Source organism: Triticum urartu, chromosome 3 (assembly GCF_003073215.2).
Source record: "Triticum urartu cultivar G1812 chromosome 3, Tu2.1, whole genome shotgun sequence".
NCBI classification, from domain to species: Eukaryota; Viridiplantae; Streptophyta; class Magnoliopsida; order Poales; family Poaceae; genus Triticum; species Triticum urartu.
Window position 1 is genome coordinate 386,726,016 of NC_053024.1, and position 72,089 is coordinate 386,798,104.

The following is a 72,089-nucleotide window of genomic DNA, read 5'->3' on the forward strand; positions in this document are numbered from 1 at the left end:
CCACAATCTTGTCGGAGGCTCCCAAGTGACACCTAACCAATCTAGGAGACACCACTCTCCAAAATGTAATAGACGGTGTGTTGATGATGAGCTCCTTGCTCTTGTGCTTCAAATGATAGTCTCCCCAACACTCAACTCTCTCTCACTGATTAGGATTTGGTGGAAAGATGATTTGAGTGGAAAGCAACTTGGAGAAGGCTAGAGATCAAGATTCATATGGTTGGAATGGAGTATCTTGGTCTCAACACATGAGTAGGTGGTTCTATCTCAGAAAATGAATGTTGGAAGTGTAGGATTGTTCTGATAGATCTCTCCACGAATGAAGAGTGGGTGGAGAGGTATTTATAGCCTCCACACAAAATCTAACCGTTACACACAAATCACCAAACTCGGTGGGACCGAATAATGAAACTCGGTCAGACCGATGTAGTTCAAAATGTGAAGGTTAGGCCTTTCGGTGGGACCGACATGTCAACTCGGTGTGACTGATTTCATTAGGGTTAGGGCATAATGTAATCTCGGTGAGACCGATTTTGGTAATAAGCTAACTAGAGAGTTGGTCAGGCAAACTCGGTGGGACCGATTCGCTCATCTCGGTGAGACCGAAATGTTACGAAGGGGAAACAGAGAGTTTGCATTGCGAACTTGGTGGGACTGATCGCTCATCGGTTGGACCGAAACATTATGAAGGGAAATAGAGAGTTTGCAATACAATCTCGGTGAGACCGAGATCCCTATCGGTAAGACTGAAGTGACTAGGGTTTGTGGCAGTGGCTATGTCAAATGAACTCGGTGGTGCCGCATAGAAAATTTCGGTGGGGCCGAGTTTGACTTTTGGTTTGGGACATATGTGGATATGAGAAAGTGGTTGAGGTTTTTTTGGAGCATATCACTAAGAATTTTGAGCAAGCAACCCATTAAGCAACACCTCATCCCCTTTTAATAGTATTGTCTTTTCCTATGGACTCAATGTGATCTTGGATCACTAAAAGTAAAATGTAGAGTCTTGAGCTTTTGAGCTTGAGCCAATCTTTTGTTCTTGGCATTTTGAGGGCTCCACATTTCTAATCCATGCCATGCCAATCATTGAGCTTTCCTGAAATATTTATCTTGAGATATCATTAGCTCAATGAGCTATATGTTGTTAGGAATTACCAAAACCACACAGGGATAGTTGCACTTTAAATCTCCCCCTTTTTGGTAATTGATGACAACATATAGATCAAAGCTTCGACAAATGATTATAAGATTGAAATACATTGTTGCTTTGAGAAGCATGTGATAAGTAAGAGCTCTCCCTAAATTTGTGCATTATTTAAAATTTGCTTTTGAATGCAAATGCACAATCGATTAGGATTATGGGTTACTCTTCCATGTCACATACATCTTGGTGGAGCTCTCAAAATGATGGAAATTAAAAGCATGCACTCATCACCAAGCAAAGTGAATGATCATATATGGGATATAAGAGATAATATCATCCAGGCAAGCATTAAAGTAGCATATGATCAAACACATGATCAAACTAGTATCTCACACAGACATAGAGTATCAACCAAACACACAATAAAGATCAACCAAAAGCAAGAGAGACAAAGAAGCAAAACACCCTCTCTCGAAGCCTATGATCTATACATTTCTCCCCCTTTGGCAACAAGACCAACAAGATTGAAAATGCATAGTGCTATGCGTCTCTCAGGCTTGGTCTTCGGGAGGTGGTGTAGAGAGAAATCCAAGGATGAAAGCATCTGTTGATGTAGTTGGAGCTGGTGGAGTGGGTGCTGGAGGTGGCACTCAAGCTGTAGCTGCTGGTGCTGACGATGTAGCTCTAGAATCTGGTACTGGCACTGCAGCAGACCTCTGTCCTCGTGGCACTCGCTGAAAAGCATCCATAGTTGCCTTCCCTTTCCTCTCTTCTGCTTCCTCCTGCAGCTGCTCAACTGCAGTCTGTATCTCAGTCACCTTGAGGTCAAGATCATAGAATTTTGTCTCAACAATCCTTTCCAAGCTCTCTTGATTCTGAGCCAGGGTGGCCAATCCCTTCTCAATCCTCAATGTTGCTTGTATCAGATAACCCAATTGATCTTGTTTGCTTTTTACTAACACCTGAGATGCTTCCTCAGCAGTTGGCATCCTTGCAGCTTTCTCTGCCTTTGCCTTAGCTCTCTTCTCTTGTGCTTGTGCTGATGAAGGTTTATTCTCATTCATCACAACTGTGTTATCTTCAAATTCAGGGTACAGAGGTAAGTGCTCCCTGTCCAACAGGTAGGTGCATGTGCCCATCTTTGAGTTGATGAGCTCCTGAATGTGTGGAGAATACCCACAAGATCTTTTCTGATCTGTTGTTATCCTCTTGATTGTCTCTACAATCAGACTCATGACCTTGAATTTTTGAGGTACATCAAATATTTGCAACAAGTTTTTGGAATGTCCTCTAACCATCTTGTGATCTCCAGACTTGGGTAGCAAAGTATGCCTTAAGATGGTGTTGATAGTGGGTATACCAGACAACAAATAGTGTATAGATCCAAGCTTGTGTGTCTCCAAAGCTTTATTAGGGATCTCTTTGTACATGTTTGCCATAGAGTTGTGGTCTTTCTTATTCTTGGCATACACATCCAAATCATCATCATGTTCCTCTGGGGCATTGATCAACTTGGCCCATTCTTCAATAGTTGATTAGTACCCCGTACCTTCAGACATCCATACTATCCTTCCATCCTGATAGAAATGAGCAGTGGAGTAAAATTGCATGATTAGCTCATCATTCCATTTGGTGAGCTTCTGAGCCACAAACTCATCAACTCCACAAGCTTTGAAGCTGTCTTGTACACCTGGGAAGTGATCTTCATTTTCTTTGATGTATTCCCAATCAACCCATCTCATGTCACAAACAATTGGCTTCTTGTCAAGCAGAATAGTCTCATAGAAGTCTTGTTGTTCTTTTGTGTGGAACCTATAGTCAACAACGGTTCTCCTCCTCACAACATAGGGATCAAACTGTCTCCACAATCTCAGTCCTGAATCCTTCCTGATATGCATGTCCTCAGCCACAAGATGAGCATCATTTTGGTCTGGAATCTTGGGTTTCAGTTTTCTTAGAACAAGGGCTTCATCATCCTCTTCTTCAACTTTAGGCACTGGGGCCTTGTTCTTTTCTTCTGCAGGAATGTTTTTGGTGCTTCTCTTGGGCTTAGAAGGCTTCTGAGCTTGAGCTGTTGCTGTGGGAGTAGTTTTGGGCTTTGATGTGGCAGCCCCTGACTTGATAGCATCTCCCATAAGCTTTTGAGACTTGGGAGCTGGTGCAGCATCTTCTTCCTCTTCTTCTGCTGGATCTTTAAACATGGAGGATCTCCCAAGGACTCTGGCAGTGGTCTTCTTGACCCTCTCCTTCCTCTTCTTTTCATCTCAAGCTTCTTTGGGTTCAAGAGTGAACTCTATAGTTTCTTGAGTGGAGGCTCTGGCCTTAGACATAGGAATCCTTTTTGCTGGTGCCTTCTTGTTCAACCCTGGCTTAGATGTTGCATGTGTGTCATACTCTTTCTTTAGCACCTTCTTCTTGGAGCTGACTTCCTGCTCAGTAGCCACATAGTCCTCATCTTCAGAATCTGAGGTTTGCTTCTTCCTTGACCTGGTGGCTGCCTTTGGAAAATTACTGGAGTGCTCCTGCTGCCATCATCTGAGGTACTTGAGGGACTAGTGCCCTCACTCAATTGCACTTGCTCTTCTCACCTATTCTGACTATCACTCTGGTCTGACAATCTGGCAAGCAAACTGACAGCAAACCCTGTGAATAAATATAGATGAGGTAGAATGGATGAGCATCATGTAACGCCCCGGATACAACTTTCCATATTTGTAACTCCGACTCTTGCCTTTTTCGGCTTTAAGTTATGAGATTCCCTTCGTGGTTGGGTTTTGTCTTCATTTTGCATTTTGTTCATGTCATGCATTTCATATCATGTCATCATGTGCATCGCATTTGCATACGTGTTCGTCTCATGCATCTGAGCATTTTCCCCGTTGTCCGTTTTGTAATCCGACACTCCCACGTGCAACGGCGCACCCCTCTTGTCTCTTTTCGTCAGTGGGTATTAAACATTCTCGGAACGGACCGAGATTTGTCAAGTGGCCTTGGTACACTACCGGTAGACAGCCTGTCAAATTTCGTGCCATTTGGAGTCCGTTTGATACTCCAACGGTTAACCGGGGAACCGCAAAGGCCTCGTGTGTGTTGCAGCCCAACACCCCTCCAAAACAGCCTAATAACCCTTCCAAAACACTCCCATGTCCTCCGTCGTTGGATCACGATCGTGTGGGCGAAAACTACACCTCATTTGGACACTCCTACCTCCTCCTACCTATAAATATGTGATCCTCCCCCGAAATTCGTGTCCAAACCCTACCCTAACCTTCCCCCGCCGCCACCGAACACGTCCGAGACGGCCGGACGTGTCCGCCACCGCGCCCGGACCAATCCCGCAGCGCCACCTGTCCTTTGTCGCCGGCCCACCCCGGGCGAACCGGGCCGCGCCCCGCGCCGGCGCCCGATTCGCCCGAGCGCCGCCGCCCTTCCTTCGTCGCCTCGCTCGCCGAAGCTTCTCCCTCCGGTGACCCACCTCGCCGCCAACCGCTCCGTCGCTGCCCTTCCTCCGCCGCCCCGCTGCCTCAGCTGCGCCGCCACCACGAGCCGTCGCCGCCGCGGATCTCCGTCGTCCTCGCCCCGCCACCTTCCTCTGCCGCCGGCCCCGTGCCTCACCGGATTCGGTGCCCGCTCGCCGGAGCTCCACTCCAGCCGGATCCGATTGCGTGGATCAGATCCACCAACCCCGCGAACCAAACGGCGCATCTCCTCCCCCGGACCCCTCCATCTCGTACCACTACGTACAGTTTCTGAGAGGTTGTTTTTCTCTAAGTCCTTTTCCCCTTAGGATTTATGCCCCTATTCATCATGTCATAACTCCATGACCGCAGCTACGTTTCATGCGCATGATATATCAAAATGTTCACTGTGAGATGCTCTTCATTTCATTCCATTGTGTTATGCTTGTTTGAGTCCATCTTGATGCCCAACTCATTGATGCAAGAGTGATATAAAATGTTTACTGCTGCTACTTATCAGATTATGATGTTTTGTCATTTTTGTCACATTTGATGTGTGCTCCATATGGGCATGAGCCCTACATGTGTTTTGAACTATGCCATGCCATATTTACAGGGTTGCTTGCCATGTATTTTTGTGATCAATGTGGTGACTAGCACAAGCATGCAAACTAGGCCTCATGATATTGCTATTTTCAGGGACTTAGGATTTTGTTAAGTCCTTGTTCTTCTGTTATTTTTGTGCCATGTAAACATGCTACTACAGTGAGATCCATGCTTATTTTGAGTTACTTCAGTAAAGGTGTTTTGAACATAAGGTTATGCTCTATCCATCCATGCCCCTGTTTTGCAATTATGGAGTTCCCTATAATGTCTTATTCTTGCTCTACTTTTGCTATAAAATATTCCCGGCAGATTGTTTACATGTTAATCAATTTTGCCATGGTTGTTGTTGTTGATCCATGCATGCTATGAACTCGCTCTTGTCATGGTTAGCTTCATGAACATGTAATATTGCTGTTGATATGCTTGTTTTGTCATGCCAGGCTTTGTGGTGAGTGATTTGAGCTCGCAAAGATGCCTTCATAATTCTGTTTATGCCATGCTCTGTTTTTCTGCTAAGTCTGAATCTATTAATAAAACTTGCTATGTTTACATGGATGCCATCATATCGTTCGTGCCTTTTTGGCTCATGGTCAGTAAGGGACTTTTATTCTATGCATTTAGTAGATTCATGCTATGCCTTGTATTGCTATGATATGTTCCTGTAGCATGTCGTTTGCTTGCTCTAAACATGGCTTCCTGATGTCATTTCTAGCATGTTAGTATTTTCACGAAGTCTGTGAAGCTGATATCTTTAGCACTTTTGTCATGCTTGTTTGAACCTGCTCTTATGTGATTTAGCCATAGCTCAGTGTTCATGTTTTGTCAAGCATCTTGAGTACATCACTGCCATATGATTTGTTGCTATGTTGGAGTGCAGTAGCTTAGTTTCTTTTTGCATTCTATATGGCATCGTGCTGTTAATCGCAGAATTGTGCCATTCTTGTTTTGATTGCCATTTGCAAACCGTGCATCCGATTCCGGCGATCTTTATATCGATTTCGACCGAAATCATCTCATCTTTTCAGCGGCACACTTGGTTTGCCAAGTTGATGCCTTGATCATTCTTTTCCTTCCGGAGCACGCATATGCATTGCATATCACATCTCGCATATCATGCCATGTTTTGCATCATGTTGCTTGTGCATTGCACCGTGATTGATTGTTGGTCCTTTGCTTGTGTTCTTGCTTTGGGTAGAACCAGGAGACGAGTACGTGATTAAGGAACCTGTTGAGTACGCTAACGAGGATCAAGCTTTCGACAACTCTGAGAACTTTGCAGGCAAGATGACCATACCCTCGAAATCACTTCTATCTTTGCTTGCTAGTTGTTCGCTCTATTGCTATGCTGCGCTACCTACCACTTGCTATATCATGCCTCCCATATTTGCATGTCAAGCCTCTAACCCACCTTTCCTAGCAAACCGTTGTTTGGCTATGTTACCGCTTTGCTCAGCCCCTCTTATAGCGTTGCTAGTTGCAGGTGAAGATGAAGTTTGTTCCATGTTGGAACATGGATATTGTTGGGATATCATTGTTATATATTATTTACTTTAATGCACCTATATACTTGGTAAAGGGTGGAAGGCTCGGCCTTATGCCTGGTGTTTTGTTCCACTCTTGCCGCCCTAGTTTCTGTCATACCGGTGTTATGTTCCTTGATTTTGCGTTCCTTACGCGGTTGGGTGTTATGGGAACCCCTTGACAGTTCACTTTGAATAAAACTCCTCCAACAAGGCCCAACCTTGGGTTTACATTTGCCTCACCTAGCCTTTTTCCCTTGGGTTTCCGGAGCCCGAGGGTCATCTTTATTTTAACCCCCCCCGGGCCAGTGCTTCTCTAAGTGTTGGTCCAACCTGAGCGATGTCTGGCGCCCCCTGGGCAACCAGGGTCTATGCCAACCCGACGTCTGGCTCATCCGGTGTGCCCTAAGAACGAGATATGTGCAGCTCCTATCGGGATTTATCGGCACATTCGAGCGGTCTTGCTGGTCTTGTTTTACCATTGTCGAAATGTCTTGTAACCGGAATTTCGAGTCTGATTGGGTCTTCCTGTGAGAAGTAATATCCTTCGTTGACCGTGAGAGCTTGTGATGGGCTAAGTTGGGACACCCCTGCAGGGTTTTGAACTTTCGAAAGCCATGCCCGCGGTTATGGGCAGATGAGAATTTGTTAATATCCTGTTGTAGAGAACTTGACACTTAACTTAATTGAAATGAATCAACTGCGTGTGTAGCCGTGATGGTCTCTTTTCAGCGGAGTCCATTAAGAGAACACGGTCTCGTGTTATGCTTGAACGTAAGTAGCTTCAGGATCACTTCATGATCACTATTGGCTTCTCGACCGTGCTTTGCTTCTCTTCTCGCTCTCTTTTGCGTATGTTAGCCACCATATATGCTTAGTGCTTTGCTACAGCTCCACCTCACTACCCTTTTCCTACCCTTAAGTTTAAATAGTCTTGATCTCGCGTGTGTGAGATTGTTGAGTCCCCGTGACTCACAGATACTTCCAAACAGATGCAGGTGCCGATGATGCCAGTGCAGGGGACGCTACCAAACTCAAGTGGGAGTTCGACGAGGATTCGGGCCGTTACTATGTTTCTTTTCCGGATGATCAGTAGAGGAGCCCAGTTGGGACAATCGGGGATCTAGCATTTGGGGTTGTCTTTCTTTATTTTGGTTCCGTAGTCGGACCTTGATTGTATTCTGGATGATGTATGACTATTTATGTATTGTGTGAAGTGGCGATTGTAAGACGACTCTTTATCCCTTTCTTATTCAGTACATGGGATGTGTAAAGATTACCCCTCTTACGACAGACCTACCATGCGGCTATGCCTCTAAGTCGTGCCCCGACACGTGGGATATATAGCCGCATTGTGGGTGTTACACATCACAAAGTGCAGAGTTTTTGCAAAACAGATGAATCAAAAACTTAGTTTTAGTTCTCCACAGAAAGCATTTTGGAGCTACCGATTTGTTAAACTCGGTGATACCGAAGCAATTTTTGGAACCTAAACTAGTGAACTCAGTCTGACTGAGTGGTAGTTCGGTGGCACCGAGGCTGCTAGGGTTTCACAGAATCGAACTCGGTCACACCGATTTGCAATTTTCGACCAGACCAAAAACGCATGTGCAATGGCCTAAGCCAAATCGGTGAGACTGATTTCTACAACTCGGTCGGTTCGAGATGAGTTCAGCGGAAACCTAACCCTAAATTTTAGAATCAAACCTAACCTAAAGGACGTTTTCTGTGGATAGATTGTTTTCATATGTGGTAAAGATCATGGCAAAGCAATATGCTATGAATCGGAGCAAGGAAATAGCACAAAGAGTCGAACCCATACCTTAGTTCGGCGGGAGTTCGCTACGGCGACAATGGCGGAGCAAAAGTCCGTTGACGGCGACGGAAACCAGCGGCGGGAGGTCGCTGGTGGTGAGGAGACGATCTGGAGACCCGAGGAGGCAGAGCAGGACACACGCACATGCTGAGGAGTTTGAAGAAATTTCCAAAATCTCACCCGTCGGTGTGACTGAGTGGAACAACTCGGTGGCACCGAGATGCAGAATCGCAAGCGGTTACTGCAACTCGGTGTGACCAAAAAGTTCAAATCGGTTGCACCGAGATGGAAAACCTAGATCAACTTAGCGAACTCGGTGTGACCGAAGTGGATGACTTGGTCATACCAAAATGCACAAAGAGGTTTTGGAAGTTTAAGTCTATGATGAATCGGGGACTCCGAGTGCTCCTCACACAGAGTGGTTCGAATCTGACTTGATCAAACTTTGTGATGTAGCATGAATAGAGTTTCAGACGAGAAAATCATAGATAGCTAGAGGAGGTTCTTAGGCATTCTTGTCCATCCACTTGGCAAAATAGAAAACGCCAACCAATCAAAACAACAAGTGGATGTCCTTGAATGAGTAAAATATGCAATCAACATGCTCACACAATAAAATGGCAAATGAAATATGTGACAAAGCATGCGCAAACACTCTAGCATCTATCAAGCAATTGGCGATGACTAGGTCATCTATATATGAGTATATTGACTGAGGTGTCAAATGAGAACATTTGATCGTAGGTCATACTCATTGTTTAAGCACAAGTGGGGTTGCCACTTTCACATAAAGCATTATTGTGCTCACACCTTTATAGTTGCTTTAGCTCAATTGATTAGAGTAAATGTCCCCCTAGATGTGATATCCCTGCTAAGAGGGATGAACTAACCTTGGGTTTTGTCGATGAAGACTTCATGTAGGTGTTGAAGATGGAGGTGCTCAATGTTGATGTAGATCATTCGGAGCAATCCATTGGAGTGAGTTGCACTTTCAATACCTACACGGGTTAGTCCCATAAGGAACAAACTAGGATATCCATAGACATAGACTGATGTTCACATAAGATGATGTCCGTGAAAGCATTAGGTTACCTTGTCCCGTGTCTTACCAGCAAGAGGGTTTGTGACTCCTGGAACTAGTGCAAGATGTGGAAGTTGTTTGCACATGTCTGTGCCAAAAGATATGAGTGAAGTATGTTGGCGGAGTCACCCTCAAGAACTCTATAGTTCTTCTTCTTCGGGATCCACATCATCTTGATGGGAATCCTTGGAGTTGTAGTCGTACTTGATGTAGTAGAACTTGATGTAGTCTTGGGAAACCACTTGACCAAGGCCTTGGGAGCTTCTTCAAATGCATAAATCTCCTCTTGAATCTTGTCCTTCCCTTTTATCTTGTGGTCTTCTGGTGGAAGATCATCTTAAGCTTATGTCCCTTGGAAAGAAGTAGGATCATACTTCTCTTGTTGAGGAACAAACTTCGTCTTGGGGTATTGATCTTCTTCCCACTCAACTCCATTGGCATTGGACTTCCGTCCAAAACCAATTCCTTGATTCTTCCTGTGTCTTCCTTGCTTGCGTACAATTTCCTCAAATTGCTTACTCCCGGCAAGGCTCTTGTAAACACCTTTCTCTATAATTCCCTTCAATAAGCTATTTTCTTGCTCAAGTGTAACTTGGCTAAGAGAATCATTAGTGGAATCAAGAGAACTACTAGAAGCAACAACACTGGATTTAGCATGATTATTGTTACTACTAGATGAAGAATTTTTCTTACTCTTGTTGCTAGATTTAACTTGTGGCATGTAAGTAGATAGGAGTAAACACTTGGCAATGTAAGAAGAACTTTTCTTGCGAAGATCATCATTGATTTCCTTTAAGAACCCATGCTCTTGCTCAAGGTTGAGATTTTCAAAGCGTAACTTCTCATGAGTCTTTAAAAGTTCTCGATGATCTTCCAAGGTAGTTTCATGAGCTAACTTAAGAGTGTTTAGTTCTTTAGTCAGACGCTCAATCTCCTTCTTATCATCGCCATTCATTTTATCTTGATTAGCATGATTAATATCAAGTTCATCATAGTTTTCATAACTAGAGTTGTCAACAAGTAAATCATCATCTCCTAGAAAATCATCTTCATCACTATTGAAATCAACATACTCGGGTTGTGATACCTTTGGGCCTTTAGCCATGAAGCATCTTCCAATTCCTTCATTTGGTGAGTCAAATATGTTGTAGGAGTTGGTTGACACAAGTGCTAGACTGGCAACACCTTCATCTTGAGTATATTCGGAGTCGGAGTGATAACTTCTCTCGCAGTGATTGTCGGAGTCGGAGCCGGATACCCATTCACCAACATGAGCTTGATGTCTTCATTTTTTGTAGCTCCTTGATGATTCGTCCTTCCTTCCTGAATCCTTGCTTCTCCGTGATGTTCTTCGTTCATAACGGTCATCTCTACTCCTTCTCTCTCTAGGTGGTGATTCTTCTCTTCTACTTCTCCTTTTGGGTGAATATTCTCTTCTTTTGTAGGGAGCCGTACACTCCTTGGAGTAGTGTCCGGGTCTTCCGCAATTGTAGCAATTGCATTCATGACTTGAAGATCTTTTGTCATTGTAGGACCTTGACTTGGAACTTCTCTCCTTGCTTCTACTCTTGTAGAACTTGTTGAAGTTCTTCACCATTAGGCTCAATTCTTCATTGAAGTCTTGTTTCTCACTTGATGATGTAGGAGGATCACCTGGGGCTTTGTAAGCAACACTTGACTTGTTGTGAAGCTCTTCCTTATCCTTGAGTGACATCTCATGGGCAACAATTCTTCCAATGACTTTCGTTGGCTTGAGATCTTTGTAATTGGGCATCATTTGAATCAATGTGCACACGGTATCATATTTTCCATCCAAGGCTCTTAGGATCTTATTGATGATGAATCTATCGGTCATCTCTTCACTTCCTAAGCCGGCAATCTCATTTGTGATGAGAGCAAGCCTAGAGTACATTTCAGCGACACCTTCACCATCCTTCATTTTGAACTTGTCAAATTGACTTTGAAGCACATCCAATTTGGATTCCTTGACGGAGTCGGTACCTTCGTGCATATCAATCAAAGTATCCCAAATTTCCTTTGCATTCTCAAGATGGCTGATTTTGTTGAATTCTTCGAGGCACAATCCGTTGAGGAGGATATCGCAAGCTTGAGCATTGTATTGCAGCATCTTCAACTCTTCCGCGCTAGCCTCACAGTTTGGTTCTCTCCCATCAAAAAATTCACCTTGCAAACCAATACACACAATAGCCCAAACGGCGGGGTTATGTCCAAGAATATGCATTTTCATCTTATGCTTCCAACTAGCAAAATTAGTACCATCAAAGTAAGGACCTCTACGGTGGTAATTTCCCTCACTAGACGCCATACTCTCCTAGGTTGTGAAACCAAGGTTGTGATCACCAAAAGCTATGGAAATCAAGGAAAATGGAGACCAAAGCTCTAATACCACTTGTAGGATCGAAAGTATGTCTAGAGGGGGGGGTGATTAGACTACTTGACCAAATAAAAATCTAGCATTTTCCCAATTTTAAGTCTTGGCAGATTTTAGCAACTTAGCAGTAGTAAAGCAATCAACCTACACATGCAAGTCTAAGAGTATAGCAACAGAATGTAAAACATTGCACATGAAGGTAAAGGGAGGAGTTTGGAGGGAGTAAACGCAATGTAGACACGGAGATTTTTGGCGTGGTTCCGATAGGTGGGGCTATAGTACATCCACATTGGTGGAGACTTCAACCCACGAAGGGTAACGGTTGCGCGAGTCCACGGAGGGCTCCACCCACGAAGGGTCCACGAAGAAGCAACCTTGTCTATCCCACCATGGCCATCACCCACGAAAGACTTGCCTCACTAGGGTAGATCTTCACGAAGTAGGCGATCTCCTTGCCCGTACGAACTCCTTTGTTCAACTCCACAATCTTGTCGGAGGCTCCCAAGTGACACCTAACCAATCTAGGAGACACCACTCTCCAAAAGGTAATAGACGGTGTGTTGATGATGAACTCCTTGCTCTTGTGCTTCAAATGATAGTCTCCCCAACACTCAACTCTCTCTCACTGATTAGGATTTGGTGGAAAGATGATTTGAGTGGAAATCAACTTGGAGAAGGCTATAGATCAAGATTCATATGGTTGGAATGGAATATCTTGGTCTCAACACATGAGTAGGTGGTTCTCTCTAAAAAAAGGAATGTTGGAAGTGTAGGAATGTTCTAATAGCTCTCTCCATGAATGAAGAGTGGGTGGAGGGATATTTATAGCCCCCACACAAAATCTAACCATTACACACAAATCACCAAACTCGGTGGGACCGAATAAAGAAACTCGGCCAGACCGATGTAGTTCAAAATGTGAACGTTAGGCTTTTCGGTGGGACGGACATGTCAACTCGGTGTGATCGATTTCATTAGGGTTAGGGCATAACTTAATCTCGGTGAGACCGATTACACAAACTCTGTGGGACCGGTTTTGGTAATAAGCTAACCAGAGAGTTGGTCAGGCAAACTCGGTGGGACCGATTCGCTCATCTCGGTGAGACCGAAACGTTATGAAGGGGAAACAGAGAGTTTGCACTGCAAACTCAGTGAGACCGATTGCTCATCTCGATTGGACCGAAACGTTACAAAGGGAAACAGAGAGTTTGCAATCCCATCTCGGTGAGACCGAGATCCCTATCGGTAAGACCGAAGTGGCTAGGGTTTGTGCCAGTAGCTATGTCAAATGAACTCCATGGCGCCGGATAGAAAATTTCGGTGGGGACGAGTTTGACTTTTGGTTTGGGACATATGTGGATATGAGAAAGTGGTTGAGGTTTTTTTTGGAGCATATCACTAAGCATTTTGAGCAAGCAACCCATTAAGCAACACCTCACCCCCTTTTAATAGTATTGGCTTTTCCTATGGACTCAATGTGATCTTGGATCACTAAAAATAAAATCCAGAGTCTTGAGCTTTTGAGCTTGAGCCAATCTTTTGTCCTTAGCATTTTGAGGGGTCCACATTTCTAATCCATGTCATCCAATCATTGAGCTTTCCTAAAAAAATTATCTTGAGATATCATTAGCTCAATGAGCTATATGTTGTTAGGAATTACCGAAACCACCCAGGGATAGTTGCACTTTCAGGGATGTACATAAGAACGGAAACGTATTCCTTGGATTGACTGTGTGTGATATACATACGAACGGAAATGTTTTTCTGGGATTCACCGTGTGGGATGTACATACCTACGGCAATGATTGGGTTTCAATGCCTCGCCTGATTGCACACGAGCTCATTTGGCGCCATCCTGTGTCCAAGGAGGGCCTATCCCTAACGATTTCTGGGTAATGTGGGAAGGAACCCCTATCGCCCACACTCACTTGGCGACGGTTCTAAATGTCGTCGTGGAAAGGGGTTAAAAACCGTTTGTATAGCACCGACACGTACCAGTGTTGGCACATACAAATTTACTTAGAACAACACGAACATACTGCATATAGGTAGGTATGGTGGACTCATATGGCAAAACTGGTTTTAAGGATTTTGGATGCACGAGTAGTATTTCTACTTAGTACAAGTGGAGGCTAGCAAATAGATTGAGAAGCAACCAACCAAGAAACAAAAATTATCATAAACGAGCATTAAGCATAACTAACACCGAATAATGCACCACAAGTAGGATGTAATTTCATTGCATAACTATTGACTTTTCATGCTTGCATAGGCAATCCTAAACCTTAACACCAATATTCTTACTAAAGCATAATTACTCACCAACATTGCTCACATATCACTATCATCATATCCCAAAACTATTACAAAGAATCAAGTTTATTTTGTCCAATGATCTTCAGGAATTTTTTATTATATCCCTCTTGAATATCTATCACTTTGGGACTAATTTCATATATTGCAATTGCTTTTGACAAGCTCAAACAAATTTAAGTGAAGAACATGAGCATAATTTTTTTATAAGTGAAGCATGAGAGAATTTCTTCAAAAGTTTACTAACTATCAAATAAATCTAAGTGAAGCATGAGAGTATTTCTTAAAATAAAAATAAATCACACCATGCTCAAAAAGATATAAGTGAAGCACTAGAGCAATTCCATAGCTCAAAAAATTTAAGTGAAGCACATAGAGCAATTCTAACAAATCATAGCATCATTTTGGCTCTCTCAAATAGGTGTGTCCAGCAAAGATAATTGTGACAAGCTAAAAAGCAAAACAAGCAAAGACTCATAATACAAGACGCTCCAAGCAAAACTCAAGATATGTGACGAATAAAAATATAGCTCCAAGTAAAATTACCGATGGTTGTTAGACGAAAGAGGGGATGCCTTCCGGAGCATCCCCAAGCTTAGTTGCTTGGTTCTCCATGAATATTAACTTGGGGTGCCATGGGCATCCCCAATATTACGCTCTTTTCACTCCTTATTCCTTCATCCATCGTGATCTCAACCAAAACATGAAAACTTCAATCACACAAAACTTAACAAAACCTTCGCGAGATTCGTTAGTATAATAAAGCAAATCACCACTCTATGTAGTGTTGCAAACCCATTCACATTTTATTATTGCATTATACCTACTATATTTCAACTTTGCCATGGCTTATACCCCCCGATTCAATCCATAGATTCATCAAAATAAGCACACAATGTAATGAAAACAAAATCTATCAAAAACAGAATAGTTTGTAGTAATATGGATTCTGTCCATACTTCTGTTACTCCAAAAATTCTGAAAAATTAGGAAAATGTAGGAAATTTGTATATCAATCTTGTGTAAAAAATTCAGAATTTTATCATGCTTCTGTGATGTATAACAATTCTGCTACTGGGCGCAAAAGTTTCTATTTTTCAACATGATCAAATCAAGTATCACGCAACATGATCCCAAAGGCTTTACTTGGCACAAACACCAATTAAAACATTAAAACACAATCATAACAGTACTATAATTGTGCAAACACTCAAGAACAGAAAGAAAAAGGCAAAAATAAATTTTATTCATTGGGTTGCCTCCCAACAAGCTCTATCATTTTATGCCCCTAGCTAGGCATAATGCATATATTCAAGTATTGTCATCTTTGGTTTTTGCCACCTTAGTGAGAGCTTTCTCAAACCCGGGAGGTTCTTTACGCTTTCCAGTATTCTCGGGAAAGGAGATCATCTTGAGATCTAAGATATACAATGTCTTATTACAAAGAGTAATCAAGGTATTCATGTGATTGAGATTTCCACTAATATGTTTGAGGGGTTCATTATGTTTTTGCAACTCAACCAAATTTTTCTGTAGATCCCCCAATTTGTCTAATATATGAATCCCTTCTTGTGTAAAAGTAAACCCTTTTTTTGGTGGTGGAACTCTCGATATTCCCTCTAGTATTTCATAGGCATCATTAGCATCAAGTTCAATAAAATTCCCTTTTGCGACAAAATCCAAGAGTTGTCTATGATGCAAAGCTAAACTTATATAAAAATTACGAAGCAAAATCATTGCGTCCCCCTTTAGATTACAAATGTCGTAGGATTCCATTAATCTATAACAAGCATCTTTCAAATTTTCTCCTTGTTTTTGCTTGAAGTATAGAACTTCAAAATTTGGTGACAAAGGAGGAGTAATCATGCTAGTCATAGCAAAAATGTAGGCAAACAAGAGATCTGACGAGAAAAGACGAACGAAAAAGAAGGCAAATAAAATGACATTTTTTTGTGAAGTGGTGGAGATGAAAACAAGAGGCAAATGGCAAATAATTAATTGCAAGGAGATGAGATTTGTGACTAGGAACCTGATAGATGTTGATGATGCCTCCCCGGCAACGGCTCCAGAAATTGGCAAGTTGACGGGAGACTATCTTGACTTGATCCTCCCTGGCAATGGCGCCAGAAATTCCATTTGACGCGGCTTTAAACTGCGTCGGTATTTCCCAAAGAGGAAGGGATGATGCAGTATAGCTACGGTAGGTATTTCTCTCGGTTATGAAACCAAGGTTATCAACCCAGTAGGAGAACCAAGCAACACTATGTAAATGATACCTGCACACAATGGAGAAATACTTACAACCCGACGCGTAAAGGGGTTTGTCAATCCCTCCACAGTAAAAAGATGAATTGTTTTATATAAGATTGGATAAATAGATCTAGCAAGAGCGCAAAATAAAACAAGTAAAGAAAAAGTGCAGCATGATATTTTTGGGTTTTCAGAAATATAGATCTGAAAACAATATGATAAAAGATAGACCCAGGGGCCATAGATTTCACTGGTGGCTTCTCTCGAGAAAATAGCATACGGTCCGTAAACAAACTACTGTTGGGCAATTGATACAAGATCAAATAATTATGGCGATATCCAAGGCAATGATCATGTCTATAGACATCATGTCCAAGATTAGTAGACCGAAACAATTCTGCATCTACTACTATTACTCCACACATCGATCGCTATCCAGCATGCATCTAGTGTATTAAGTTCATGGAGAAATGGAGTAATGCAATAAGAATGATGACATGATGTAGACAAGATCTATTCATGTAGGAATAGAGCCCATATTTTTATCCTTAATAGCAACAATACATACGAGCCTCGCTACCCCTTCCGTCACTGGATGAGGACACCATAAGCTCGAACCCATCACAAATCATCTCTTCCCATTGCAAAAAAATTGATCTAGTCGGCCTAACTAAACCAAAGATTCGGAGAAGAAATATGAGGCTATAAATAATCATGCATATATGAGATCAAAGAAAACTCAAATATATAGATCTGATCATAAACTCGAACTTCATCGGGTTCCAACAAACACACCGCAAAAAGTCATTACATCAAATAGATCTCCAAAAACAATGAGGAGAACATTGTATGGGGAATCAAAAAGAGAGAAGAAGCCATCTAGCTACTGCATACGGACCCGTAGGTCTATGGTGAACTACTCACGCATCACCGGAGTTGCACTAATGAGGACGATGAACCCCTCTGTGATCGTGTTCCCCTCCGGCAGAGTGCTGGAATAGGGCTCTAGATTGGACCTCATGGTTCTGGAACTTGCGGCATATGGAATTGTGTTTTGTCGACTCCCCTAGGGTTTCTAGAATATTTGGGTATTTATAGAGCTGAAAGGCGGTGGAGGAGACCCCGGTGGGCCCCACAACCCACCAGGGCGTGCCTGGGCCTCCTGGCGCGCCCTAGTGTCTCGTGGGCCGCCAGGCCTCTGATACGTCCATTTTGCATCATGTTCTCCTACTATTATTTATAATGTTTTTATGCATAATAATGCTTTATGGAGTAATTTTAATGCCCTTTCTCTCATAATATGCAAGGTTTACACCAAGAGGGAGAATACCGACAGCTGGAATTCTGGATCTGAAAAGGCTACGTCAGGACACCTATTCAGCACATCTCCAAATTAGCGGAAAATTTATGGAGAATTATTTTGGAATATATGAAAAATACTGGAGCAAATAACTACCGGAGGGGGGCCACCTGGTGACCACAAGACACCAGGGCGCGCCAGGCCCCCAGGCGCGCCCTGGTGGGTTGTGGCCAGCCCAGCCCACCTCCGGTGCCCATCTTCTAGTATATATGTCATTTTGACCTAGAAAAAAAATAAGGATAGGACTTTCGGGATGGAGCGCCGTCGTCTCAAGGCGGAACTTGGGCCTGAGCACTTTTGCCCTCCGGCGGAGCGATTCGGCCAAGGGAACTTTCCTACCGGATGGGGAAATCGAAGCCATCGTCATCATCATCATCAACAATACTCCCATCTTTGGGAGGCCAGTCTCCATAAACATCTTCAACAGCACCATCTCCTCACAAACACTAGTTCATCTCTTGTGTTCAATCTTTGTACCGGAACCTTGGATTGGTACCTGTGGGTGACTAGTAGTGTTGATTACATCATGTAGGTGATTACTATATGGTTTATTTGGTGGATGATTATATGTTCAGATCCATTATGCTATTTAATACCCCTCTGATCTTGTGCATGAATATTATTTGTGAGTAGTTACTTTTGTTCTTGAGGTCACGCGAGAAGTCATGTTGCAAGTAATCATGTGAATTTGATATGTGTTTGATATTTTGATGATATTTATGTTGTGATTCCCTTAGTGGTGTCATGTGAACGTCGACTACATGGCACTTCACCATATTTGGGCCTAAGGGAATGCATTGTGGAGTAGTTATTAGATGATGTGTTGCTAGAGTGATAGAAGATTAAACCCTAGTTTATGCGCTACTTTGTAAGGGACCGATTTGGATCCAAATGTTTAATGCTATGGTTAGATTTTATCTTAATACTTTTCTCCTAGTTGAGGATGCTTGCGAGGGGGTAAATCAGAAGTGGGTGGTTTTTTCAAGTATAAGAACAACGCGCAAGCACCGGTCCACCCACATATCAAATTACCAAAGTAGCAAATGCGAATCAAACCAACATGATGAAAGTGACTCACTATAGGAATCCAGTACTTTGCCGTCTGCCATGGCGGACGGCAAAGGCAGGGACGGCTGACGGCAAAGCACTTTGCCGTCCGCGGCAGACGGCACAGTGACGGCAAAGATAGGGTCGGCAAACAGGTCCTTTGTCGTCTGCTTTTTATGGCGGACGGCAAAGAGCCCTTTGCCTACAGCGGCTGACGGCAAATAGGGGGGACGGCAAAATGTTGCACGTCCGCTAGCATTACTCTGTTAGGCAGCTAACGGCGGCCTTTGCCGTCCGCCAGCGGACGGCAAATTTGAGCGCCTCTTTGCCGTCCGCCAGACGACGTCAGCTATTCGTCAGCGCCCGCTCTTTTTTGCCGTCTGCCCGGCGGACAGCAAAGGCAAAGTCTTTGCCATCAGCTTGGCTTTGCCGTCCGCCACGGTAGGCAAATTGGCCAAATGGTCCATCCCTAGGAAGCACAGGTGGGCGCCACGTGCCCCCTTTGCCGTCTGCCACCAACGGCAAAGGGGTCTTTGTCGTCTGCCACGAACAACAAAGAGCCTGCACTGCCTCTTTTTTGTTCTGTTTTTCTTATATCCAACAATTATCACAACAAATATTTCACAACACATATATATCCATCACATAAATATCCAGCACATATATATCCAACATAATAAATATCCAGCACATATATATCCATCCATACATACATAGTAGGTTGCACATAGTTCCATCGATCCATACATATTACAATATGCAAAGTTTCATCATAGCAAGCGAGTAGAATACAAGAAGTGCATCAAAGGAAAAAACAGGAAAAAGCAAGCAATCCATCATAGGAAGCTGGCTTCCGTGAAGTGAATGAAACCTGCAAAATGACAAATAAGAAAGTTAGAAAAAGAAGACTAGAAGAAGAATTAGACTAGAAGAAAAAGAATAGAAGAAGAAGACTAGAAGAAGTATATGCCATATATTAGCTAACTTAGGTGAAATGTATCGTTTATGAGCTAACCTAGGTGAAATGGGTAGTTTATGAGCTATCCTAGGTGAAATGGATCATTTTGGAGCTAAGTTAGGTGAAATGGGTCGTTTATGAGCAAACCTAGGTGAAATGGGTCGTTTATGAGCAAACCTAGGTGAAATGAGTCGTTTATGAGCAAACCTAGGTGAAATGGGTCGTTTATGAGCTAAGTTAGGTGAAATGAGTCGTTTATGAGCAAACCTAGGTGAAATGGGTCGTTTATGAGCTAACCTAGGTGAAATAGGTTGTTTATGAGCTAACCTAGGTGAAATGGGTCATTTATGAGCTAACTTAGGTCAAATGGGTCGTTTATGAGGTAACCTAGGTGAAATGGGTCGTTTATGAGCTAACCTAGGTGAAATTGATCATTTTGGAGCTAACTTAGTTGAAATGGGTCGTTTATGAGCTAACTAAGGTGAAATGCAACGTTTTTGAGCTAACTAAGGTAAAATGAATCGTTTTTGAGCTAACTTAGGTGAAATGGGTCATTTTGGAGCTAACCTAGGTGAAATGGGTCATTTTGGAGCTAACCTAGGTGAAATGGGTCATTTTAAAGCTAACGTAGGTAAAATGGATCATTTAGGAGCTAATCTACGTAAAATGGGTCATTTTAGAGCTAACTTGGATAAATTGGATCACTTGTAAGCTAACTAAGGTAAAATGAGTCATTTTAGAGCTAACTTAGGTAGAATGGATGGTTTATGAGGTCAGTAAGCTTATTAAGTCATTTTGGAGGAAAAGAAGCTAACTCTAGGTCATTATGGTAAGCATATTGGAGGAAATAAAGCTAAGTCTAGGTCTTTATGCATTTGTTAAGCAAAACACTAGAGAAACTTACCGTAATCACGGAGGTGTAGGAGCGGGCTGGCTCGCGCCGGTAGCTGGAGAAGGAGCGGGCTGGCTCGCGCCGGTAGCTGGAGAAGGATCGTGCGATGCGTTTCTGGAGTTAAGCTGCACCAAAGATCATTTCCAATGTCTCGTTAGCATTATGACACTCAAATGTTAAGACTAGCAAGTAATGTCCATTCAAATTAAACTCACCGTGCTCCCAGGAGCAATCACTGGCATCGGCGGAGCGGTCTGACCGGACTTCTCGCACATAGACTGCACATTTGGTTTTCACAACAGAGTCATACTAGTTAGTAATGAGACTCAAATGTTAATACTAGCAAGTAATCTGCAGAATAAACTTACCACAAGGAGCTCGTACATGGCCCTTGCCTGCATGTCATTCCGTGCCCTCTCCTGCTCCAACATCATTGTCGTCTTCTCCTCCAACTCCCGCTGCCTCCACCAGAAGTTTCTCCGTTCTATCTCTCTCACTCTGTATAGCAGCCTGCAACACCACTCACATGACCATTTGTAATCATTGATGGAAGCGCACACAATGTAATGGAGAAAGATAGCTGAGTACGTATAACTAACCTTGAAGGCGAGTTGGACTGGCCGTTCACGAGGCCTTATCTCAGGAGCGGAGCTCGACTGGTGCGCCTTGATCTCCGGGAGAGTGCTAGGAAAACGGATAAGTCCATCTCCCATGGCTATGGAGCCATGGGACCTCCCGCCACCAGATATCATCAGCAGCTCTATATCAATGGGACCCTGGCTCGGGTTAAAGTCCTCCCCTTTCCTCGCCTTCCCCTGATCTCTATATTGCACGAGCTTGTCGTGGGCGGAGATGTTGGTGAAGTTCTTTGGATCATCGAGGTCAGACGCAGAGAATGCCTCGACTTTCTTGTAAGGGCCGGTGTGGGCCATGGCATACAGGTCGTACACCTCTGACACCTTATCTGCCTTATTGTAGCGTGCCTGAAAGAGAGAAACAAAGTAAATTAGTAATTAAAGGGTTAAAGCTAGCATGATGAATGAATTGCATGAATCATGAAGCAAACCACATACCCAGTTCCGCCCGTACTGAAATAAGTTGGAGCTGCCTTGGTGGTGTGGCACACCTTCCATTTGGGCACGTTTGTCCTTGGCATCTTTGTGGGTGGCCAGCCATTCTTTTGAGCACCACGCATTGACCAACACCTCCCAACAATCCATCCGATCCGCACACCATCTCGGAGGGGCCTAAGTTAGCAAATAGAAACTTGAGCGCTACGCCTATGAATTACTAAATGAAGGAAGTAAGTACATGGCCTTAAGAATTACCTTCATGTACTTCTCCTTACTCAAGAACTTATCGCGGCACTCCTGCTTGGGCTTCTTGATACCACGCCCGGCGTAGTAGTCTCGAACAGCCTGCACCCGAACCTCATGCCGTAAGTTCTGAAGTAGGCGCTTGCACTCCTTGTGGATAACATGATCCGCCTCCTCCTCGTATCCCTCCTCACACCTGTAGAATGTCTGCAATCAAATGAGACAATATTGATTAGTACAATTAATAACTAGCTAGTTGAAGATTTTTAATTGTGTAAAGGAGCAATTACCCAGAACTTTCTGATCACGACGTTTTCCCTCGTCTTGCACAAGACACCGTCGATAATCTCACCCGGCGGAGCCGGGGCAGCCAAGTAGTGCTCCCAAGTCAATCCAACCTCTGGAAGCCGACCCTCACTAGGCAACGTGACAAACCCCGGGAAGTTTTGCCGAATCAGAACTCCAAGGACGGAGTTGGGCCGGCGGACACTTTCATGGTGGTCCCAACCCCTGCAGCATGACAAGGCCAACACATCAGTTATTTGAAGAAACGTGAATGCAGAAGGTACAAAAACATTAAATGCACTTACCTCTCCCCATCAGGGAAAATCAACCACCTCTACTCGCGGGTCACCGGCACGGACGGGAGCCGTGTAGCACCACGCTGGTAGACGTTGCCCCCCCTCCTCCCCCTCCTCATCAGTCGGCTCCCCGCCATCATCAGCATGGCCACTCGGCTCCCCGCCATCATCAGCGTGGCCACTCGGCTCCTTAGGCTGACCCGACCAGGTACCCCATCCAGACGTGTGCTCCTCCGTGGTCTCGTGGGCCGAAGGCCCGTCGACCCGAGGCTCGTGGGCCGAAGACCCGTGGACCGGAGTCCGTGCAGCCTCCTCCTCAGACGAGTCCACCCTAGCAGTCACGTGCTCGGGTGAAACAGCTGGGGGCGGCGGCGAGGAAGGTGCCGTAAGAGTCACCCTACCTCCTCTCCCGCGACCACGTGCTCCACCTCCTCTCTTCTTCTTACCTCGTCCCCTGCTGGGCACCGCGGTCGACGAAGAAGGGCCCGGCGGTGTCGCCATACTGTCCAGCAACGCTCGGCGGAGAGGTGCGTGTGGAATGGAAGACCTCGCACCACGCGCCGACGAAGAAGGGGCCTCGGCGCGCTCCCGACCAGCGCCCACCATCTTTCAACACCTGCCATGACAAAGAATAAACGAAATTAGTACAACATAAAAAAACTACCGACATGAATAATAATATGTATATCACTTAAGTGTATCATCATCAAGTACAACATAAAAAAATTGAATACCTGACACTACTAATAATCTCGATCAGTATCATCAATAAATGCATAATCATCATCATCACTATAATCAATGATGGGCTCATAGGGTTCATTGGCATCAACATGTGCAAGGCCACCTTGACGTAATCGGTCAAGCATTGACAGGTCATCCGCAGCAGTAACCTCTTCTTGTTCCATCTCTTCTTGTTCCTCCTCTGAGGTGATGTCGGATTCATTATCGCTGTCTACTTCAATGTTTTGGGGTGAAGTATAGCGTTTCTTGAAACGCTTTTTTGGAAAGACGTGTCTCTTGGAAGAATTCTCCTTCATATGTGTCTGGGTTAATGTGTTCCTTTGGGGGAGAAAGTCTAGCACGTGGCGGCACTTCATAAACGACATCCCAACCTTTCAGATTTGGATTAGTTTGGCAGGCCCACGGTAGATAGAATACTTGGGTCGCCTGTTGAGCCATAATATAGACATCAGGAACATCTAAATGGGTGCTTTGGTTGATTTCAACTAGCCCTATATGTTCATGAGTCCTTCTAGTCTCCTTCGGCTGAAACCAATAACATTTGAAGACTACGACATTCGGTGGGTTTTCACCATAGAACAGAAGTTCATAAATTGCTTCAACTCTCCCATAATACTCGGTACCTCCTTCGCCGATAGCAGATACACAACAATTTGTAGACTTTCGGTCGGCCATAGATAGCTCTTTGCCATAGGTATGAAAGCGATACCCGTTGATGTCGTACTTGTCAAATGAACGGACCTTATAGTCAAAACCATTAGCGACTTGTCTCAATTCGGCGTCCATAGACTCTGAATTAGCCTACAAGTTTAATATGAAAGGATTGTTGCATTATGCACAAATTAGCGAATGCAATGAAATTGTCTAATAGAAATTACCGTTTGTTTGAACCAAGAGATGAAACCGGGATAGCCGCCTCCTTGCTTTGCGAGAAGCTCATACTCTTCGACGGAATCCTTTTGGATCTCCGCTCCATACGAGAATATGGCGACGTATCGACTGTATGACATATCCAGGAATAAGAGCAGTTCAAAGGAAATAGAAGTTGCGAAACAATGTACTGAGAACTTACTCGATGTACGGCCGCACTTCTATCAGGTTGTTGAAGATAAACAACGAAATGGTCCGCCATTCTTCGTTATCCAAAGATACTGGATGTGAAACACTAGCTAGTGCGAGATTCCCTTTGAATAGGCTGAGGTTGGATCCACCCTTTTTAGGCTCGTCAGCATTGTACCGAGGCTTCAGATTATGCAAATGACGATTTTTGGCTTCGTAGTGCGCTGTTACGAAGTTTGCCGCCTCCTCTGTGATGAATGCCTCAGCCATCGATGCTTCAATTCTACGTTTATTTTTACATTTTTCTCGAAGCGTATTCTGCATCCTCTCAGTTGGGTAGCACCAACGATTTTGCACGGGCCCCCCCAATCTTGCCTCGGTCGGGAGATGCAAAATCAAATGCTACATTGGATTGAAGAAGCCCAGTGGAAAGATCTTCTCTAACTTGCAGATCAACTCCGGCGCCAACTCTTCCATTTCTTCTAGCACGCCAGGCGATAGTTCTTTCGCACAAAGAACATGGAAGAAATAGCTGAGTTCTGCCAGTACTAGCCATTCATCCTCAGGGATGAAGCCACGCAACATCACCGGCATTACCCGCTCAATCCATATGTGCCAATCATGACTCTTGAGACCAAATATCTTCAGTTTATCAAGATTCGCTCCCCTCTTTAGATTCGCTGCATATCCGTCGGGGAACATCAACTGCTGTTGCACCCACAAGAGAATTTCCCTCATAGCTGGCCTTCCAAGATTGAACCATGCCTTTGGCTTCGTCCAGTTCTGCTTTCCTTTCGGTTCTTTCATGTTTTGTAACGGCCTATCACATAGCACCTCCAGATCGACTCTAGCCTTAGTATTATCCTTTGACTTCCCATCTATGCCGAACAATGTACCAAAAAGTGCCTCGGCGATATTCTTCTCAGTGTGCATCACGTCGATGTTGTGTGGGCAAAGGAGGTCTTTGAAGTAAGGCAGATCCCATAAGCATGTTTTGTGAGTCCACGCGTGCTTAGTATTATACCCCTTGAAGTACCCTGGACGTTGTGGATCTGGCTCGAGAGTGTTTAACTGATCCAGGGTCTGTTGGCCTGTCAATGCAGGTGGTGCAGAGTTTTTGACAACTCTACCCCTGATGAAGTTCTTCTTGTCTTTCCTGAACTTATGGCGAGGATCTAGGAACTGTCTATGCATGTCGAAGCAAGAAAACTTGCGACCGGCCTGAAGCCAACGAAACTCAAGAGCTCCCTTGCATGTGGGGCACGGGAACCTTCCATGCACACATCAGCCAATGAATAGCGCATACGCCGGCAAGTCATGCGTGGAGTACATGTACCAGACACGCATTATGAAGTTCCGTTTGCTAAAGGCGTCGTATGTCTTGAACCCATTATCCCAGGCTTCTTGCAATTCGTCCTTAAGCGGCTGCATGTACACATTCATATTTTTCCCCGGATAGTTGGGTCCTGGAATTATCAACGTCAGGAAAATGTTCTTTCTTTGCATAATCTGTCCGGGGGGAGATTGAGTGGAAAGACAAATACGGGCCAACAACTGTATTGGGCTGCCGTCATACCAAACACACTGAACCCATCCGTGCTGATGCCGACTCGAGGATGCCTCAGATCTGCCGCTTTGTCAGCATATAATTCATCAAACTTTTTCCACGCAACACCATCCGATGTGTGTACCATCATCAGATTCCCATCTGCATCTAGTTCGGTTCTTTTGCCTGTTTTGTGCCATGTCATCTGTCTGGCCGTCTCTTTGACCATGAAAAGACGTTGAAGTCTTGGTACGATTGGCATATACCGAAGAACACTAACGGGGATTTTGGTCTGTGTCTTCTCACCCATACCGTTGTCTACCACAATATACCTGGAAGACTTGCAAATGGGACAATAGTTCAAGTCCGCATAGTCAAGCCTAAATAAGGCACATCCTTTCTCACAGGCATGTATCTTCTCATAGGGCATCTTCAGTGCATGGAGGATTTTGTCCGACTGGTACAGGTTTGCAGGCATTACATGGCCTTTGGGTAGAAAGCGTCCAAATACTGTCATAATTGCGTCATAGCATTCTCTGCCCAAGTTGAACTGAGCCTTCAGAGCCATTACTTGTGAGATGGCATCCAACTGACAAAGCTCAGTGTGCTCATGGAGCGGACGTTTTGAAGACTCCAACATTTCATTGAAGGCCTTTGCAGATTCCTCCATCTCCTCGTCCGAATCCCGAGCATCATCATAGTCTTGCACCATGTTTTCCATCCCGGTACCATGCTCGTCGGTGCGACGACTGTAACACCCTTGATGCGACTATAGCTCCCACGTGTCGAGGCACGACTTAGAGACATAATCGCATTGAAGGCATATGTCGCAAGTTAGGCAATCTTCACAAACATCCCATGTAACGTAATAATAAAAGGGGAGAACATAGTTGGCTTACACTCGCCACGTCAATCAAGAACATAAATAACATTACATCATCCAAAACACTCATGGCCCAACTACGGTACCAAAATAGAAGAAAACCCAACATGCAACACGGTCCCAATCACCCCCAATTGGGCACCACTACTGATCATCGGGAAAGGAAACGTAGTAACGCTGAGAGTCCTCGTCGAACTCCCACTTGAGCTCGTACTCGTCACTTGGAGCGGAATCACCTGGACCTGCATCTGGAGTTATAGTAATCTGTGAGCCACAGGGACTCAGCAATCTCGCACCCTCGCGATCAAGACTATTTAAGCTTATAGGAATGGTAAGGCAAATATATGTGGAGCTGCAGCAAGCGACTAGCAAGTATGGTGGCTAACTTATACGCAAAGGAGAGCGAGAAGAGGGGGCAAAGCGTGAGCGAGAAACTAGAGAGCTACCTGCGCAAACATTACTCCAACACCGTGTCCACTTCCCAGACTCCGCCGAGAAGAGGCCATCACGGTAACACACTCGGTTGATTCATGCTCATTAATTAAGGTTCAAGTTGTCTACAACCGGACATTAACAAATTCCCATCTGCCCATAACCACGGGCACGGCTTTCGAAAGTTCAATCCCTGCAGGGGAGTCCCAACTTAGCCCATGACAAGCTCTCACGGTCAACGAAGGAATAGACCTCCTCCCAAGACGTTCCGATCAGACTCGGTATCTCGGTAACTCAAGACACTTCGACAGGTTAAAACAAGACCAGCAACACCGCCCGAATGTGCCGACAAATCCCGATAGGAGCTGCGCATATCTCTTTCCCAGGGCACACTCAGATAAGCAATCCGTACAACTAAAACCAGCCCTCGAGTTTCCCCGAGGTGGCACTGCAAGGGGCTCTAGTTTGGACCAACACTCAGAGGAGCACTGGCCCGGGGGTAAAATAAGAAAGCTAGAAATGACCACCGGAGGAGAACGAAGCGCCGGAATGCAAAACGGACAACGGGGAAAATGCTCGAATGCATGAGATGAACACGTATGCAAATGCAATGCACATGATGACATGATATGAGATGCATGAAAACGAAAACAACACACGGAGGCAAAGACCTGAACCCGAGAAATAAATATAACTTAACGTCGGAAACGGCAAGAGTTGGAGTACAAATTGGGAAAGTTACATCTGGGGCGTTACAACACTCCACCACTACGAAAAGATCTCGTCTCGAGATCTAGGACTGAAAGAACTCCGGGTACTCAGAACGGAGGTGATCCTCGCGTTCCCAGGTAGCTTCACGGTCGAAATGGTGTGACCACTTGACTTTGAGAAATTTGATTGACTTGTTGTGAGTCTTGCGTTCAGTCTCTTCAAGAACAGCAACTGGGTGCTCACGATAAGAGAGATCTTCTTGGAGCTCAATGTCCTCGAAGTTGACGGTGCTGTCAGGAGTCTTGAAGCACTTCCGAAGCTGAGAGACATGGAACACGTCATGAACATTTGCAAAGTTTGAAGGAAGCTCGAGTTGATAGGCGAGGTCGCCTCTCTTGCTGACAATCTTGAAAGGTCCCACGTATCTGGGGGCAAGTTTCCCTTTGATACCGAAGCGACGAGTACCTTTCATAGGAGAGACGCGAAGGTAAACATGATCTCCGATCTCGAAAGCCAAATCATGGTGCTTACTATCATAGTAGCTCTTCTGGCGGGATTGGGCTGCTTTGAGGTTATCACGAATGACTTTGCACATTTCTTCTGCCTCTGTGATTAAGTCATTACCCAAAAGCTGACGTTCACCGGTTTCAGACCAGTTGAGAGGGGTACGACACTTCCTGCCATACAGAATTTCAAAAGGGGCCTTGCCCGAACTTGCTTGAAAACTATTGTTGTAGGAGAATTCAGCATAAGGAAGACAATCCTCCCACTTCATGCCGAAGGAGATCACACAAGCCCGGAGCATATCTTCAAGAATCTGGTTAACACGCTCGACTTGACCGCTTGTTTGAGGATGGAAAGCTGTGCTGAAGCGGATGTTGGTGCCCATGGCCTTCTGAAAAGAATCCCAAAACTTTGAGGTAAAGATGCTGCCACGGTCTGAAGATATCACTTGAGGAATGCCGTGCAGAGAGACAATGAGAGAGGTATAGAGTTCCGCCAATTGAGCTGCAGTGATCGAATCCTTGATAGGTAGAAAGTGAGCCACTTTGGTGAGCTTGTCGATGAAAACAAATATAGCATCATTGCCACGCTTGGATTTTGGAAACCCAGTCACAAAGTCCATTTCAATGTGGTCAAACTTCCATTCTGGAATGGCAAGAGGTTGGAGGAGACCTGCTGGCCTTTGGTGTTCTGCCTTCACTCTTCTGCAGACATCACATTCATTCACGAATTGAGCGATCTCGCGCTTCATTCGAGTCCACGAATAAGCTTGCTTAAGGTCCTGATACATCTTCGTGCTCCTAGGGTGGATGGAGAGGAGAGAATTGTGAGCCTCGTTCATGATCACTTTACGAAGTTCACCTTTGGGCACAACAATACGATCCTCGAAGAAGAGAGTGTCCTTGTCATCAAGGCGGTAGCACTTGTACTTGGACTGACTCTTGGCAATCCCAATCTTCACCTTTTTCACCATAGCATCAATAAGCTGGGCTTGGCGAATCTGGTCTTCTAAGGTAGGAGAGACTTGAAGGTTGGCGAGGAAACCTTGAGGAACAACTTGCAGGTTAAGTTTGCGGAAAGCTTCACAAAGCTCGTGTTGATAAGGCTTAAGAATCAGACTGTTGCAGTAAGCCTTCCTGCTCAAAGCGTCAGCAATCACATTAGCCTTGCCTGGAGTGTACTCAATACTCGGATTATACTCTTGAATCATTTCGACCCATCGAGTTTGCCTGAGGTTGAGATTAGGCTGAGTGAAGATGTACTTGAGACTTTTGTGATCAGTGAAAATGTCCACTTTTCTTCCCAATAGAAGATGTCTCCAAGTCAAAAGAGCATGCGCAACTGCCGCCAACTTGAGATCATGAGTGGGGTAGTTCTTCTCATTAGGCTTCAACTGGTGAGATGTATAAGCAACAACTTTCTTCTCTTGCATCAAAATTGCGCCAAGACCTTGGAGGGAGGCATCACAAAAGACCTCGTACGGCTTGGATTCATCAGGCGGAGTCAGAACTGGAGCAGTTATCAATTTCTCTTTCAAAGTGTTGAAAGAAATATCACACTCCGGAGACCAAACGTACTTGACGTGCTTCTGAAGAAGATTTGAGAGAGGCTTTGTGATCTTAGAAAAGTTTTCAACGAATCTTCGGCAATAGCTTGCGAGACCGAGAAAACTGCGGAGTTGCTTCACGTTCTGAGGAGGTTCCCAATTCACTATTGCGGACACCTTCTCAGGATTCACGGAAATGCCCTTGGCAGAGATGATATGACCAAGATAAAGAACCTCATCGAGCCAAAATTCACACTTGGAGAACTTGGCGTAGAACTGATGTTCCCTGAGCTTATCAAGAACCAAACGCAAGTGTTTGGCATGATCTTCCTTGTTCTTCGAGAAAACCAGAATGTCGTCGAGATAGACCAAAACGAAGTCATTGGTGTAGGCGTTGAAGATGAAGTTCATGATGCGAGAGAACGTCGGAGGAGCGTTGGCGAGGCCAAAAGACATGACAGTGTATTCATATGAACCAAAGCTTGTTCTGAATGCTGTCTTGGGAATATCTTCTTCACGAATGCGAATCTGGTGATAACCCATACGGAGATCAAGCTTGGAGAATACTTGGGCACCTTTGAGTTGTTCGAACAGCTCATTGATGTTGGGAAGTGGGTATTTGTTCTTGATGGTCTTCTTGTTCACTGGACGGTAATCAACACAAAGTCGGTCCGTTCCATCCTTCTTCTTCACGAAAAGAACACCACAACCCCACGGAGAAGAACTAGGCCGGATGAGACCCATTCTTTCTTGCTCATCGAGTTGCTTCTTCAGCTCCTTCAACTCTTCAGGTCCGAGCTTGTAAGGACGTTTGCACACAGGTTCCATCCCAGGCTCAAGATCAATAACGAATTCAACTGGCCGGTGCAGAGGCATTCCTGGAAGCTCTTCTGGAAAGACGTCTTGATATTCGCAAACGACTGGAATTTGCGAAATAGCGTCCAATTCACCCTTCTCATTGAGAGAAAACAGACGAATGGAATTATCCCGAGCGGCAAAGACAATTACATCCTCAGACTAATGAGTCAATTGAATCTGCCTGGCTGCACAATCAAGCTGAGCCTTGTTCTTAGAAAGCCAATCCATCCCGAGAATAAGATCAATATCCGAGTCACCAAGAACATTTGGAGAGGACAAGAACTTATAGTCACCCAAAGTGATAGTAACATCCGGAACGCATACTCGAGATGTCATTTGACGGGCCGGAGAGACGATAGCCAACGGCTTCGGCAACACTTGAGTAACAAAATCATGCTTAGATGCAAAAGGTCTCGACATGAAACAATGCGATGCACCAGTGTCAAAAAGAACTTTTGCAGGAATATCATTAACAGGGAGGTTACCCATGATCACATCTGACGAGTCCTCTGCCTGAGCTGCATTCATCAAATTCACCTTGGCATGCTTGGGGTTATGCTTGACCACAACTGTACTTGCTGATCTGACAGGAGGAGGAGGAGGAAGACGTCTCTGGTTGAGACACTTGTTGGCATAGTGACCCTTCTGTTGGCACTTGTTGCACGTGACCTCTGAAAGAGGACGGTGATACGGAGCACTCGATCTTGGAGCTTGAGACGAAGTCTTGTTCTGAAAGCCTGGGTTGGGTGGGTGGGAAGAACCACTGCCACCTTTGCTCTTCTGCTGATACGGCTGACGGAACGGAGGAGGAGGAAGCCAAAACTTCTGCTGCTTGGCCACTTGAGTAGAGGAAGGAGTAGCATCTCTGACTCGCTTCCTGGAAGCATCACACCTCAACTGAGCAGCCTCTTGCTTCAGTGCCATGTTGTAGAACTCATCGTACCTCAAGGGCTTAAAGAGAACAAGAGCGAGCTGAATATCTTCTCTGAGACCACCCCTGAACTGGTATATCATGCTCTTCTCATCAGGCATGTCCTGCTTGGCAAAGCGGGCAAGCTTCTGGAACAACTTGTTGTAGTCATAGACAGACAAAGAGCCTTGCTTCAGATTGCGGAATTCCTCACGCTTGCTTTCAACCACGCTCTGCGGAATATGATGAGCTCGGAAATCTCGACGGAAATCATCCCAAGTGATCAGACGTCCACCTCTGGAATCCTTGTACTGCTGGAACCATTCTGCAGCTTGATCTTTGAGTTGGAAGGAAGCGAACTTGACAAAGTCCTCAGGCCTGACGTTGCTGCACTCGAAATGCTTACACAGATCCACAAGCCAACCGTCAGCATCGGTTGCCTCAACACAATTGATGAAAGTCTTCGGCCCATTAGCAAGGAACTGGTTGAGTGTAGCAAAGTGACTCTGATTGCTGCCTTGATTCCCTTGACTGCCTTGATTGCGCTCTTGAAGAATTTGCATGACCAGCTGTGTGTTTGCATTGGTTGCGGCCATCACAGCTTGCCATGCCTCTGGAGGAGGTGGAGGTGGTGGCGGATCAGGATTCGGAGTCGTGCGCGTTGGAGGAGCCATCCTGAAGAGGTTGACCACCATTAGCACATTGACAGATAATATTGAAGCTGAATCCAATGGAATGAAAATTGCAACATATAGTCTTCACATCCGAACAAAATGAACGAATGCATTTCTCTTCAAATGGTCACATATCCATAAATTGAGAAGCCACGTAGAATTAAGGTAGAGAAATAAATCAACAAGGTACGGATCAAGAACGAATAATCGGTAAGAAATCCCAATCTCAAACCAATATCCGTGGAAGAAGAACTAGAGCTACTAGAATTCCCACCTATGAAACTCCCGGACTTTTACGGTTATGCAATCAGGTGTTGGGGATACAGGGGAAGCATAATATCTCACCCAAACTAGCAAATCCTACATCCAGCTGTATCCATCCTTCAACACATAACCAAGAAACCTTCGGAAACCATCTACCTCAACCTTCGAAAAGCATCCGTTATACAAGTTATGGCGATACTCCCGAACTCCCGCCCCAGTACTGGGTGGCGTCAAGGTTATCTCACCAACGAACTACATAAAAGAGATTTTTGATGTCGGCGAACATATCTCAAGTATTCCAGAATTGCAACGATAAAATTATGATGACAACACCTCAGAGCTCAACTCCCTGGGACACTTCCACTAAACCCCTGACAGGAGGCACCAAGACAATGTTCTCATCATAAGCCATCGGAACGATTCCAAGATACTCGCGTGATCCTAAATTTTTTTTTAGTGAAATTTGAGAAGAGAAGAGTCAAAATTCTACGTGAGGATGCCTTACCAGAGCGGTGAGGAGACTGGGAAGTAACAAGAATTCCTAAGCTCTCCGATATATAATTCCTAAATGACTCAAAACATTTTTCTAGACACAACTCGGTCGCTAAAAACGATCAAGCAATGGGGCTCCTAAGGTCGGGGAAGGCTCTGATTACCAACTTGTAACACCCTCGATGCGACTATAGCTCCCACGTGTCGAGGCACGACTTAGAGACATAATCGCATTGAAGGCATATTTCGCAAGTTAGGCAATCTTCACAAACATCCCATGTAACGTAATAATAAAAGGGGAGAACATAGTTGGCTTACACTCGCCACGTCAATCAAGAACATAAATAACGTTTCATCATCCAAAACACTCATGGCCCGACTACGGTGCCAAAATAGAAGAAAACCCAACATGCGACACGGTCCCAATCACCCCCAACTGGGCATCACTACTGATCATCGGGAAAGGAAACGTAGTAACGCTGAGAGTCCTCGTCGAACTCCCACTTGAGCTCGTACTCGTAACCTGGAGCGGAATCACCTGGACCTACATCTGGAGTTATAGTAATCTGTGAGCCACAGGGACTCAGCAATCTCGCACCCTCGCGATAAGGACTATTTAAGCTTATAGGAATGGTAAGGCAAATATATGTGGAGCTGCAGCAAGCGACTAGCAAGTATGGTGGCTAACTTATACGCAAAGGAGAGCGAGAAGATGGGGCAAAGCGCGAGCGAGAAACTAGAGAGCTAGCTGCGAAAACATTACTCCAACACCGTGTCCACTTCCCGGACTCCGCCGAGAAGAGGCCATCACGGTAACACACTCGGTTGATTCATGTTAATTAATTAAGGTTCAAGTTGTCTACAACCGGACATTAACAAATTCCCATCTGCCCATAACCGCGGGCACGGCTTTTGAAAGTTCAATCCCTGCAGGGGAGTCCCAACTTAGCCCATGACAAGCCCTCACGGTCAACGAAGGAATAGACCTCCTCCCAAGACGTTCCGATCAGACTCGGTATCTCGGTAACTCAAGACACTTCGACAGGTTAAAACAAGACCAGCAACACCGCCCGAATGTGCCGAAAAATCCCGATAGGAGCTGCACATATCTCTTTCTCAGGGCACACTCAGATAAGCAATCCGCACAACTAAAACCAGCCCTCGAGTTTCCCTGAGGTGGCGCTGCAAGGGGCTCTAGTTTGGACCAACACTCAGAGGAGCACTGGCTCGGGGGTAAAATAAGATGACCCTTGAGTCTGCAGAACCCAAGGGAAAGAAAAGGCTAGGTGGCAAATGGTAAAACCAATGTTGGGCATTGCTGGAAAAGCTTTAATCAAGGCGAACTATCAAGGGGTTCCCATTATAACCCAACCGCGTAAGGAACGCAAAATCCGAGAACATAACACCGATATGACGGAAACTAGGGCGGCAAGAGTGGAACAAAACACTAGGCGAGAGGCTGAGCCTTCCACCCTTCACCAAGTATATAGATGCATTAAGATAACATAGCAATATAATGATATCCCAACAAGTAAGTAAATGTTCCAACAAGGAACGGCTCCAAACTTCACCTGCAACTAGCAACGCTATAAGAGGGGCTGAGCAGAGCGGTAACATAGCCAAACAACGGTTTGCTAGGACAAGGTGGGTTAGAGGTTCAACATGGCAATTGGGAGGCTGACAAGCAAAAGGTAGGCATCGTAGCATTGGCATAGCAAGAGCGAGCAAACTAGCATAGCAAAGATAGTAGTGATTTCGAGGGTATGATCATCTTGCCTGCACAGTTGTCAGAGTTGACTGGATCCTCAAAAGCAATCTCAACGGGCTCCTCGTTAGCGAACTCGTCTCCCGGCTCTACCCAAACAAGACACACAAGCAACAAGGATACAATCAACCACGTGCAAGGATCAAGCGATATGATGCAATGATGATATGCTATGCGGGATGCGATGCGGGATGCAAAATGCAAGATATGACAGGAAATGCATGAACCTGGCCTCAACTTGGAATTCCAAGGGTGCCACTGGAAAGATGAGATGAAATCGCTCGAAAGCGATATAAAGATCATCGGAATCGGAGTTACGGTTTGGAAATGACAAGCGTTTCAAAAATGACACCGGTCTGCGATTTATAGCAAGTAGGCAACTAAATGCAATGAAATGAACATGCTACAGCCACCAAACATGACAACAAAATACATGGCAGGGATGCACACACATGCTTAACAAAAGACTAGCACTGAGCCACGGCCAATTCATCCATTATGAGGTCCAAACAAGCATGGCAAAAACGCAAATGCAAAACAGATCTCAGACTTAGTGAAATTAACACTTGTCTGGAATTTCAGATCACAAGGCCCTCTTCGGAGCAGCAAAACAACATGATACATGACCTGATTATGATAAATAAGAACATGGAATGGAGCTACTCAACAAGCTTAACAGAAGTCCCTAAGTGACCAGGGGCCAAAAGGGATCACAAAATATACTAACGGGCACACGAACATAGCTAAAACACAATCAGTTTTCAGACCTAGTGAAAACTGAGACATGCTAAAATATAACTCACGAAGGCATGTAAACGAGCTCGATGCACTCACTACGGTGCAATTCATGGCAAGGAAAGCATACACCCATTAAGAAGGCACAAAATGCTAGCTAGACATGGCAAGAACAATGGATAGCATGCACGGATCAACTACAATAACATCGGCAAAATCGCAAACGAGTTGACGATCTGCCCAGATTCACCATGAAGCAAAAGTAGAGCTCGATTGACTCAAGTTAGGATGCTCCATAATTGCAAACAAAGACATGGGTGGATAAAGCATAACATGATTAACAAAACTCCTTTACTGATCATCCTCAAAAGAGGCACGGATCACTAGGGAACAAGCTGAACATATGGCATCATGAACTAAATAATCCCAGACTTGGTGACAACTACTAAGTCCCTGAAAACAGATTTACCGGGTGCCTTACTTTGCAAGCTTGCACAAGTCACCACACACATCCTAAAAATGCATGGGTTGCACCTATGGAAAGAAGACAAAATCCTTAACAAAACATGTGAAGGACTCACAGACATAGCATGCACACAATAATCATGGCAAAAATGACAAAAGTCTAAGATGAACTAGCAGATCTGACAATTAACTCACGAAGCCTCCTTCTAACAGCATTTTGGGCATCAAGATGAGCTCAAATGAAAATGATGCAATGGAATGAAATGATGTACTCGTCGAGGCGAACATTTTGATATACTATATGCCCAAATCGCAGCTACGGATGCAAAGTTACGGGGCCTCGAACAGGAGCATATGGACTGAAAAAGTTTAGGGACTTAGTGAAAAAAACTACCCCAGATCTAGGGTTTGACCGGCGGGCACGCGAACCGAGGCGAGATCCGAGCTCGCCGGAGCCTTGCCGGACTTGACGCGGCACACCGGCCGGAAGAGGAGGAGATGGCCGGGGTGGTGAGGGGCGCGGCCGGCCGGCGGAGTGGGCGGCGCGGCCGGAGGAGGAGGCGGCGATGGCGAGTGCGGCGGTGGCCGTGGCGGGCTCGGCCGCCGGAGTCGGAGCGGGGCGGCGGTGAGGCGCGTCGGCGGCGGGCGGCGATGGCGGCGTCGGGCGCCGGAGTTGGGCGAGGCGGCGGCGGAAGGAGGCGCGGGGCGCGGCCCGGGGTGGCGGCGTCGGGGGCCGGCCTTGGGCCTTCGGGCCCGGCGGCGGTGGTAGGTGGCGGCGCCACGTGGCGCGACCCGGTTGGACGAAGGCGGCGGCGGACGCTGTCCGGCCGGGGGCGGACGTGTCCGTCGGTGGCGGGGATCTGTTTTTTTAGCTAGGGTTTCGGGGAGAGGGAGAGATCCGAAAATGGAGGGGTCTATTTATAGACATAAGTGGAGCTAGGAGAGTCCAAATGAGGTGCGGTTTTCGGCCACGCGATCGTGATCGAACGCTCTAGGACATGGAGCAGAGTTTGGTGGGTTTTGGGCCAAATTGGAGGGGTGTTGGGCTGCAACACACACGAGGCCTTTTCGGTCCCTCGGTTAACCGTTGGAGTATCAAACGAAGTCGAAATGGTACGAAACTTGACAGGCGGTCTACCGGTAGTAAACCAAGGCCGCATGACAAGCCTCGGTCCAATACGGAAATGTTCAATCCCCACACACGAAAGAAAGCTAGAAATGACCACCGGAGGAGAACGAAGCGCCGGAATGCAAAACGGACAACAGGGAAAATGCTCGAATGCATGAGATGAACACGTATGCAAATGCAATGCACATGATGACATGATATGAGATGCATGAAAACGAAAAAAAACACGGAGGCAAAGACCCGAACCCGAGAAATAAATATAACTTAACGCCGGAAACGGCAAGATTTGGAGTACAAATTGGGAAAGTTATATCTGGGGCGTTACAACGACGATCCACCTCAGCTCGGTCACGTTGGGCAAATTCACCATGAAATGTCCACACTGTATAATCGGGCATAAAACCACTCTTCTGCAGGTGTTTGCCCATTTCAGCCTCTGTCTTCTTTTCCCAATTGCTGCTCCGGAAACAGGGGCACCAGGTTTTCTTTTGGCCATTTGCAAATGCGGCTTGCACAAACCCCTTGGTTTTTGTGAACCATTCAGTGCTCCATTTGTTCTGACCAGTGTGACCGGTATACATCCACGCACGGTCACTCATCTTGACTTTCAGAGCTACTGGACACACACCAATTATATATGTAATTCTCCATGTTTATATTCATCAGTTGATCTACTTTGTCAATTTTATTACGTCCATGCAACCTACACTCTAATAGGTAATGATAGGTCCTAATCTCACCCGTGTATGTGTAGATTGGGTTCATTTTCTCATGCTATGCTCCGGATCCGATGCAAAATTTCGGCAGCACCTCCCCGCTGTTCTCCTGATACACGTCTCTGCAATAAACAGAGAGGATGTGTACCCGGAGAACAACAGGGGAGGCACTGACGAAATTTATGCATCGGATCCGGAGCAAAGCATATGGGAAAACGAACCCAAACTACACATACTCGGGCTGTCCATGGATAGCGTTAGACAATTCGAAAGAATCAAGGTTATAAATATGCAAATGCATGCATATTTATAACTATGATGCTTTCGAACGGGAGACACATATTGGTTACGCATACTGATGATTCAAGACACATATATAGCTAGCTATCAAGTTTCATCGGAATAGATCAAATAATTAATGGGGGAGGAGGACTTGTCATTTGTGCTCACCCATGAACGAAGGTGGAGAGCTCGTCAAACGCACGGCGACGTCGTCGGACACCAAACCTCGCAGCGATGAAACAACTGCACATTTAAAACTACACGATCAACACAACTATATATGATGTTTTTCATAACAAAATCGAAAAATATATGACCTAACTAATAATTTACAAATATATGACCCCGTCGGCCTCTTGAAGGCCAAAGAACACCTTTTCGGGAGGTGTCGGGGGTCGGGGTGTCCTGTCGGTGTCGGGGTGTCGTGTCGGGGTCGGGGTGCTGTTTGGGGGTCGGGGGGTCGGGGTGTCGTGTCGATGTCAGGGTAGTGTCGTGTCGGTGTCGGGGTGTTGTTTCGGGGTCGGGGTGTGGTGTCGGGGTCAGGGTGTCGGGTCGGGGCGCCGGGTCGGGGTCTGGGTACCGTGTCGGGTCGGGTTTTTTTTTTTCCTTTTTTTCCTTTTCTTCTTCTTCCTCTTCTTCCTTTTCTTCCTTTTTTTCCTTCTTCTTCTTCTTCTTCTTCTTCTTCTTCTTCCTCCTTTCCTTTTTCCTCTTCTTCTTCTCCTCCTCTCCTCTTTTTTCTTCTTCTTCTTCCTCTTCTTCTTTTTTCTCCTCCTCCTCCTCCTCCTCCTCTTCTTCTTCTTCTTCTTCTTCTCCTCTCCTCTTTTTCTCTTCTTCTTCTTTCCTAAAACTAAACTAAACCTAAACCTAAAAGTAAAAAAATAGAAAAAGGAAAAAACTAAATCTAAACCTAAAACTAAACTAAAACTAAACCTATAAACCTAAAACTAATCCTAAAACTAAAACTAAATCTAAACTAAACATAAACCTAAAACTAGAAAAAACAGAAAAAAGGAAAAAAAGGAGGTAGAGAGCTCACCTGGGTGGAGGAGGGGGGCGGGGCGGGCTGGGGCGGCGGAGGGGGCGGGGCGGCGGGGGGGGGGGCAGTGGCGACGGGGCCGGCCGGGGCGGCGGGCGCGGGGGTGCCGGGGCGGGCGTGGCGGCGCCCAGACGGCGGCGGCGGGGGCGCCGGGGCGGGTGCGGGGCGGCGGCGGGTGGTGGCGATGGGGCGGGGGGCGCTGGGGCGGCGGCGGGGGTGGGGTGCGACGGGGCGGCGGCGAGTAACTGGGAGAGAGAAAGAGAGAGAGGGCGGGGTGGGCGCGGCCGTTAACGTTAGTGGGGCCCTCCCTCTTTGCCGTCCGCCCCCCTTTGTCGTCTGCCTTTTTTCTCTTTGCCGTCCGCTAACGGACGGAAAAGAGGGGGGCCGTTAGGTTTTTTTTAGCATCTCGTCAGTGGGGCCCCTCCCTCTTTACCGTCCGCTAGCCGACGGCAAAGAATCTTTGCCGTCTGCTAGCCGACAGCAAAGAACTGGCTGATGGCAAATTAGCGTCTTTGCCATCAGCCAGTTCTTTGCCGTCTGCTTTTTGGTAGCTGATGGCAAAGAGCTTCTTTGCCATCCGCTAGCTGACGGCAAAGAGCTGGCAGATGGCAAAGTAGCTGATTCCAGTAGTGACTAGATGAAATTCCTGTGTGCCCTCAAGAATACTTTGCTTATTATAAGAGACTGTTTTGGATTGTCCTTTGCCACAAAAGGATTGGGCTAACTTGATGCACTTTATTTACCATTACTGTTACTTGTCCTTTACAAATTATCTTGTTATCAAACTACCTGTTACCAACTATTTCAGTGCTAGCAGAAAATACCTTGCTGAAAACCACTTGTCATTTCCTTCGGCACCTCGTTGGGTTCGACACTCTTACTTATTGAAAGGACTACGATTGATCCCCTATACTTGTGGGCCATCAAGACTCTTTTCTGGCGCCATTGACGGGTGATGTCTACTACGTAACCTTCTTCTTGTAGACTCGTGTTGGGCCTCCAAGTGCAGAGTTTTGTAGGACGATAGGAAATTTCCCTCAAGTGGATGACCTAAGGTTTATCAATACGTGGGAGGCGTAGGATGAAGATGGTCTCTCTCAAACAACCCTGCAACCAAATAACAAAGAGTCTCTTGTGTCCCCAACAAACCCAATACAATGGTAAATTGTGTAGGTGCACTAGTTCAGTGAAGAGATGGTGATACAAGTGTAATATGGATGGTAGATATAGGTTTTTGTAATCTGAAAATGTAAAAACAGCAAGGTAACTAGTAACAAAAGTGAGCGAAGACAGTATTGTAATGCTTGGAAACAAGACCTGGGGTTCATACTTTCACTAGTGCAAGTTCTCTCAACAATGATAACATAACTAGATCATATGGCAATCCCTCAACATGCAACAAAGAGTCACTCCAAAGTTCCTATCGCGGAGAACATAAGATGAAATTGCTTGTAGGGTACGAAACCACCTCAAATTATTCTTTCCGATCAATACATTGAGCTATTCCTATAAGTGTCACAAACAACCATAGAGTTCATAGTAAAATAACACCATATGACACACATCAATCAACCCTAATGTCACCTAGATACTCCAATGTCACCATAAGTATCCGTGGGTCAATTATACGATATGCATCAAACAACGTCAGATTCATAATATTCAATCCAACACAAAGAACCTCAAAGAGTGCCCCAAGATTTCTACCAGAGAAACAAGGACGAAAACGTGCATCAACCCCTATGCATAGATTACCCCAATGTCACCTCGGGAATCCGCGTGTTGAGTGCCAAAACATACATCAAGTTAATCAATAGAATACCCCATTGTCACCACGGGTATCCCACGCAAGACATACATCAAGTGTTCTCAAATCCATAATAGTATTCAATCCGATAATGGTGAAACCTCAAAGGTAAAACTCAATTCATCCCAAGAAGGTAGAAGGGGAGAAATACCATATGATTCAACTATAATAACAAAGCTCGAGGTACATCAAGATCATGCCAAATCAAGAACACGAGAGAGAGAGAGATCAAACACATAGCTACTGGTACATACCCTCAGCCCCGAGGGTGAACTACTCCCGCCTCGTCATGGACAGCGCCGGGATGATGAAGATGGCCTCTGGTGATGGTTTTCCCATAAGGCAGAGGCTTGCGGCGGTGGAACTTCTGATCTAGGTTTCTTTCTGGGGGTTTCTGGATTTATAGGAATTTTTTGTGCCAGTTTCACGTCAGGGGGGTCCACGAGTCAGCGACAAGGTAGGGGGCACGCCCTCCACCCTTGTCGTTGATTCAGGACTCTTCTGGCCCAACTCTTGTGCTTCAGGGGCTTCTTCTGGTCCATAAAAATCACCGTAAATTTTCAGCTCGTTTGGACTCCGTTAGGTCATATTGGTAAGCATCAAGAAATTCCTATGAATTATTCACTCGTTGTTGAACCATTTGATGTTTGGGGTTCTGATTATATGGGACCTTTTCCTTCCTCTAATGGGTATACACATATTTTGGTTGTTGTTGATTATGTTACTAAGTGGGTAGAAACTATTCCAGCTAGTAGTGCTGATCATAACACTTCCATTAAAATGCTTAAAGAAGTTATTTTCCCAAGGTTTGGGGTCCCTAGATATTTAATGACTAATGGTGGTTCACACTTTATTAATGGTGCTTTCCGTAAAATGCTTGCTAAGTATGATGTTAACCATAGAATTGCTTCACCCTAGCACCCTCAATCTAGTGGTCAAGTTGAACTTAGAAATAGAGAAATAAAGTTAATATTACAAAAAAATGTCAATAGGTCCCCAAAGAATTGGTCTAAACTAGATGATGCACTTTGGGCCTACAGAACAGCTTATAAAAATCTTATGGGTATGTCTCCATATAAGATGGTTTATGGAAAGGCTTGGCATTTGCCTCTTGAGTTAGAACATAAAGCATGCATATTGGGCAATTAAAGGAGTCAATTATGATTTCAAACTTGCCGATGAGAAGAGGTTATTTGATATTAGCTCACTAGATGAATGGAGAACCCAAGCTTATGAAAATGACAAACTATTCAAAGAAAAAGTTAAAAGGTGGCATGACAAAAGAATCCAATAGCTGGAATTCAAAGTTGGTGAATATGTTCTCTTGTACAACTCTCGTTTTAGTTTTTTTGCAGGAACAATTCTCCCGAAATGGGAAGGACCATATATTATCGAAGATGTTTATCATTCTGGAGCCATGAAGATCAATAATGTTGAATGCACTAATCCAAAGGTGGTCAATGGGCAGAGAATTAAGCACTATATCTCAGGTACGCCTATTAATGTTAAAAGCAATATTATCCAAACCATGACATCGGAGTAGCACATAAAAGAAACCTTCTAGAACACTCCAGAATCCTGAAAAAGAGGATGTATGTGATACGGTAAGTAAATGGACTCCGAAAAATCTGCAAAAATATTTTCTATCAGTTCTGGAATATTACAACAATTAGGAAAATAAGAAATAACCAAGAAGGCAACCGAGGAGGGCACGATACACCAGGGCGTGCCTTCCTTGCCTCGCGCTCCCAAGTGGGTTGTGCCCACCACGGAACCTTCCCGACTCTGTTCTTCTTCTGTTTTTCTTGTTTCCCAAGATAAAAAATCTTTATATACCCCCTGGACATACTGACCACTATATCACAGAGAAATTTTCTATTATTGTTTCTTGTTGTTTTCTAACACATCTGAGAATATGTCGTCTCAAGATTCAAAGGAAGAGAGCCATGTTTCTCACCAACCTCTCGATCTAAATGTCTTTAAGAAGACCTTCAAATATTTTTGGTTTACGGATGAGGAGGAGGACACCAATCCGGAGGATGCATCCTCGGGTGAAGATAAAGTTCTATTGCCTCAACGTGGAGATACCCACGTGAGGCTCGAGAAGTCAAGCCTCCCTAGTAAAACTAAGACCCAATATATCCCACCTCGTTTTCTGTAAGAAGTCAAGCCTCCCCAGTAAAACTAAAACCCAATCTATGCCCCGTTATCGTATCACCATCACTTTTATTTCCTTTACCTATCTTAGTTCGATCTTAGTTATCTCATGAATTAGTTGAATAAAAGTTTAGCATGGTTGATACGTCTCCAACGTATCTATAACTTTTGATTGTTCCATGCTATTATATTATCATTCTTGGATGTTTTACAATCATTTTATAGAAACTTTAATCATTTTTTGGGACTAACCTATTGACATAGTGCCCAGTGCCAGTTGCTATTTTTTGCTTGTTTTTTACTTCCTAGAAAATCAATATCAAACGGAGTCCAAACACAGCGACTTTTTGAAGATTTTTCTGGACCAGAAGACACACGTCGGGCCAAAGAAGTACCAGAGGGGGCTCTAGGGGAGCACAACCCACCTGGGCGCGCCTGGGGGGCCAAGCACTCCCTAGTGGGTTTTTCCCACCTCGGCTGCCTCCCGCACCGCCTCTTTGCTCTATAAATACCCTGAAAATCCAAAAAACCCAAGGGGAGTCGAGAAAACACAATTCCAACCGCTACAAGTTCAAGAAACACTAGATCCAATCTGGACACCATCACGAAGGGGTTCATCATCATCATTGGTGCCTCTCCGATGATGCATGAGTAGTTCACTGTAGACCTTTGGGTCCGTAGTTAGTTTCTAGATGGCTTCCTCTCTCTCTTTTGATTCTCAATACAATGGTCTCTTGAAGATCTATTTAATGTAACTCTTTTTGCGGTGTGTTTGTTGGGATCCGATGAACTTTGAGTTTATGATCAGATCTATTTTATCCATGAAAGTTATATGCATGATTGCTTATAGCCTCGTATTTCTTCTTCGAATATTTGGTTTAGTTAGGCCAACTAGATCGATTTTTCTTGCCATGGTAAGAGCTGCTTTGTGATGGGTTCGATCTTAGGGTGCTCAATCCCTATGACAGAAGGGGACATGACACGCATGTATCGTTGCTATTAAGGATAACAAGATGGGGTCTATTTCTACATGAATAGATCTTGTGTACATCATTTCATCGTTCTTATTGCATTACCCCGTTTCTCCATGAACTTAATACACTAGATGCATGATGGATAGCGGTCAATGTGTGGAGTAATTGTAGTAGATGCAAGCTGGAGTCGGTCTACTAATCTTGGACGCGATGGATATATAATGATCATTCCCTAGACATCGTCATTATTATTTGAAGTTCTATCAGTTGCCCAACAATAATTTGTTTACCTGCCATATGCTATTTTTCTCGAGAGAAGCCACTAGTGAAATCTACGCCCCCCCCGGGTCTATTCTTTATCATATTTGCTTTGAGATCTATTTTTATTCGCTTTTATTTTCAGATCTACTATTCCAAAAACCAAAAAATACCTTGCTGCACTTTTTATATGCATCTTTTATTTTGCGTTTATTCGAGATCTATTTATCCAATCTATCACAATTTTATCTCGTCAACTTGACAATTTATGGCGCCGTTACCCGAAGAAGGGATTGACAACCCCTTATACGCGCCGGGTTGCAAGTATTTGTTCTTTGTGTGCAAGTACCGTTTACATAGTGTTGCTTGGTTCTCCTACTGGATTAATACATTTGTTTCATAACTGAGGGAAATACCTACCGTAGTTGTGTTGCATCATCCCTTCCTCTTTGGGGAAATATCGACGTAGTTCAAGCCGCATCAATGGTTTATTTTCGAGTCTTAGTTTCGTGATCCATCTATCTATTTAATCGAGTGAAAGTTATATAATAAAGTTTAGTTTGAGTTTTGTTTCTTTACTTTTATGCTTCAATCAAAATAAAAAGAAAATAATGAAAAGATCATGTGCTAGTTTGAGTTTTGTTTCTTTACTTTTATGCTTTAATCAAAATAAAAATAAAATAATGAAAAAGATCATGTGCTAATCTTATGTTAAGTAATGACATCACATAATGAAAAGTACAAGTGGTAAAATTTGTTCAAAGTTGACAAACATAGCATTCGTTAATGATGCAATTCATGAAAGAATTAATAAGGGAAGAGAAGATCCACATGCAAATGCACTATCTTAGACATCTTTTATGATTGTGAGCCCCCATCAAAATATTATATGCCAAAATTGTTGACATTGGATTGGGAAGACAATGTAATGATTTATGTTTGTTCATATTCATATAGAAGTTATATTGTCATAGATCCTTCAACAAGTGGTGCTTGCTCAATATCTTGGTAGCCAAAAATCCGCACTAAGTAGAGATACTACTTGTGCATCCAAAAACCTTATACCCAAAATCTTGTTTTGAGAGTCCACCATACCTACCTATGGATTGAGTAAGATCCTTCAAGTAAGTTGTCATCCATGCAAAAAAGCAATAGAAATTGCTTCTAAATGTGTTGGATCATTTAGTGTAATAGAAAATTGAGCATTGTACGAACTTGTGATGGCAAAGTAATAAAAGCGACAAACTACATAATAAAGGTGGATATCATCAGGGGCAATATAACATGACATTCTTTTGCATTAAGAGATTGAGCATACAAACCAAAAAGCGCATGACAACCTCTGCTTCCCTCTACGAAGGGCCTATCTTTTACTTTATGTATTTACAATTCATGCAAGAGTCAAAGTATTCTTCCCTATTCCTTTTTATTTTCTATTTTTACAAGCATCATGTGGTGAGGAAAGATCTAGGCACATATACCCAGTTGGATATGAGTAGGCATGAGTTATTATTGTTGACATCACCCTTGAGGTGAATAAGTTGGGAGGCGAAACTATAAGCCCCTATATTTCTATGTGTCTGGTTGAAACTTTTTGCTCATGTGTATATGCGGTGTGTGTTAACAATAATAGAAGATTAAATGATGGTTGAGTATGTGGCCTTGCCAAAAGGCTTCTATATGAGACCCTTCATGAAAATATGATGAATTGTAGTTGCAAAGTTGAATGAGAACATAGTTTGTTGGTTTTCAAGAGAGTTTATGGTTTTACTTTGATGTTGTGATGAATTGTTACTTGTTCGTGAGAAGCTATATGATAAAGTGATGTGATAAAGTTCTATAATAAAGTTTGTTGTTGTTATTAATAATGAGCATGATGCTACTATGTCCGTATTTTGTTTTTATCAGCACCTCTCTCTAAGCATGTGGGCATGTTTTTCGATATCGGTTTTTTTCTTGAGGACAAGCGAGGTCTGAGCTTAGGGGAGTTGATACGTCCATTTTGCATCATATTTTCCTACTGTTATTTATAGTGTTTTTATGCTTTATAACACTTTATGGAGTAATTCGAATGCATTTTCTCTCACAATATGAATGGTTTACACCAAGAGGGAGAATGCTGGCAGCTGGAATTCTGGACCTGAAAAGCTACCTAAGAGTTAACTATTCTGCACATCTCCAAATGAGCAGAAAATTTACGGATAATTATTTTGGAATATATAAAAATACTGGAGCAAATAACTACCGGAGGGGGGCCACCTAGTGACCACAAGACACCAGGGCGCGCCCTGGTGGGTTGTGGCTAGCCCGGACCACCTCCGTTGCCCATATTTTGGTACTTCAGGTATTTTGACCTAGAAAAATAAGGAGAGGACTTTCGGGACGAAGCGCCGTCGTCTCGATGCAGAACTTGGGCAGGAGCACTTTTGCCCTCCGGGGAGTGATTTCACTAGGGGAACTTCCCTCTCGGAGGGGGAAATCGAAGCCATCGTCATCACCAACAACCCTCTCACCTTTGGGAGGCCAATATCCATCAACATCTTCAACAACACCATGTCCTCTCAAACCCTAGTTCATCTCTTGTGTTCAATCTTTGTACCGGAGCCTCAAGTTGGTACCTGTGGGTGACTAGTAGTGTTGATTGCATCTTGTAGTTGATTACTATATGGTTTATTTGGTGGAAGATTATATGTTTAGATCCATTATGCTATTTAATACTCCTCTGATCTTCAGCATGATTATCATTTGTGAGTAGTTACTTTTGTTCTTGAGGTCAAGGGAGAAATCATGTTGCAGGTAATCATGTGAACTTGATATGTGTTCGATACTTTGATGATATGTATATTGTGATTCCCTTAGTGGTGTCATGTGAACATCGACTACATGAAACTTCACCATCTTTGGGCCTAAGGGAATGCATTGTGGAGTAGTTATTAGATGATGGGTTGCTCGAGTGACAGAAGCTAAAAGACTAGTTTATGCGCTACTTCATAAGGGACCGATTTGGATCCAAATGTTTAATGCTATGGTTATATTTTATCTTAATATTTTTCTCGTAGTTGCGGATGTTGTGAGGGGGTTAATCATAGGTGGGAGTTTTGTTCAAGTAAGAACAGAACCCAAGCACCGGTCCACCTACATATCAAATTATCATAGTAGCGAACGCGGATCAAACCAACATGATGAAAGTAACTAGATGAAATTCCCGGTGCCCTCAAGAACACTTTGCTTATTATGAGAGACCGTTTTGGCCTATCCTTTGCCACAAAAGGATTGATCTACCTTGCGACACTTTATTTACCGCTACCATTACTTGTCAGTTACAAATTATCTTGCTATCAAACTACCAGTTACCGACTATTTCAATGCTTGCAGAAAATACCTTGCTGAAAACCACTAGTCATTTCCTTCAGCTCTTCATTGGGTTCGACACTCTTACTTATCGAAGGGACTATGAGTGATCCCCTATACTTGTGGGTCATCACCCAGCCCACCTCCAGTGCCCATCTTCTGGTATATAGGTCATTTTGACATATAAAAAAATAAGGCGAGGACTTTCATGATGAAGCGCCGCCATCTCGAGGCGGAACTTGGGCAGGAGCACTTTTGCCCTCCGGCAGAGCAATTCTGCCGAAGGAACTTCCCTCCCGGAGGGGGAAATCGAACCATCGTCATCACCAACAATCCTCTCATCTTTGGGAGGCCAATCTTCATCAACATCTTCAACAACACCATCTCTTCTCAAACCCTACTTCATCTCTTGTGTTCAATCTTTGTACCGGAACCTCAGATTGGTACATGTGGGTGACTAGTAGTATTGATTACATCTTGTAGTTGATTACTATATGGTTTATTTGGTGGAAGATTATATGTTCAGATCCATTATGCTATTTAATACCCCTCTGGTCTTGAGCATGAATATTATTTGTGAGTAGTTACCTTTGTTCTTGAGGTCACGGTAGAAGTCATGTTGCAAGTAATCATGTGAATTTGATATGTGTTCGATATTGTGATGATATGTATGTTGTGATTCCCTTAGTGGTGGCATGTGAACGTCGACTACATGGAACTTCACCTTCTTTGGGCTTAAGGGAATGCATTGTGGAGTAGTTATTAGATGATCAGTTGCTAGATTGACAGAAGCTTAAACCCTAGTTTATGCGCTACTTCGTAAGGGACCGATTTGGATCCAAATATGTAATGCTATGGTTAGATTTTATCTTAACACTTTTCTCGTAGTTGCAGATGCTTGCGAGGGGGTTAATCATAAGTGGGAGGTTTGTTCAAGTAAGAACGGCATCCAAGCGCCGGTCCACCCACATATCTAATTATCAAAGTAGCGAATGTGAATCAAACCAACATGATAAAAGTGACTAGATGAAATTCCCGTGTACCCTGAAGAACACTTTGCTTATTATAAGAGACCATTTTGGCCTGTCCTTTGCCATGAAAATATTGTGTTACCTTGCTGCACTTTATTTACCATTACCGTTACTTGTTTGTTACAAATTATCTTGCTATCAAACTACCTGTTACTGACTATTTTAGTGCTTGCAGAAAATACCTTGCTAAAAACCACTTATTATTTCCTTCTGCTCCTCGTTGGATTCGACACTCTTACTTATCAAAAGGACTACGATTGATCCCCTGTACTTGTGGGTCACCAGCCTCCCCTCTGGTGCTTCCTTGGCTCCCAGGTTGTTTTCTGTTCTAAAAAATCTCCAAAAAGTTTCGTGGCATTTGGACTTCGGTTGGTACTGATATTCTGCGAAGTAAAAAACTAGCAAAAAACAGTAACCAGCACTGGGCACTATGTCAATAGGTTAGTCCCAAAAAATGATATGAAGTTGCTATAAAATGATTGTAAAGAATCCAAGAATGATAATATAACAACATGGAACAATAAAAAATTATAGATACGTTGGAGACGTATCAGTGGCCGACTTCATTCCACCATGACCTGGGCGCCGCCGGAGCTCTGGCCAGGCTGCTCCATCCCCCATGCTCGTCCTAATCATCCTCCCCTGCTCCTCCACACCAAGCATGAAGACCACACCATGATAATCACATACATTGTGACTGAGATCCCAATTCAATGTTTGTTAAGAGCAATATTTTGACCATCAATGAATTATAGAAGAAAATTAGAGCAACCTGCATGAGTTTTTCTTCTGCATCTTCCATGGATGACATATCTGATAGAGAATGTTGAGATCCATCTTGTCCTGACCTTCTACCGAGGACGACAATGACAAAGGCACCATGGACCACCTCTTCGTCAGCATTGCCGCCTGTTGCGGCCGCTGCTCGCATTCCCAGCACCACGGCTGCTACTCGCGTTTGCAAGTCGAAACTGCTGCTCCCCTCATCCCCGGTGGCGCCACCACTAGAACATGAGAGGAGGTGAGGAGAGGTGAGGACCTCTATTAGCCCACGGTGCCGACGGCCGTATTTGTCTCTCCAACTCCAGATCGGTAAATTGGGAGGAAACGAGGAGATGAGCGGAGAGGTGGCGGCCAAGAGTGGTTGCGCTAAAATCCATGGGCTGAGGGATGTGGTGGCCAGCGAGAGGGTGCGTCGCAGTAGGGGGGATGAGCGGTAGGGAAGGCTAGGGCGGTGGCCGCGAGCGAGAGGGTGGAGGGAAGGGATTAGCGCGTGGGAAGTAGAGGAGGAAGCGAGCGAGAGGAAGGAAGCCGCGTCGCTTTGTCCTTTTACTGCTCGTAGTTGTAAGGTTTCAAGCCCTACTTACGCAGAATTGGAGAAAAACCATGTTGTTTCCTTGACCCCACTCGTCATGCACTCCTAAAGCAACTATAGATGTGAACAAAAACTATCAGCTGACCTGCTGCTAGCAGCCAAAACTGAGCGACAGTAAAAAAGATCACTCGGCTCGCGAAGGCTACCGCGCACAGATGCGCTAAAACGGCACGTAACACAGCGTGGTTTATATGTTCGATGAACTTTAGTAGTTGCGGATGCTTGTAATAGTTTCAATCATAAGTGCATAGAATTCCAAGTAAGGAATGACATGCTAGCAGTGACCTCTCCCACATAAAAACTTGCTATCGGTCTAGTAACGTAGGCAATTGCTTAGGGGAAATTCCGCAAATCCTACCACCACTTTTCCACACTCGCTATACTAACTTAATTATACTTTTATTAAATCATCACCTAACTTTTATTTTCACGTTCTTTATTATCTTGCAAACCTAACCAACTTCATCGTCAATGTACTTCTAGTTTTATTACTTGTTTCTGGGTAAGGCAAACGTTGGTGTGCTTACAGTTGTATTGGTGGTCGATTGAACATGAGAGAATATTAATTGTACCTTTAGCTCCTCGTTGGTTCGACACTCTTACTTATCGAAAAATGCTACAATTGATTCGCTATACTTGTGGGTTATCATTGGCCGACCCACCACGGGAGGTCCTGACACGTCTCCAACGTATCTATAATTTTTTATTGTTCCATTCTCTTATATTACCATTCTTGGATGTTTGACAATCATTTTATAGCAACTTTATATCATTTTTTGGTACTAACCTATTGACATAGTGCCCAGTGCCAGCTGCAGTTTTTTGCTTGTTTTTTACTTCGCAGAAAATCAATACCAAACAGAGTCCAAATGTAGCAAAACTTTTTGCAGAATTTTTCTGGATCAGAAGACACATGTTGGGCCAAAGAAGTACCAAAGGGGGGCTCCTAGGGGAGCACAACCCACCTGGGGCCCCAGGCGTGCCCTAGTGCATTGTGCCCACCTCGGCCACCTCCCGCACCGCCTCTTTGATCTATAAATAACCCGAAAATCCAAAAACCCTAGGGGAGTCGACGAAACACAATTCTAGCCGCCGCAAGTTCCAAAACCACCAGATCCAATCTAGACACCATCACGGAGGGGTTCATCATCCTCATTGGTGCCTCTCCGATGATGCGTGAGTAGTTCATTGTAGACCTGCGGGTCTGTAGTTAGTAGCTAGATGGCTTCGTCTCTCTCTTTTGATTCTTAATATAATGGTTTCTTGGAGATCTATTTGATGTAACTATTTTTGTGGTGTGTTTGTTGGGATCTAATGAACTATTGAGTTTATGATCAGATCTATTTTATCCATGAAAGTTATTTGAGTTTTGATCTCTTATATGCATGATTACTTATAGCCTCGTATTTCTTCTTCGAATCTTTGGTTTATCTAGGCTGACTAGATCGATTTTTCTTACCATGGGAAGAGGTGCTTTGTGATGGGTTCGGTTGTGCGGTATTCTTTCCCAGTGACAGAAGGGGCAGCAAGACACATATTGATCATTTCCATTAAGGATAACAAGATGGGGTCTATTCCTACATGAATATATCTTGTCTACATCATGTCATCGTTCTTATTGCATTACTCCATTTTTTCATGAACTTAATACACTAGATGCATCCTGGATAATGGTCGATGTGTGTGTCGGCGTTATGGCAACCAAGCTACCTAGACCTGCCTGCCTGCGGCCCATGACGTGGCTCCATCAATGGCCTGGTACGTCCCATCTACAAGACCACCAAGACAACACCCTCGCGAGGCGGAGGACACCAAGACCTCCCGAGGGAGCGGCCTTCCCAGGCGACCTCCTGAGGAGCGGAGATTTCTATGCAGGTACCCGACCTCATGAGGTTGCCATGACGCAAGCCATGGCGACCAAGGCTAGGTGGGCGCCAGCGGGCGCAGAAGAGGCAGTTTCCTCTTTGTTGCTAAGGAGGCAGGCGCACGTGTGGGTTCTCGAGGAATCTGGCAAAGGTTTCCATCCAGGTGCAACAAGGCCAAGACCGCCAGGACGGCAGGACAGATGTCATCGCCGAGCCCACCGCAGCGTCATGACCAGAAGCTTTGTAGGCGAAGGCCACCTTTCATCAGGATAAGATGTACTACTTGTCCCCTTTCAAATTGGCCACTGTGGATCCCTTATCGCCTACATTTTGGGGGAAGAGGACCGAGGCCACTATAAATATAGGTTAGCCACCACCGTAGAAGGAGACGACTCATTCCCTCAACCATAGACCTCGCAAGGTTGTTCATCCCTTGTACTAGTTCATCCTCAGCCCCTCGTGAGGCCAATCCACCACAAAGCAGGAGCAGGGTCTTAAACCACAACATGGCCCGAACTTGGGTAAACTGCCGCGTTCATCTTCTCCCTTGTTCATTGAGCTAAGCCGTGGGACAATAGGATGGTAGGCTGGATAGGTCGAGTTCTTCGCAGATGCCCCAGAGTTCGAACCTTTCTTGGGTCTGCGGAGCCCCGAATCTAACATTTGGCGCGCCAGGTAGGGGAGTGTCCAAGCATCTCTTCCACCGTTCGCTCCGTCGCCGTTCCATCGTTCCTATGGCCGACACTCGCCATGTCCGTGTCGAGCGCCAGGTCGTTCGTGTTGCTCAGACGACACCCGTGGGCAACGGTGCTTGTCGCCGCTCTGCCTCCCCGGTGGCTAACGCCGCCACCGACCCTGCTGCTCGTGAACAATAGGATTCGTCGCTGCGACCATCCGTGCGGTGCGACGACCGCACCGCGACTCCATCACCACTCCGGCCACGGCGTCGTCTTCGTCTTCTCACGCTTGCCACGGGCCAGCGAATGCACAGGTTGTGTTGCTCATGGCACGTGAGCTTCTACGCTACTGTCCGTCCAACGACCTCTACGATGACTGGCTCGGCCGAATCACCGAGCTCATCGACGCCGCCGGTGAGGCCCCTGCACTGCCCCGTTCGCCTCGTCCTCTGTTGTCCCTGGCGGGCGACGTGGCTCACGGCGCGTCTCCTCCTCCTCCTCTACATGGCGTGAATCCCAAGCTCAGGTGTGAGGCACTCCAGCATGACCCGCCGCGCAGGGCGCCGACGCGCGACGAAGAAAGCTGCCAAGTGGTGCAGCGGCCCCAAGGAGAAGTGTGCGCGCTTCCAGCACAGCCACGTCAAGACCGCGTGCCGCCAGAGACGATAGCACGCGGGCGCCACGATCAAGCTCCCCCCATGCGACCGGCACCTATGAGTGTGACAGGCTGCCGTGCTTTCACCCCGGAACTGCGCCGTGTCATCCGGCCCGGTAAGTTCAAGACGGATCTGCCTCCACGCTACGACGGCACTCCTAACCCCACTGAGTTTCTCCAGCTCTACGAGCTGAGCATCGAGGCAGCAAACAACAATGACAAGGTCATGGCGAATTGGTTCCCCATGGCCCTCAAGGATGGTGCGCGTTCTTGGCTCTTGAACCTTCCAATGGGGTCGATCTCCTCCTAGGACGAGCTATGTGAGTGCTTCATCGCCAACTTCTAGGGCACTCGCGACCGCGCTCCTGCAGCGGGCAACCTGTGGCGCATAAAGCAGCAGCCGGGCGAAACCTTGCACAAGTACATACATCGCTTCACGAACGTTCGCCTCAAGATCCCGAAGGTGTCGGAAGAGGCCATCATTTCGGCGTTCTCTGAGAGCATTCGGGATGTCAAGATGAAGGAGGAGCTTGCCATACACGAGGATTTGTGCTAGGCTCTAGACATGTTCAACATGGACGCGAGATGCGCGAGGGCAGAGGAAGGTCGCCTCTCCCTCGTGGAGCTCCTGGAGGTCGATCCTAAAGACAAGAAGGCCAAGGCTAAGGAGGTAAAGCACAAGGGCCCCGCTGTGCTCGCGGCTGAATCTAAGATGAAGCGCGGTTGCGACCATGGCGAATCCTCCAGGGGCAATCGTCCATTCTGCGTCTTCCACAACGTCCACAGCCACAACACTAACGACTGCCAGGAGCTCAGGGCAATCCGTGAGGGGCGCCTTGGCTGCCGTCTAGAGCGTAGTGACCGCGGCTACGGCCGCAGAGGAGGCCGCGGTGGAGGCCGCTGGGACAACCACGACCCCTGCCAGGACTAGCGCGACCATCCTTGTGAGGACCGTCCTTAGGGTAATGCTGGCCTCCCTTCGCTGCTGCCACCGCCAAGGAGAAACAACTACAACCGCCAAGATGATGGGGCTGGGGGCTTCCAAGAGCCTCGTGCAATTGGCTGCATCCTGGATGGTGCTCAGGCTCCCGCCTCTCATCGCATCTTCAAGCAATTAGCCTATGAGGTGAATGCAGCCCTTCCCAAGATTGAGGCGTTGCGTCCCCTCAGATGGTCCAAGCATGACATCACCTTCGATTCCATGGACCAGCTCAAGTGCTCAGCCGCTGCTGGCGCGCTCCCGATGCTCTGCACGCCCACCATCAGCAACGTCCTCGTCACCAAAGCTCTCATCGACAGTGGCGCAAGGCTCACCGTTCTCTTCGTCGAGACATTTGAGACACTCCAAGTGCCCTACGACCAACTTCTGCCTACCAAGCCTTTCTTAGGAGTGGCCGACGGCTCCACTGTTCCCATAGAGCAGATTTGCCTCCCTGTCACCTTCGGCAAGCGCGACAACTACCACAATAAGCTCATCGACTTTGACGTCACCCACATCAGCCTCCCGTACAATGCCAATCTCGGGTATCCGGCCCTCGCCAAGTTCATGGCAGCAACTCACCACGGGTATAACGTCCTCAAGCTGCCAGGAACTGAGGGTGTCATCACGGTCTCCTGCGATGAAAAGGATGTGGTGTGCTCTCTCGAATGCGCCTACCAGGCCGCGTCGGTCGAGAACTCTGACGACGAGGGTGCCATCTGGCGTCCTAAGGACGTCCCCAAGAAGAAGAAGCAGCTCCTCCTCAAGGACCGTCAGGAGGCTGGGGCGCCTGATGATCGTACCTCAGCCCCCGCGCCCCACTGTTGGGGCGCCCTTCCCTCTTGCATAGGAAGGCGCACCCGACGCCCATCTCAGGACGGGCTTGGAGGCTCTCATTTGGAGAGCCTCTGACCCGACCAGCGTCACGAGGGAGGCGTTCGGGCACCACGTGGGAGCGTGCTTCAACACGCGCCTTCATGAGCAAGGCGCGAGGTGCCATGCGCTCAGGAGTTCATCACCAAGGCAATCAAGGAGCTTCAGGAGGCGCGAGCCATGCATGGCGAGTGTCGCCCCGCACCATCCAGTGCAGCTGTCGTCCCTGACATGGGTGGCGAGCTACGCATCTGCGTCAACATTGTGGGCCTCAACAGGGTCACTTCTCACATGCTCTTCTGGCCGTCCCACGTCGGTCGAAGCGGGGTCTACCACTGCAGCTCCGTTCGCATGCCGTTCGACATGCTGAACGCGGACGCCTCAGACCAGTGCTACACGTAGGGAGTCTTGGCAGCCCATGAGGCAAGGCGCCAGGCGGTCCTGACGGAGGAGACACTGGACCCTCGCGAGCTCCCCGGACCTCCGGAGCCTTCTGGGCCTCAGGAGCCAGCCGAATCGTGAGGAGCGATCTCTGCAGCACGCGTCTTTAGCTACTTCAACACTTCTACAATGATGGTGCTAGGTGACTTTTTGGTTTGTTCAACTGAGGGTGCCCCTCGGGCTACATCATCCTCAGGCTGCTAGGGCCTGACCCTGCAGTTGCATCATTTTGATTCATGTACTTCGGACCAGTTGTGCATGCTCCAGTTATTTTGGTTGTTAACATTATGCCTGTCGACCCGTCATCTACGGAGTTGCCCCTCGCGATCTTCGCACATTGCTAACCCGCCTCTCGCTCACCCCGCATTGGAGGCTACTAGCACGGCGCCTGTTCTTGGGTCCGTCCTTGCAGCGCTGATAAACCTAAGAGACCGAGCTCTAGCTCGCGGGCGGCCCCGCGCACGTCACCTCAATGGGTCCTTAGTGACTTCATCTTCTCGCGGAAAGATCACTGGTAGGATAGCAAGCGCGACTGCCCTTCATATTTCATGACTAACTCGCAGGAACATCCGGAGGCAGGACCTCGAGCGGCTTCGCCAACACCTCACGATGCCGTGCAACATGTTGTAGGGTCAAGTCCCTCCTAGGTACCCCCTCGAAGCCGGCCACTCTTTTCTCGTGTAAGTCGCTTGCACGTAAAGGGGGGGCTTGAGCATAGCGCCTCAGGGGCTCCTACCGGTTCTCGAGGCCTCACCCCTGGCCTTGACCACGGCATCGCGACCTGGCATACCAGCGGCGGCCAAGCTTCACTCGAGAGCCGGGCCTCGAGAACGTAGAGCAGCCTGACAAGCGGGAGAGATGGAGTTGGTAGGATCCATGTGAGGGGGGCACCATTGGGAAAGGCGTAGCCTAACGTCGCACAAGGAACTCGCCCTCGCGGCAAAGGAACCACCGCAGGCTCGCAAAGATAAGTCACCTCACACGTGCAGGCATGAACCTCATAATCAACGTTTTGTCTCTCGTGATTTCGCTCGGGCAAGGAAACTTCCCTTTTAGTCCTTCAGGAGTCGCTTGCGTGCCAAAGGGGACCTAGCATCGCGCCTCGAGGGCTCTTACTGGACCTCGGGATGCTCACCTCCTGGCCTTGACCACGGCATCGCGACCTGACATACCAGCGACGGTCAAGGGTCCTGTCGGCGTAGAGCACTAAGCTACCGCGAGAATAAAAGGAGGGACCGTGCCCAAGAGAGAGATGCAAACACGACATAAGTTGGGGACACTAACATTAAGGCAAAAGTGTCACGATTTTTACACACCCCGCGGGGCCCTTCATGGTTTCTATGCAGGAATCAAACAAAAGGGAAAAGGTCTCCTGAGGATCGCGGCTCAGGCAGCATCGCCCATGACGTCAGGCTAGCACCATTCCTTCCCAAGGCCCGGGCGCGGCGACGCGGCGGCTCGTAGTTGTCGTCGTCGTTTGAGCTTGGTCCGGAGGAAGCGCTGCTGCTGCCAGAGGAGTCGCAGACAAGGCCAAGGGCAATTTCACTGCCAGGGGCCTCGCCTCCTCGTCGGCCTGAAGGGGGGCCGCCGTCTCGATCGCCTCCCCTAGGGTAGCACTCTAGACGCTCACCATCCCCCCGAAAAACCTTGAAGAAGAGTGTTTGACGCCCCGTCGTACTTGAAGTGGATGGCGTGCCTCCCCTCCGAGTTGCAGGCGCGGGCGATCGCTCCCCATCCCCGGGTCATGAAGACGTCGTCGGAGTTGACGGCCTCGACCTCCGCCTCTAAAGCTTGGCTACATCAGCCATCATGCTGCAGCCACAGCTCGACGGGCCCCTTCGACAGGATCTCCCCCGCCAGGGACCGTATGAGCCGGATCCACGTGCGCAGCGGCATTGCCGTCAATACCACGAACTCGCGAGCCGTGCCGCACGCATGGGCTTGCGGGAAAGGTGGTCGTGCAGCCACCGCTTGTTCTCCTCCATGACTCCGTCCTCCGCGGCTTCCGCAACCGCTCCTGTGGGCGGGGCTATGCGCACGAACATCCACGCCGACCGGGAAGCCCGGTGGAGCGCGTTCGTGCCAGGGTCTCGTTGCCATGGGCGTTGTGGTGGCATCAAGGGCAATTGTGCCTTTTCTTTGGCGGGAGCAGCTCTGGTTCCACCCACAGGGTTTTTCCCTTCTCCGCAGCGTAGAACCTCCTCACTGGCACCATGGATGCTTTGGTGAGAGGGTAGGACGGCAAAGAAGAAGGCGGAGCGAGCAGCAAGAAGATAAAGAGGGGTTGGGGCTCCGCCCCCTCCTGATACGTCTCCAACGTATCTATAATTTTTGATTGTTCCATGCTATTATATTATCTGTTTTGGATGTTTATGGGCTTTATTATGCACTTTTATATTATTTCTGGGACTAACCTATTAACCTAGAGCCCAATGCTAGTTTCTGTTTTTCCCTTGTTTTAATGTTTCGCAGAAAAGGAATATCAAACGGAGTCCAAACGGAATGAAACCTTCGGGAGCGTGATTTTTGGAATGAACGTGATCCAGGAGACTTGGAGTTGAAGTCAAGGAAGCTTCGAGGTGGCCACGAGGCAGGGAGGCGCGCCCTACCCCCCTGGGTGCGCCCCCACCCTCGTGAGCCCCTCGTGGCTCCCCTGACCGACTTCTTTCGCCTATATATATCCATATACCCTAAAAACATTGAGGAGAAGAATAGATCGGGAGTTCCGCCGCCAGAAGCCTCCGTAGCCACCGAAAACCAATCTAGACCTGTTTCGGCACCCTACCGGAAGGGGGATCCCTCTACGGTGGCCATCTTCATCATCCCGGTGCTCTCCATGATGAGGAGGGAGTAGTCCACCCTCGGGGCTGAGGGTATGTACCAGTAGCTATGTGTTTGATCTCTCTCTCTCTCTCTCGTGTTCTTGAGGTGATACGATCTTGATGTATCACGATGTTTGCTATTATAGTTGGATCTTATGATGTTTCTCCCCCTCTACTCTCTTGTAATGGATTGAGTTTTCCCTTTGAAGTTATCTTATCGGATTGAGTCTTTAAGGATTTGAGAACACTTGATGTATGTCTTGTCGTGCTTATCTGTGGTGACAATGGGATATTCACGTGATCTACTTGATGTATGTTTTGGTGATCAACTTGCGGGTTCAATGAACTTATGCATACGGGTTGGCACACGTTTTCGTCTTGACTCTCCGGTAGAAACTTTGGGGCACTGCTTGAAGTACTTTGTGTTGGTTTGAATAGATGAATCTGAGATTGTGTGACGCATATCGTATAATCATACCCACGGATACTTGAGGTGACATTGGAGTATCTAGGTGACATTAGGGTTTCGGTTGATTTGTATCTTAAGGTGTTATTCTAGTACGAACTCTATGATAGATTGAATGAAAAGAATAGCTTCGTGTCATTTTACTACGGACTCTTGAATAGATAGATCAGAAAGGATAACTTTGAGGTGGTTTCATACCCTACCATAATCTCTTTGTTTGTTCTCCGCTATTAGTGACTTTGGAGTGACTCTTTGTTGCATGTTGAGGGATAGTTATATGATCCAATTATGTTATTATTGTTGAGAGAACTTGCACTAGTGAAAGTATGAACCCTAGGCCTTATTCCAACGCATTGCAATACCGTTTGTGCTTACTTTTACCACTTGCTACCTTTCTGTTTTTATATTTTCAGATTACAAAAACCTTTTTCTACTATCCATATTGCACTTGTATCACCATCTCTTCGCCGAACTAGTGCACCTATACAATTTACCATTGTATTGGGTGTGTTGGGGAGAGACTCTTTGTTATTTGGTTGCAGGGTTGTTTGAGAGAGACCATCTTCATCCTACGCCTCCCACGGATTGATAAACCTTAGGTCATCCACTTGAAGGAAATTTGCTACTGTCCTACAAACCTCTGCACTTGGAGGCCCAACAACGTCTACAAGAAGGTTGTGTAGTAGGCATCACCTCCCCATTTATAGTCGAAGGAAGGCTAACTGTTGGCCTCTCGTGTTCCAAGCAATGATGGCCTCTCTGCATGCTCATACGGTTGTCAAGTCGGGCAGTTGCCGAGGCGGCGTGGGGAAGTGGAGACGCCCACGTCCCATCAAGTGCCATGCGACAGCCTTGCCCGCAAGCGATTTGGGCCCGCGGCGCTTCGCCCTTGCCCTTTGGCTTCGCCTCGAAGCCAAGTCTGAGCGTGCCTTGGGCCCAAGGGCTACTGTCGGCGTTCTGGGAACCATGGTACCCAGACTTGCCTGCCTGCAGCCCACGTCATGGCTCCATCAACGGCCTGGTACGACCCATCTACAAGACCACCAAGACAAGACCCTCGCGAGGGGCCAAGCCTCGCGTAGCGGACGACACCGAGACCTCCCGAGGGAGCAGCCTCCCTAGGCGGCCTCCTGAGGAGCGGAGATTTCTATGCAGGTACCCGACCTCATGAGGTTGCCATGATGCAAGCCATGACAACCAAGGCTAGGCGGGTGCCAGCGGGCATAGAAGAGGCAATTTCCTGGTGCTAAGGAGGCAGGCGCAGGCGTGGGTTCCCGAGGAATCTGGCAAAGGTTTCCATCTCGGTGTAACAAGACCAAGACCGCCAGGACGGCATGATGGATGTCATTGCCGAGCCCACCGCAGCGTTATGACCAAAAGCTTTGCAAGTGAATACCACCTTTCGTCAGGATAACATGTACTACTTGCCCCCTTTCAAATTGGCCATTGTGGGATCCCTTCCCACCTACGTTTTGGGGGAAGAGGACCGAGGCCACTATAAATATAGGTTAGCCACCACCGTAGAAGTGGTCAACTCATTCCCTCAACCATAGACCTCGCGAGGTTGTTCATCCCTTGTACTAGTTCATCCTCAGCCCCTCGTGAGGCCAATCCACCACAAAGAAGGAGTAGGGTCTTACACCGCAAGGTAGCCCGAACCTAGGTAAACTGTCGCGTTCATCTTCTCCCTTGTTCATTGAGCTAAGACGTGGGGCGACGGGGTGGTAGGATGGATAGGTCGAGTTCTTCGCACACGCCCCAGAGTTCGAACCTTTCTTGGGTCTATGGAGCCCCGAATCCGACAGTGTTGAGTAATAGTAGTAGATGAAGGCAGGAGTTGGTCTACTAATCTTGAACATGATGCCTATATAGTGATCACTGCATGGATATCGTCAAGATTATTTGAAGTTCTATCAATTTCCCAACAGTAATTTGTTTACCCACCGTATGCTATTTTTTCTCGAGAGAAGCCACTAGTGAAATCTATGGCCTCCGGGTCTATTCTTTATCATATTTGCTTCGAGATCTATTTTTATTTGCTTTTGCTTTTAGATCTATTATTCAAAAAACCCAAAAATACCTTGCTGCAATTTTTTGTTATTTATTTTATTTCGCGTTTCTGCGAGATCTATTTGTCCAATCTACTACAAACCAATCTATCTTTTACCCGAGAGGGATTGACAACCCCTCTTACGCGTCGGGTTGCAAGTATTTGTTCTTTGTGTGCAGGCACCGTTTACATAGTGTTGTTTGGTTCTCCTACTGGTTCGATAACCTTGGTTTCATCACCGAGGGAAATACCTACCGTAGTTGTGTTGCATCATCCCTTCCTATTTGGGGAAATATTGACGCGGACACGAGCCATTAGGTCCCTTCGTTCCTACATGGGGGCTTCACATCGGAGGTCCCCGGGAGGTTGCATCGCACTTGGGGGCTGCCGATGAGGCACTGAAGCGCCTGTGGTCAGTCCTCAAGGAGGCAGGGCTATCTGTGGAGCCCAGCTTCATGGTGTATGTTGCCTCTTAACTTGTAGCTGTAGTAGCCCCCGGGACCAAGTATGGTGGTGGTCCGATAGCCATGCTTGGTTCCACATATCCCTTTTTGTAGGTGATATTGACTAAGGTATCCTTTCGTCCTTATTTAGGCTCTCGTTGAGGATAACCACAGCTTTGTTGCGCGGGTCTCGGAGCTGGAGGAGCAGTTGGGGGCTCTTCAGCACAAGGCATGTGGCTTGCAATGTACCAAGGATGATGCCTCCTGTCAGTCATCGCTTTTGGATTTGTACCCAATGCGGCTCTATCTTTTGATTTATTTGAGTTGAAGGGGTTTTGCAGTGTTTTCCCTTGTGTAGCCTCCAAAGAGACTGCACCCCTCCACAGGGAGTTGGACGAGGCCTCCCGGGCCCGTAAGCAGGCAGAACAAGTAGAGGGGGCTTCCAAGAAGCAGCTGGAGGCAGTGTTGTCCTCCAAATGTGACTTGGAGGCCGCCCTTCAGCAGGAGCGGGAGGCCTGCTATTCCCTTCATAATGACTTGGAGGAGAATAAGGACCATCGGGGCTTGCTTCAGTGTGATCTGGATGCCGCGGAGAAGAAACTGACGCAGCAGGCTGATGTGGCCCGGGAGGCCGATCAGAAGGTTGCCCGGCTCCGGCGGGAGAGCGAGGAGGTGGCTACGCAGCTTGCTGAGGCGCAACAGAACTACCAAAATTCGGAAGCTGTTGCTAAGGGTGCGTGCCTTAGGATTGCCATGAGCGCTCTTTAACCTTTTCGGCCACCTCTTCTTTGATATGCCTTTTGTCTGCCTTTTGGAGCTCCGCTACTAGAGATCCAAAATGATGACGCGGAGGCCCGGCTCCAAGAGGTCGGGACAGTGGCTGAGAAGATGAGGACCGCCCTCGAGGTTGCCGTTGGTACCTTATCCCCTTACCATGACGTTTTTTGGCCTGGTGGGCCGGGCTGAGGACCTCTTGTCGGTTTTGTCCTGGGCCACTTTGGGCGGCTCATGGTGTGTCACATAAAGATTCCAAGAGGTGGCACGCAAGACAAGAAGTTGGAATCATATAGGTATCTACCTCTCTGTACGTAGCCGGTTAAGATCCATGTACCCTAGGATCCTTCGGAGTGGTACGTAAACCAAGTGGCCAGGCTTATAGATAGCTCTCGGTAGTTTGTACTTTCGATACACTCCAACGCAATAAAACACAATCAGGACGTAGGGTATTATCTCCTCTGTAGAGGCCGGACCTTGGTAAAATCATGTGTCATGTTACCATCGCACCAAGTAACCTAACTTAGGATACCCTGAGGGATCTACCAGATTTAACTTTGATTATCCAACGTGTTGAATCCGAAGCGACGGGCTTGTTGGGTAGTCCCAAATGCGCCACACATACGGAATGGGTTTGAGGGGTGTCGGGGCAGGCTCGCCATATGAGCTATGTCCAAGAGGCACCACTTAGGTGACGATTTTTTATCGAGACACTGTCCGCGGTATCCACCCGAATACATAGACGAAGGGAGCAAGGTGGGTGGGTGTGTTTGGAGGGTCAGGTTGGTGATGCTCTTAGATATGGACAAAAATTAGAGAAATTTGCAAACATGGCAACAGTCAGGTGTAGATAACTCAATGTAATAGACGTGTGGTCAGGATTGTTGCTGCATCTAAGTTCAAATTCACATTTCTAGTCTAGGTAACACAAAGACTGCTAGGTACTACTTCCTCCGTTTCAAATTACTTATCGCAGAAATGGATGTATCCAGAACTAAAATATATCTAGATACATTCATACCCGCGACAAGTAATTCGGAATGGAGGAAATAGCTGAGTACGTATATTGATGCACCTCCAAATTTTGGAGAAGTCGAGAATCGGTTCGTCAACAATCAGTGAATCACCCGGCTCTCCAACTAGGATTTTCAGCTCAGCGATCACATCGCACCACAGTAACGTAGTGACGTGCCTGACCACATGCTGACATGCATGCACCTGAACCTAAGGAATCATGCACGCCCAAAAGAGCTCAGTGGGGGCACGCACATATTCACTCACCCTACTTTTCCGAACGAATTAACCTTTTTTTTGACGTTTCTTTATCTACCCTAAAGAAACCTTTTCCTTTTTGTGAGGGCCATGACCATACGTCCATACCCGTCCAAGTCACAGACCAACCACGCTGTCCTCGGTCGAAGCGACAAGCGATCGACACACCGGGAACATGAATGAGACGAAATCGCCCAAAAAATATTAGCGCACGCGGACGGAACCTCCTCACGCCGCCGGTCTCCGCGGCACCACGTACGTATCGCATCCACTTCCTCCACTCTGCGTCCATTCCGCGCGCACCGCACCTCATCGCATCGGTCCAGCCCACACCACCTGCGTCTGCCGACGCCCACCACCCACCGCCCCGCAACCCGCACGCACGCACGAACAAAATACCCCGAAATCTGGACGCAAGCCGTACGTACTATCGCGGCGCCACAAAGCGTACCCCTGTTCACACCGTACCATGGCCCCGCACGCCGGTGACGTGCCACCGCCGATGATTCCTCCCCTCCCGGTACAACTTCACCAGGACTCCACGGCACCACGCGGGCTTCATTTCATTCGGGATTCGACGAGCGGAGCGGATCGGGGCAGGGGCAATGGCACACGTGCGGAGCCGCACGGGCGGATTTGGCTGTGAAAGCGGCTGAGATCCGGAGCGTGAAAGTTTGACCGAGCTGTGCTACCGACGCCCAGACGCTTGGCCGCGCCGCGCGCTCGTGACGCAGTGACGGACGGGACGGACGCCTGCGCGGCCACGACCGCAGCTTGTGCTTTGCTTTGCTGCTCGACCGGGCGCCGCTCGTGGTGTGACGGGTCACCGTCATACATACATGCTCCTCCTCGCCAGCATCAGCATGCAGGCAGGCTCGGGAGGTGTCGTGAGAGATCCTCCAACTAGGTGGGCCGCGGCGCCGCCCGTTTTAAAAGCGGGTGCCTTGTTTTGTTGACGGAGGATCCGTCTTTTCGGTCCTTTTGGATGGCCCAGGTGTCCACTGCCTACGCCGACCCTTCTTCTCTCTCCCTCCGGCTGCATCTTGTATAAGGTTGATCGTAATGGCGAGTATCATGTACTAGTATGTGCATAGTATTATTAGTTAGTATCATAGTTAACTTTATTTATTAGCATGTATGACACATAGTAGCACATCATTTAATATGATACGGTATCATGATATGATACTCAACCCTTTCTTTCTTCATTTAATTCTATGCCACCTCATCAAATTTGCTTAGTTGGCATGCATGATACTACCTATGATACTACCATTACGACCAGCCTAAGCTCCTGTTCGGTTCTAACGTAATACAACTGCATTTACTGGAATTCTGACCAAATTTACCTTGCGAAATGCCTAAATTAATTGTTTTCTTGAGAAATGCCTAGGTTAATTGTTTTCTTGCAAAATGCCTAAGTTAATATTTCTTGTACGAAACAATTTCAGAGCTAATTATTGCTAAAGACACGAAAAGGGATTGGAGGTGAGGTCTAGAGGAGACCACTAAGACTGGTCCAGGAGTCGTCATACAATTTAATTTTCCGCATGTCCGGTGGTAACCCTTTGGTGAGAATGAGTTTACACCTTCCCTTTTCACCTGTTTATTATAAATCCTATAGTTGTTATGCCGTATTCGTATATAGAAACCATATATATATATATATATATATATATAAGCATGCATGTACATGAGAAAATGGGACAACATGCGTTCATGACAAAGTGAGACAGATTTATATATAGCTATTTAAAATCCCTGTCATGCTATGTATATACATGTCAGAACATGCACGACAAGTGAGACAAATTTGTATTTCAGCTAGCAAGTAAAGCAATACAAAACAAAAACATTGTCTGCTAGCTGAAATACAAATGTCTGCTGATGAAATGGTTGTGGAAGCTTGAGAATTCTAAAGGTTTATGGCAAGAGTTGTTGCATAATAAATGTTAACTGATCAAACATTGTCTGCAGTGAGTTGTGGCAACAATGATTCTCACTTGTGGCAGGGGTTGATGAAAGTCAAAGAAATCTTTGTTAGCCTGACCAGAAAGGGTGGTAGGTGATGGTGCTAGGACCTTATTTCCCAGATTATACAACATCACTTCTACCAAGCTAGTTACTATTAAAACTGTTAAGGAAGCTGGTTGGGATATCTTTACCTTCAAGAACTTTACATGGAGAATATTTGGTTCAGTGGGAAGAGTTAAAAAAGCTGGTTGATGAAGTTGAGCTTGTGAATGAGAAGGATAAAGTCCTTTGGTTGCTGAACAACAAGAACAAATTTGTGGTGGCGAAACTATACATGTTTCTAACCCCCCCCCCCCTTGTTGGGTTTAGAGGAACATGGAAACACTAGTAGAAAACGGGCCTATTGTCCCGGTTCGTAAGGGCCTTTTGTCCCGGTTCCTGAACCGGGACTAAAGGATCGTTACTAATGCCCTGTCCCTTTAGTCCCGGTTCAGTCCAGAACCGGGACAGATGGGCCTCCACGTGGCCTGTGCGCGGAGCCCAGGCAGGAGGACCTTTGGTCCCGGTTGGTGGCACCAACCGGGACCAATAGGCATCCACGCGTCAGAATTTCTGTGGCTGGGGTTTTTGTTTTTTTTGAAGGGGGGGGGGTTTGGGGGTTTTGGGGGGTTAATTTAGGTGTTTCATATATTGTGTTAGCTAGCTAATTAATAGAGAGAAGCGTCATCTCTTATGTCCGTGCTTGGTCGACGCTACATACTATACATACGTATAGAGAGGACTAGACACGCTAGCTAGCTAGTAAGCAAACGAAGGAAACAGAAGATCGTCATGAACATATATGCATACAGAGAGAAGTGATATCGACCACCTCTCCTTCTTTGAGAGATTGGTCGAACAACAAGTTCTCGTATATCTATCCGACACTACCGGCTACATATATACAATAATTATCTCTTACAAATACAATCTCCTATCATATGGACGCATGGTCCACATAGTATTCTCCGTCTTCAGTGATCACGTGGTCAAGAAAGAATGCCGCCAATTCCTCTTGAATTGCTCGCATGCAAGCTGGTGCTAGGAGTTCATCCCGCTTCCGAAACATCTAATTTGAAGAAGGGGGTCAATACATACATACATACATATATATATATATATATATGAATGAATGAAACTCAACACAAATGATGGTAATAAAATAAAATTGTGAATGTTGTTATTACGCACTTCATATTGTTCGTCAGAGTAGCCCCGCTCACAGGTCGTGTGGCGGATGGACTCGCAAACGTAGTATCCACAAAAATCATTCCCTTGTTCCTGCCACAATCACTTTACAAGAAATAGAGGTCAATCAAACTGATAAGTAAGAATGCCAAATGGTATTGATGAAACTAGCGCTTGAATCACTAGGAGATGCGCGGAACATGCTACTATAGTACTTACTTTCGGGTGTCTAAATTGCAGCTTCTTCGGCAGTCTCGGAGCTTTTTTGCTGAATTTTCTCCAAACCCTGCTAGACAAAGAAAACAATTACTTGATATATCAGGAAATGAACAAAGTTGCTGATATAGTGGATAATCATCGATTTAACTTACTTCTCGAGCATTTGAGTCATGTCCGCATAGTCCTGGGGATCTTTTCATCTCGAGTCTAAGACGGTTACTAGTCCCTGCTCAAGCTTAATCTCTAGGAGAATATAGTGAAAACTGCACATGCATGCATAACTCATCAATTACATTACTATAACCTTGACTAATATATAAGGGAAACCGAATATGCGCAAGACAGTAACACTCACTTGAAGTTGTAAGGAAAGAGTATTATATCTTTGTTTTCATTTATTACCAACGATCGTAGCAAGTTGGCCTCGGTATCTGCGGCATGAAATTTAACCTCAGTTGCATCTATGAGATTTGTGTTAATGAACCCGATATCACCAATTTGTCTTTTCTTCAATTCGACGATCTTCAATCTACATAATATAGTGAGGATAATTATAAATACATGCAATGAAAGAGCCGAGCTATATAGAGAGACTTAATGACAGATAGTAGCAGGTGACCGTTGCTTTATCGAGGGCCAATTGATTGAAAAACTGAAAGAACTCCTCAAATGGAACAGGCAACAGTTTAATTCCAACGAGGTCATGCTCCTTTTTAACTCTCACATACAAAGTATTCCTCCCCCCAGACTCTCTGCAGATTTTCAAGTACCAATCATGCAATCTTCGCATCATCGTTGATAGAGATCTTTCATCTTTGACGAGAGGCTTCCCGTACTCGTATCTTTGTATCTGCACCTCCATGAAATCATAATGTACATCGTCGGGCAGGTAATCTCCAAGATTACTATAACCGGGCACCATCCTCGGATCATTAGCGACGATGTCGCTAGGCACCTTGAGCGGGGGGCACGATTGCTTCGCTTGTTCGCCGAGCTGGGCAATTTGTTTCCCAGCTCATCGTTCTTTCAGCCTTTGATCACTGACAGTACTTCCCGACCGCTCCGCTTCGGCAAATGCCTTTCCAATAATGCGCTCATAGTTGCCTTTCGACGGAGACTTGGGTGGTTTTGTCAGGGCAGCCAGAGTGCGCTTCGCTTTCACCGGATCTACCTTCTCCTCCGGAGGTGGATGTTTCTTTGCTTTCACCCCTTCAAAGAAGTTCCTCACTTCTTCTCGCGCGATCTCGGTGTTCTCCTCCGGGGTCCTCTCGTATGGTAACTTCTTTGGAGTCTTCAGAGAAGGACCGAATCTGTATGTCCTCCCGCCTCTGGCTGTACTGCTAGACGTCGACAGAGCAGACGGAGCGACTATCTTCTTTACTTGCTTACGAGGCGGAGGAGAAGGACTACGACGCGCTGGAGCAGCCGGAGCGGCGGCGGGTCTCTTCCGCCCTTGCTGACGAGGCGGAGAAGGAGGAGGCTGGCTGCTCGGGCGCGCCGGCGCATGCGGAGAAGGAGGCAGAGTGCCGCCACACGCTGGAGAAGGAGCCGGCCGAGTGCCCTGATCGTCACTCGCCGGAGGAGGAGGCAGTGGAGGAGGCGGAGTGTCCTGACTCGCCGGAGGAGGAGGAGGAGGAGGCGGTGGCGTCCAGTTCGGAAGGTTGATGAGCTCCTTCCGCCATAGGCATGGAGTCTTCAGAGCAGAACCGAGCCGAGTCTCCCCTTCACCGGTAGGGTGGTCAAGCTGGAGGTCCTCAAATCCCTCTGTTATTTCATCCACCATCACCCTAGCATATCCTTCTGGAATCGGCCGGCAGTGAAAAGTTGCACCGGGTTCAGTAGGAAAAATAGAGTCAACAGCCGCCTTGACCTTCATATTAATCCATTGTGTCATAAGGTGGCAATTTTGAGACTCCGTGATAGCATCCACGGGATAGCTGGCAGGAGCCGTCAAGACATGCTCCGGCTGAAGCAGCTCGGTGGAAGCCACGCTGCTTCTCCGCTGAGATGGCGGAGTAGCTTCGGGGGAAGCTTCGGCAGTTCATTTGCTGTGATTTGCTTCTTGTTCCTTTATCGCTTGTACCCTAGCGTGCAGCGCCTGCAGTTGGGTCTGCTCCACTTTCTTCCTCCTCTCGTGGCATTTGTAACCGCCTGCGTCCGGAAACCCAGCCTTCCACGGAATGGAGCCTGGCGTGCCTTGTGTCCGTCCTGGGTGCTCAGGATTCCCGAGGGCCATTGTGAGCTCGTTGTTCTCTCTGTCTGGAACGAACGTCCCTTGCTGCGCTGCTTCGATATAGTGCTTAAGCCTCTTGACTGGTATTTCCATTTGCTCGTCCGTCCAAATGCACTTCCTTGATACAGGGTCCAAGTTTCCGCCAGCCCCGAAGAACCAAGTCCGGCAACGGTCTGGCCAATTAATTGTCTCTGGTTTGATCCCTTTATCAACCAGATCATTCTTAGTCTTGGCCCACTTAGGCCGGGCTACGAGGTAGCCACCTGACCCTGTGCGATGGTGATGCTTCTTCTTCGCAGCATTTTGCTTGTTTGTCGCCGACATCTTCTTACTCTTTTCCAATGTCTTGTGGGCCACAAATGCGGGCCAGTGATCTCTGATCTTCTCATATATGCCCTTAAATTCTGGTGTCTCTTTTTTATCGACAAACTTATTCAGATCGTTCTTCCACCTCCTAAATAGGTCTGCCACCCTCTTAAGAGCAAAATACTTGATTAATTGCTCTTTAACTGGCTTCTCCGGATCATCCTCTAGCGGTAGGGTGAAATTTGACTTCAGCTCAGTCCAAAGATCATTTTTCTGCATATCATTGCCATAAGACACATCAGGGTCTTCTATAGCCGGCTTTAACCATTGCTGGATACTGATCGGGATCTTGTCCCTAACCAGAACCCCGCACTGAGCAACAAATGCGTTCTTTGTCCGAATGGGTTCAGTCGGTTGGCCGTCGGGCGCGATTGCTATGATCTCAAACCTTTCATCCGAGCTCAACTTTTTCGTCTCGTCTCTTTACCGAAGTTGTGCTCGATCCGGAGGGCTAGAAAAAATAACAAAGACTTAATTAATATGTGTACATACCAAAACAATGAATGCATAAATTAGCTAGTCAGCACAGGCTTAACTAATATATATACCTGGCCGGACTCGGTTCGGTCACCGGATTCGTCATCACGGTCTCCTTCTTGCACCGGCATTAGGTCACCGGAGCCGTCCTCACGGTCTCCTTCTTGCACCGGCATTGGGTCACCGGAGCCATCATAATCATAGCCAGCTGCTTCCAGACCATCGGTGTCGTTGAGAAACAACGAGCAGACGGCATCACTTCCACGTGCGATTATGTCCCCCAACAACTCTTCTTGTACTTCGTCTCGGGCGGTGTCCATAGTTTCTACAAATATTTACAACATGGCAATTATTATTCAAACATGACAGATGGATATATTAGTGGCAAATGTAGAACTAATATTAATTAGTGGCCTCGACGCTGTTTCTCTAGGGTTTGGGGTGGCCTCGACAACGCTTCAAGGATAAAAAAAGAAGAGGAAGAAGAAGAAAAAGGAGAAAAAAGAATAGAGGAGATCTTCTCCTCTATTCTTTCTTATCCTCTTTATTTTCTTCTTCTTTCTCTTTTTTTTAATCGGGAACGAGGGTCGCCGAGCGGTAGAGGAAACCCTAAATAGCAAGTATCGTCGGTGTGAAATACATGTCCGACACCGACGGCCACATGTATCTCACACCGATGATACTTGCTATTTAGGGTTTCCTCTACCGCTCGGCGACCCTCGACGACCCTCGTTCCCGATAAAAAAGAAGAGGAAGAAGAAGAAAAAAAAGAGGAGAAGAAAGAATAGAGGAGAAGAACTCCTCTATTCTTTCTTCTCCTCTTTTTTACTCCTCTATTCTTTCTTCTTCTCTTTTTTTCTTCTTCCTCTTCTTTTTTTATCCTCTTCTTCCTCTCATGTTCGACGACCCTAGACCCCCTCCCGACCCTCGACCCCTCGGCGACCGTCGACCCCCTCTCGACCCTCGACCCCTCGGCGACCCTTGACCCCCTCTCGACCCCTTGACGATCCTAGAACCTTTTCTTCCTTCTTCTTCCTTCTATTCCTTCTTCCTAAATATATAAAACTTTTTTTAAAATGAAACTAACCTAAAATGTATTAAATCAGAGAACATATATAGATAAAACTTTTCTAATTAAAAATCTAACATTTGCATATATGTATTTTTAAAACATCATTACAATTGAAAAAATACATACATACTACAAAAAACATGTAAAAAATACATACATACATATATGAACATACATAAAAAAATACATATATCTAAAAAATACATACATACACACATATATATATATATATATGAAAATCTAAAAACATGCAAAAAATAACATGTATAATTAAAAAAAATTGCACGGCGGCGGGGGCGGCAGACGCGCGGTGCTCACAGAGGCGGCGACGCGTCGGGGCAGGGGACGGCGGCACGACGACGGTGACGGGGCAGGGGCGCCGCGCGTCGGGGCAGGCGACGGTGGCGCGGGCGACTGCGTCGGGCGAGGGCGACGGCGACGACGGGCGCGGGAGACGGCTACGGCGAGGGCGGCGGGCGGCGTCGGGGCAGCCTGGCGGCGTCGATGTGCTCGGCGTCGTCGGGGGCAACTGCGAGGGAAATGTGAAAATTTCCTAAGTGCTGGCTTATATAGCAAAGGCATTGGTCCCGGTTCTTGGCACAAACCGGGACTAATGCCCCCTTTAGTCCCGGTTGGTGCCACCAACCGGGACCAATGGCCTTGCGCTGGCACGGTGGTGGGAGTTTAGTCTCACCTCGCTAGCTGAAGAGCTCCCGCATCTGTTTATAAGTCCTACTCTGTGTTTCTTTTCGAACTCCTCTGAACT